At 45.7% G+C, this 72,089-nt stretch overlaps 2 protein-coding genes and 1 long non-coding RNA gene across 4 annotated transcripts; 1 reads left to right on the top strand and 2 right to left on the bottom strand.

Annotated features, from left to right (window-relative positions):
* The first annotated feature begins 39,073 nt into the window (after window positions 1-39,073).
* LOC147984042 (uncharacterized) lies at window positions 39,074-40,736 on the top strand. Its single transcript, XM_087543327.1, has 3 exons — window positions 39,074-40,131; window positions 40,234-40,342; window positions 40,506-40,736. Exons 1-2 carry the CDS (start codon window positions 39,189-39,191, stop codon window positions 40,320-40,322), a joined length of 1,032 nt encoding a protein of 343 aa, XP_087399453.1. The 5' UTR covers window positions 39,074-39,188; the 3' UTR covers window positions 40,323-40,342; window positions 40,506-40,736.
* A 135-nt stretch (window positions 40,737-40,871) lies between these two features.
* On the bottom strand, window positions 40,872-47,035 carry LOC147984041 (uncharacterized). 2 transcript variants are annotated; one of them, XR_015615823.1, is made up of 5 exons: window positions 45,627-47,035; window positions 45,157-45,274; window positions 44,748-45,083; window positions 44,231-44,398; window positions 40,872-43,169 (listed from the first exon to the last, which is right to left on the bottom strand). It is a non-coding gene; the product is annotated as an uncharacterized LOC147984041 (long non-coding RNA). The 2 variants fall into 2 exon arrangements; XR_015615822.1 differs by having other exon boundaries at window positions 40,872-44,398; window positions 45,627-47,029.
* A 7,804-nt stretch (window positions 47,036-54,839) lies between these two features.
* On the bottom strand, window positions 54,840-55,382 carry LOC147984040 (uncharacterized). The gene has a single exon (XM_087540960.1). It carries the CDS (start codon window positions 55,380-55,382, stop codon window positions 54,840-54,842), a length of 543 nt encoding a protein of 180 aa, XP_087397086.1.
* Window positions 55,383-72,089: the final 16,707 nt, after the last annotated feature.

Raw genomic sequence — 72,089 nt, 5'->3', positions numbered from 1 at the left:
GAGGAGTTCATGTATTCACTATGTGCTAATGCTTTGCTCCGGTTCTCTATTAAAAGGAGGCCTTAATATCCCTTGGTTTCCAATAGGACCCCGCTGCCACGGGAGGGTAGGACAAAAGATGACATGCAAGTTCTTTTCCATAAGCACGTATGACTATATACGGAATACATGCCTACATTATATTGATGAATTGGAGCTAGTTCTGTGTCACCCTATGTTATGACTGTTACATGATGAACCGCACCCGGCATAATTATCCATCACTGATCCGGTGCCTACGAGTTTTCCATATACTGGTTCTCGCTTATTTACTTTCTTGCTGCTACTGTTACAATCACTACAAAATACCAAAAACATTACTTTTGTTGTCTTTACTTTTGTTGCTGCTACCACCACTATCATATTACTTTGCTACTAAACACTTTGATGCAGATACTAAGTTTCTAGGTGTGGTTGAATTGACAACTCAGCTGCTAATACTTGAGAATATTCTTTGGCTCCCCTTGTGTCGAATTAATAAATTTGGGTTGAATACTCTACCCTTGAAAGCTGTTGCGATCCCCTATACTTGTGGGTTATCAAGACCTTTTTCTGGCGCCGTTGCCGGGGAGCATAGCTCTGTTCTTTGAGTCACTTGGGATTTATATCTGTTGGACACTATGAAGAACTTGAGAGATCCAAAAACCAAGATCTATCCCTCAACTATGAGGGAAGGTAAGGAACTGCCATCTAGCTCTGCACTTGATTCACCTTCTGTTATGAGTAAGTTTGCGACACCTACATCTGCCTCTGCTATTCGTTCTGATATGTCGCATGTTATTGATGATGCCACTTCTGCTATGCATGATACTTATGATGAAACTGCTTCTATGCCTAATACTATTGTGCCCCTTAGTGAATTTCTTGACGAACAAATTGCTAGGGCTAGAGAAAAAGAAATTATTGAATCTGAATACGATGATGATAGTGATGATGAAAATATGCATGTTATTCCTGAGGGTTTTATTTTTGATATGGAATCTTCTGCCGCTATTTTTGCTTGCAAAGATAGATATGAGCTTAAGAGGTTATTAATTAAATGGAACAAAGAATCACTTAGAGATAAAATGAGACCCGACCCTGCTTTTGCTACTTCACCTATATGTGTTCCTGATAAGGATTATGAATTCTCTGTTGATCCTGATATAATTAGTTTGGTTGAATCTGATCCGTTTTATGGCTATGAATCTGAAACTGTTGTGGCACATCTTACTAAGTTAAATGATATAGCTGCCCTGTTCACTAATGATGAGAGATCGCGTTACCTTTATATACTCAAAATATTTCCGTTCTCATTAAAGGGTGATGCTAAGATATGGTTTAATTCTCTTGAACCTGGTTGTGTGCGTAGTCCCCAGGATATGATTTATTACTTCTCTGCTAAATATTTCCCTGCTCATAAGAAACAAGCTGCTTTGAGGGAAATATATAACTTTGTGCAAATTAAAAAAGAGAGTCTCCCACAAGCTTGGGGTAGGCTTCTCAAGTTACTTAATGCTTTGCCTGATCATCCTCTTAAGAAACCTGGAATACTTGATATCTTTTATAATGGACTAACCGATGCTTCCAGAGATTACCTGGATAGTTGTGCTGGTTCTTTTTTTAGGGAAAGAACACCGGATGAAGCTGAAATTCTATTAAATAATATGTTGACAAATGAAAATAATTGGGCACCTCCTGAGCCAGCTCCTGAGCCATCTCCTGCTCCAATTACTGAGCCTATTCCTAAACCAACTACGAAGAAGAGAGGTGTTTTATTTCTCAGTCCCAAAGATATGCAAGAGGCAAAGAAATCTATGAAAGAAAAAGGTATTAAAGCTGAAGACGTTAAGAATTTACCTCCTATTGAAGAAATACATGGTCTTAATATACCGCCTGTTGAAGAAACATATGATCTCAATTATTTATTTACTGAAGAACCTCCTGATTCCGATATCCCAACACAGGTAGTAAAGGTAAATTCTCACTATAGATATGATAAAGCTGAAGTCCCTCCTACTAAAATTGCTAGTCAATGCTTGGATGAGTTTGATAACTTTATGTATAAGCAAGATGACTTCAATGCTTATTTTGGTAGACAATTAAAAGAAAATGCTTATATGATTAGACACTTGGGTGATTATATGGCTGATATTAAAGGTGAACTTAAACTTGTTAGCAAACATGCTTCTATGGTTACCACTCAAGTAGAACAAGTACTTAAGGCTCAAAAAGAAGTGCTTGATGAAATGAATAGAAAGAAAAATGATTATGCTGTTAGAGTGGTTACTAGAACTGGTAGAATGACTCAGGAACCTTTGTATCCTGAAGCCCAGCCTAAGAGAATCGAGCAAGATTCTCAAAGAAATAATATTGATGTTCCTAGTTCTTCTAAAAAGAAGAAGAAGAAAAATGATAGAACGGTGCAAACTTCTAGTGAACCTATTGCTAAACCACCTGATAATCCGAATGATATATCTATGTCTGATGCTGAAACACAATCTGGTAATGAACATGAACCTAATAAAAATATGAATGATGATGTTCATGATGATTCTCAACCTAGTAATGATAATGATGTAGAAATTGAACCTGTTGTTGATCTTGATAACCCACAATCAAAGAATCAACATTATGATAAAAGAGACTTTGTTGCTAGGAAACATGGTAAAGAAAGGGAACCTTGGGTTCAGAAACCCATGCCTTTTCCTCCGAAACCATCCAAGAAAAAGGATGATGAGGATTTTGAGCGCTTTGCTAAAATGATTAGGCCTATCTTTTTGCGTATGTGATTAACTGATGTGCTCAAAATGAATTCTTATGCTAAATATATGAAGGATATCATTACTAATAAAAGAAAGATACCGAAAGCTGAAATTTCCACCATGCTTGCTAATTACACTTTTAAGGGTGGAATACCAAAGAAACTTGGAGATCCCGGAGTACCTACTATACCTTGCTCCATTAAAAAGAATTATATTAAAACTGCTTTATGTGATCTTGGAGCCGGTGTTAGTGTTATGCCTCTCTCTTTATATCGTAGACTTGACTTGAATAAGCTGACACCTACAGAAATATCTTTGCAAATGGCTGATAAATCAGCTGCTATACATGTCGGTATTTGTGATGATGTGCCTGTTGTGGTTGAAAACATTACTATTTTAACAGACTTTGTTATACTTGATATTCCCGAGGATGATAGTATGTCTATTATTCTTGGAAGACCTTTTCTTAATACTGCAGGGGCTGTTATTGATTGCAACAAAGGCAATGTCACTTTTCATGTTAATGGTAATGAGCATACGGTACACTTTCCGAGGAAACAACCTCAAGTTCATAGTATCAATTCTATTGGAAAAATTCCATCGATTATATTTGGAGGTTTTGAATTTCCTATTCCTACTGTCATGAAGAAATATGATATACTTATTATAGGGGATGTGCATATCCCCGTTGAGGTAACTTAGTGTTATTCGAAATTTCTTCGGTTTCATGATTATCGGAATGAGTTTGTTAACAAGACTTGACCAACCTTGTTAGTGGATTCTTTTTGATGAGCATGAGATGGATGAAACTAGAAGCACAAACTTCTGTACCCTCTCTATATTTTCTGTTATTTATATTAAATAAAGTAAAAGTAGTATTTTTCTGTCTGTTTCCTGACTTATCCATGCAATATAAAAATATCCCGAAAATAAAAGTCCTCAGAATGCCATGCCAATTTAATATGATTTTTCGGGAATATTTGAGGATTTACTGTGCAAAAATTACCGCGGGAGGAGCTACCACCTGGCCACGAGGGTGGTGGGCACCCCCCCCTATAGGGCGCGCCCCCCTGCCTCGTGGGCCCACGGTGGCCCTCCTCCACTTATCCCAGCACCCATCTTCTTCCTCTATCTCACACAAACCCGAAAAACCAACTCAAGCACGAGTTCCAGCCACTTTTGCTGCGATTTTCGATCTCCTTGCTCAAAGCACCCCTCTCAAAACTGCTTGGGGAGATTGTTCCTTGGTATGTGACTCCTCCATTGGTCCAATTAGTTTTTGTTCTAGTGATTTATTCTTTGCAAATTTGTGTTGCATAGGTGACCATGTTCTTGAGCTTGCATGTCAAATTTATATGGTTCCAAGTAGTTCTAATGCTTGATATAGGCTCTAGGCACTTGTAGGAGTAGTTGCTATCAGTTTTATTGAGTTTGGTTCACTTTTATTTTGAAGTTACTAAAAATTTCAGAATTTTTCAGAAAATGATGAGGAGATTATTGAGGGGCTCATCGAGCCAAAGCTCGAAGGAAAAGGCACCGAAGCCTAAGTATAATTTGCCACGCACCGCGGAGATTCGGGCGTGTGAATGGCCTTCTGATGATTTCTTGAGAGCAGCCGGTATCTATGAAGCTTTTCATGAATTGGCTTGCAATGCAGGCCTCACCGATTTCCTCCATGACCAAAGCGATCAGTATCTCTTACTCACAAATACCTTTGTGCAAAACTTTCATTTTCATTCTAGCAACTCACCACCTACGGTGGAGTTTCATTTATATGATGAGCATAAGGAAATGTCACTTTATGATTTCTGTCGGATTTGTTTAGTCCCTTTTGAGGGCAAGACAGAAGAACCACATCATGATGATGTGGCCGGGTTTATTGATAATATCACTGTAGGAGAAACCAGGAAGGTTTCCGATGCACGAATCACTAGCATACATTTTCCTGTTTCGCGTTACTTTGCATTATTTGCTAGTCGTTGTTTAATTGGACGCGGAAATTCTGGAAACCTGAGTATCCCTGATTTAATTATTCTGCTCCATGGTTTATACAGTGATAACACTTTTAGTTTCAGCGGTATTATTGCTAGACGGTTAAATATGAACCGTACTAACGGCCCCATCTTTGGAGGTATCTATGCCACACGCCTAGCCGCACATTTTAACATACCTATTAGGCATGCTGAGAAGGAAGAAAAGGTGCTGCCCCGTGTTTATCTAGATCATAAAAGTATGGCGGCACATGATTTTATTGTTAAGAATAGGGCAGGAGAGCTTAAGTATCAATTTTTCTTTAATAAACATCATCCTGAGACTATTACCTTGCCTGCTCCTTCTTTGTTTGATTTGACTGCAGGCACGTACCTTGTTCCGTTGACGTCCATTCATGCCTACCGGAACCCTACACCAGTCGAGAAGCCAAAACATGAACCACAAAATGAGCCTCCACGACAATCTGTTTATTCTTGGGATCCAGAGATGACTGACAGCTAGTGGCAGTCAGAGTCTTCTTCCTCATCACAGTACGACCCCAACAACTATTATTATGGATATCCGCCAGGCCAGCCATGGCCATAGACCAACTTAGGCCAAAATCCTAAGCTTGGGGGAGTATGTATTTCTCACCAACATTACATTTATGTTCACACACACTCATTGCTAGATGTCGGTGCTCATACTTTTTCACTGTAATATCCATGCTAGTTTATTTTCCTTTTCCTGCTTTCTTCTTGTGTGTTTGTTAAACCTTAAGAAAAACCAAAAAAATTAGTAGTAGTTTATTTTTCTGATGTAGTAGTAATAATTAAAAAGAAAACCCAAAAATATTTCCCGTTCTTCTTTTGCTTGTTGGGAGCTTTCCCGTGTAAATAGTTTTATTTCTTTTCTTCTATTTGGGGGTCAGTAGGAGAAGACCATAATTAAATTGTTGAAGTGGCTCTTATATGCATTATTGTTGATTTAACCAAGAGCCCATATTGCCTTGTCTTCTCCTGTTTATTGAATGCTCGCAGATTCCAGCTTAGTCCAATGCACGTGCACTCTTATTATTATTCACACCATTCGGTCGTGCAAGTGAAAGGCAATTATGATGATATATGACGGACTGACTGAGATGAGAAAAGCTGGTATGAACTCGACATCTTTTGTTTTTGTAAATATGATGAGCCCGTCATTCTTGATTCAGCTTATTATGAATAAACATGTTTGCAGTAACAATTAGAGATCAGAGTTGCTTGTGACGTGCTTGATTAGCTATGAGTTATAATGATTTACCTTGTATGCCAACATGCTATTGAGATGATTATGATGTGGTATGATAGGGTGGTATCCTCTTTTGAATGATTTAAGTGACTTGACTTGGAACATGTTCATGCATGTAGTTGAAACAAAATCAACATAGCCTTCATGATATTTATGTTCATGGTGGATTATATCCTACTCATGCTTGCATCCGATGTTTATTAATTTTAATGCATGTACATGGTTGTTGTCGCTCTCTAGTTGGTCGCTTCGCAGTCTTTTGCTAGCCTTCACTTGTACTAAGCGGGAATACTGCTTGTGCATCCAATCCCTTAAACCCCAAAGTTATTCCAGATGAGTCCACCATACCTTCCTATATGCGGTATCTACCTGCCGTTCCAAGTAAATTTGTATCTGCCAAACTCTAAACCTTCAAATAAACATTCTGTTTTGTATGCCCGAATAGCTCATGTATCAACAAAGGTTGTCCTTATCTTCCGTGTTAGGCGGGTTATTCTCAAGAGGAGTGGACTCCGCTCCTCACTCACGAGAAAATGGCTGGTCACTGGGATGCCTAGTCCCATGCTTTATGCAAACTAAATCAAAATTAATTGCAAACAAAACTCCCCCTGGGACCTGATGTATGTTGGAGGCACTCGTTGTTTCGAGCAATCCATGGATTGATGCTTGTTGGTGGAGGGGGAGTATAAACTTTACCATTCTGTTTGGGAACCGCCTATAATGTGTTTAGCATGGAAGATATCGCCATCTCTTAGTTTTTACGTTGACAATGAAAGTATACCGCTCAAAATACAATTTATCTCTATTTCAAAACCGAGCTTTGGCACCTCTCCAAATCCCTGCTTCCCTCTGCGAAGGGCCTATCCATTTACTTTTATGTTGAGTCATCACCCTCTTATTAAAAAGCACTAGCTGGAGAGCACAGCCATCATTTGCATTCATCACTGTTAATTTATATTGGATATGACTATGATTGGATCTCTTTTACCATGAATTACAATGTCTAGTCAGTCCTTGATCTTTAAAGGTGCTCTGCATTTATGTTTTGCGGTCTCAGAAAGGGCTAGCGAGATACCATCTTGTTATATCATATTATGATTGTTTTGAGGAAGTGTTGTCATCCGAGATTTATTATTATGGCTTGCTAGTTGATTATGCTATTGATATGAGTAATGATGAGACCTGAGAATTATTGTAAGTGTGGTTAGTTATGATCTATGCTGAAAACTTGAATGCTGGCCTGACATAGTTACAACAACAAGAGCAAACAAAGTTTGTAAAAGTTTTTCTTTCTTTCAGTTTGTCAACTGAATTGCTTGAGGACAAGCAAGTGTTTAAGCTTGGGGGAGTTGATACGTCTCCGCCGTATCTACTTTTCCAAACACTTTTGCCCTTGTTTTGGACTCTAACTTGTATGATTTGAATGGAACTAACCCGAACTGACGCTATTTTCAGCAGAAGTACCATGGTGTTGTTTTATGTGTAGAAAACAAATATTCTCGGAATGACCTGAAACTCCATGGAACATCTTAGAAAAAACAATAAAAAATCCTTGCCAAAGATGAAGACCAGGGGGGCCCACACCCTTCTCACGAGGGTGGGGGCGCCCCCCCCTAGGGCGCGCCCCCTACCTCATGGGCCCCTGTTGCGTCTCCGACTCCAACTCCACCTCCATATATTGAGTTTCAATGAGAAAAAATCACAGAGAAGAAATCATCGCGCTTTACGATATGGAGCCGCCGCCAAGCCCTAAAACCTCTCGGGAGGGCTGATCTGGAGTCCGTTCGGGGCTCCGGAGAGGGGGATTCGTCGCCGTCGTCGTCATCAACCATCCTCCATCACCAATTTCATGATGCTCACCGCCGTGCGTGAGTAATTGCATCGTAGGCTTGTTGGACGATGATGGGTTGGATGAGATTTATCATGTAATCGAGTTAGTTTGGTTAGGGTTTGATCCCTAGTATCCATTATGTTCTGAGATTGATGTTGCTATGACTTTGCTATGCTTAATGCTTGTCACTAGGGCCCGAGCGCCATGATTTCAGATCTGAACCTATTATGTTTTCACGAATATATGTGAGTTCTTGATCCTATCTTGCAAGTCTATAGTCACCTACTATGTGTTATGATCCGGCAACCCCAAAGTGACAATAATCGGGACCACTCCCGGCGATGACCATAGTTTGAGGAGTTCATGTATTCACTATGTGCTAATGCTTTGTTCCGGTTCTCTATTAAAAGGAGGCTTTAATATCCCTTAGTTTCCAATAGGACCCCGCTGCCACGGGAGGGTAGGACAAAACATGTCATGCAAGTTCTTTTCCATAAGCACGTATGACTATATACGGAATACATTCCTACATTATATTGATGAATTGGAGCTAGTTCTGTGTCACCCTATGTTATGACTGTTACATGATGAACCGCATCCGGCATAATTATCCATCACTGATCCGGTGCCTACGAGTTTTCCATATACTGGTTCTCGCTTATTTACTTTCCCGCTGCTACTGTTACAATCACTACAAAATACCAAAAACATTACTTTTGCTATCTTTACTTTGGTTGCTGCTACCACCACTATCATATTACTTTGCTACTAAACACTTTGCTGCAGATACTAAGTTTCCAGGTGTGGTTGAATTGACAACTCAGCTACTAATACTTGAGAATATTCTTTGGCTCCCCTTGTGTCGAATCAATAAATTTGGGTTGAATACTCTACCCTCGAAAGCTGTTGCGATCCCCTATACTTGTGGGTTATCAGTGTCCGGGAGCCTGGCGTCGACTCGAGGTTCGGCTGCAAGGTGATGCTCGTTGTCTCTACTGCTAAGGCAGTGATGTATTTGTTGCTGCCGAAGGAAGGTTCGACCTTGTCATGAACCGTGATGACGCCGCGTGGACCGGGCATTTTGAGCTTACGGTAGGCATAATGTGGCACCGCGTTGAATCGAGCGAACGCGGTTCGCCCGAGCAGTGCTTGATAGTCACTGCGGAAAGGGGCGATTTCGAAGATTAACTCTTCGATACGGTAATTTTCTGGTGATCCGAAGATTACCTCGAGGGCAATGGAGCCTATACAGCTAACCTCCATACCTGGTATGATGCCTCTAAAAGTGGCTTTAGTGGGCTTGATCGCTGAATGATCGATGCCCATATTGCGCACTGTGTCCTGGTAAAGCAGATTTAAACTGCTACCTCCGTCCGTAAGGACTCGAGTGAGGTGGAACCCGTCTACTATTGGGTCGAGGATTAGTGCGGCTGGATTGCCCCGATTGGCGTTAACTGGATGATCCGTGCGGTTGAAGGTGACCGGCCCTAGCTTATATTGTGGGATGGCTAGTTCCGTTGAGCCGCCGTCCCTAAGGGTGCATATCTGGTCCAAGTTGGCAATTTGGGTGGTATTTACCACATTCACCGATTGAATATGGGGGGGGATTTCTTTTGCCCTCCTGTGTTCGGCGATCTGGGCTCTTCGTCGCTATCGTCGCTTTGAGACCCTTCTTCATTTTCGGCGCCTGCCTTGCCGGCTTGTTTGAAGACCCAGCATTCTCTGTTGGTATGGGTGGTTGGCGTTTCTGGGGTGCCATGAATTTGGCATTGGCGAGCGAGTATGCGGTCCAGACTGGATGGACCCGGATTTGTATTTTTGGGTGGCCCTTTCCGCTGACCGGACTTTGAGCCCTTGAACCCGGCATTAATTGCCGTATTTTTGGCGTTTTAACCATATTTGCGGCGCTTGTGTTTGTTGCATCGTGGTTTGCCGTTGCTATCCCTGGCTTCTGATATGCCAGGTTTGCTTGCTGTATTGGTACTACGAGCCAACCGGCTATCTTCGCCTGCACAAAAGCGGGTCATAAGTGTCGTGAGGGCTACCATGGATTTTGGCTTCTCTTGGCCGAGGTGCCGGGCGAGCCATTCATCACGGATATTATGCTTAAATGCCGCTAAGGCCTCTGCATCCAGACAGTCAACAATTTGGTTCTTCTTGGTTAGGAACCGGGTCCAGAATTTCCTGGCCGATTCCCCTGGCTGCTGAGTTATATGACTTAAATCGTCAGCTCCGGCGGTCGCACATAAGTGCCCTGGAAATTGTCTAGGAATGCCTCTGCCAGGTTCTCCCAACTTCCAATGGAGTTTGCCGGCAAGCTATTGGGCCAAAGCCGAGCTGGCGCTTTGAGTTTGAGCGGGAGATACTTGATGGCATGTAGGTCATCCCCGCGGGACATATCAATGTGGAGGAAGAAGTCTTCTATCCATACCGCGGGGTCTATAGTACCATCATATGAATCGATGTTTATGGGTTTAAACCCCTCTGGGAATTTGTGATCCATTACTTCATCAGTGAAGCATAAGGGGTGTGCAGCGCCTCTGTGCCGAGCTATATTGCAACGCGGTTCATACGAGTCTTGTCTGCCATGTCCGGCTCGGCCGGATTTGCTTTTAGTGTATCTGGCATGACGATCATCGTCGCATATTGGTGCACGCCCCCGTGATCCGTAGTCGATCTTGCATGTTTTGCCTTGTTTTCCAATACGTCTCGCAGGTCCCGTGTGTTGCCCCGGGCCTTGGTATTTTTGTTTGAGTGGCGGCGGGGTGCAGGCTGAACTTCAGGCTGAAACGCCTCTCTAGCTCGGCCACGAGGTGGCCGATCAGCCGCATTGTACACTGGTGATGTAGGTTTCAATGCTTCCTCCTCGAGGTGAGGTAGCAACCTGCGCTTTGGGTAACTCTTGGAGGGGCGCTCGAGTTTGTATTCCTCGGCCGCAAGGACTTCGGTCCATCTGTCTGCTAGCAAGTCTTGATCAGCTTGAAGTTGTTGTTGCTTTTTCTTCAAGCTATTTGCTGTGGCCATAATCTGGCGCTTGAAACGCTCCTGCTCGACGGGATCCTCAGGCACGATAAATTCTTTGTTGCCGAGGCTCACCTCATCTTCGGAGAGAGGCATGTAATTGTCCTCCTCCGATTCTCCGTCTGCTGCCCGCTCTGGAGGGGTAGCTTGTTCACCCTCCCGCTCTAAATTGCACTGGGGGGGGGGGGTATTGTCGTCGTCTTCGGCACTATCCAGAGTGTTATTGTCTCTTGTGCCGGTATCACTACTTTTGCTATGGCGGGACTTAGAGCAGCGCCGCTGACGTCGGCGCTTGGGTTGCTTCTTGGAAGGGTCATCCTCCGCTGTTTCATCGTCATTGCCTTCTTTGGGGGTGTCCACCATGTATATATCATATGATGAGGTGGCAGTCCAGCGCCCTGTGGGCGGTGGTTCCTGTTTGTCTCCTGCATCGTCGTCCATACCGTCGATGTCTTCGGAGTCGAAGTCGAGCATGTCGGTTAAATCGTCGACAGTGGCTACTAAGTGGGTGGTGGATGGGCAATGAATTTCTTCGTCGTCTGCATCCCATTCTAGCCGGACATAGTTCGGCCAAGGTTCTCCTGACAAGGAGAGAGACCTTAATGAATTTAGCACATCGCCGAAAGGCGAGTGCTGAAAGATATCTGTGGAGGTGAACTCCATGATCGGCGCCCAATCGGATTCGATAGGCATGGATGCAGGCGGCTCGGAGTCCGTGGCCGGAGACGAATCCAGTGGTTCGGCAACACGGCTCTCGTAAGGGGTGAAGTCAGTGTCCGGCTCCATCGCCACTGAGAGTGCGGCCTCCATGGAGGGGTCTATCCCTCCGCCCTCGGATGGCGCAATTTGCTCCGGATTGAAGGCCGAAGTAGTTGTAGGTGTGATCTCCTAAACACTGTCCGACGGCAGAGCTAAATCATGCTCGTCATGATCGTGCGGCGCACCCGACATGGGCTCGAATCCGTCGAAGATCAAGTCTCCGCGGATGTCGGCAGTGTAGTTTAGGTTTCCGAACCTGACCTAATGGCCAGGGGCGTAGCTCTCGATCTGCTCTGGATGGCCAAGCGAATTGGCCCGCAGTGCGAAGCCGCCGAATACGAGGATCTGTCCGGGGAGGAAAACCTCGCCCTGGACCGCATCGTTACCGATGATCGAAGGAGCCACCAAGCCTTACGGTGACGGCACAGTGGAACTCTCAATGAAAGCACTAATGTCGGTGCCAAAACCGGTGGATCTCGGGTAGGGGGTCCCAAACTGTGCGTCTAAGGCGGATGGTAACAAGAGGCAGGGGACACGATGTTTACCCAGGTTCGAGCCCTCTTGATGGAGGTAATACCCTACATCTTTCTTGACTGATCTTGATGATATGAGTATTATAAGAGTTGATATACCACGAGATTGTAAAGGCTAAACCCTAGAAGCTAGCCTATGGTATGATTGTATGTTGTCCTACGGACTAAACCCTTCGGTTCATATAAACACCGGAGGGGGCTAGGGTTACACAGAGTCGGTTACAAGGGAGGAGATCTACATATCTGTATTGCCAAGCTTTCCTTCCACGCCAAGGAAAGTCCCATCTGGACATGGGACGAAGTCTTCAATCTTGTATCTTCATAGTCCAACAGTCCGACCAAAGGATATAGTCCGGCTGTCCGAAGACACCCTAATCCAGGATTCCCTCATGTGCCAACCCCTATGCATAGGTTCATGGGCGGAACCCGCAAGTTGATCACCAAAACAAACATCAAGTGAATCAATAGAATACCCCATTGTCACCACGGGTATCCCACGCAAGACATACATCGAGTGTTCTCAAATCCTTAAAGACTCAATCCGATAAGATAACTTCAAAGGGAAAACTCAATCCATTACAAGAGAGTAGAGGGGGAGAAACACCATAAGATCCAACTATAATAGCAAAGCTCGCGATACATCAAGATCGTACCACCTCAAGAACACGAGAGAGAGAGAGAGAGAGAGATCAAACACATAGCTACTAGTACATACCCTCAGCCTCGAGGGTGGACTACTCCCTCCTCATCATGGAGAGCACCGGGATGATGAAGATGGCCACCGGTGAGGGTTCCCCCCTCCGGCAGGGTGCCGGAATGGGTCTAGATTGGTTTTCGGTGGCTACGGAGGCTTCTGGCAGTGGAACTCCCGATCTATTGTGCTCCCCGAAGTTTTTAGGGTATATGGTGTAATGAACTCATCCTTTATTTATATTGGTGTTAAACCTACTGTATTCCAACTTATCTATGGTTCATACCCCCCGATAGTAGCCATAGATTCATCAAAATAAGCAAACAACACACGAAAAATAGAATCTGTCAAAAACAGAACAGTCTGTAGTAATCTGTAGGTTTCGAATACTTCTGTAACTCCCAAAATCCTGAGAACTTAGGACGTCCTAAATAATTTGTATATTGATCTACTGCAGTTGAAATTGGTATTTTATCGCTCTCTGGTAAAAAATGAAAATTATACTCGTGAGCACATACTTTCTGTTTTTTTCAGCAAGATCAAACAACAATCATCCAAGAAGATCTTAAAGGCTTTACTTGGCACAAACACTAAATAAAACACAAAAAACACAATCATAGAAGTAGCATGATGAATTTATGTATTTCTAAACAGTAACAAAAAAAAGAAACAAAAATAAAATTGGGTTGCCTCCTGAGGGAGTCCTGGATTAGGGGGTGTCCGGATGGCCGGACTATACCTTCGGCCGGACTCCTGGACTATGAAGATACAAGATTGAAGACTTCGTCCTGTGTACGGAAGGGACTTTCCTTAGCGTGGAAGGCAAGCTTGGCGATACGGATATGTAGATCTCCTACCATTGTAACTGACTTTATGTAATCCTAACCCTCTCCGGTGTCTATATAAACCGGAGGGTTTTAGTCCGTAGGACAACATACAGAACAACAATCATACCATAGGCTAGCTTCTAGGGTTTAGCCTCTCTGATCTCGTGGTAGATCTACTCTTGTACTACCCATATCATCAATATTAATCAAGTAGGACGTAGGGTTTTACCTCCATCAAGACGGCCCGAACCTGGGTAAAACTTCGTGTCCCTTGCCTCCTGTTACCATCCGGCCTAGACGCACAGTTCGGGACCCCCTACCCGAGATCCGCCGGTTTTGACACCGACATTGGTGCTTTCATTGAGAGTTCCTCTATGTCGTCGCCATCAGGAAGGATGCCTCGCCCCGTCTTTAAAGACGACACCGTTGCTAAGGGAGCTTTGGCTGTCGGCCAAACCCTCCGGCTAGGTGGTTTTCTTATGACCGCTTGTTCGGCTTCTGCGCCGACGATGACCTCTCGAGCCATCGAAAACAATCTTCATGTCAGCTCGGAACTCGCCGAGCAGTTAGATCCAATGGAGCTCTCCTCCATAAACGAGCTCTTGGATCGCATCGCCGCCCTGGGAGTCGCTACGGATTACGACCAGATTGGGCCTAAACCTGATCTGAGAGAGATTAACTCTCCCCAAGTCACCCATCATGTTGCCGTGGTAGAGGGACAGTGCGGCGACCCTTCATCTATCTTAAGGACTAGCTACATCCGGATTCCCGATCCCTCCAAGCCGGATACCCGCGGAGGGGAGGATATCACTCAAGACCTGAACTTAGAGTCAGGCGATGGGCTGGATTCATTGGATAACATCCAGGAATCCAAATTTTCGAGTTCAGAAATTCCTCGGCCTCTGAGCCTCAGATTGGGTGAGGCTTCGGATTTAATTCCACCCACCCACCCGAACATAAGTGATCTATCCCAAATCAGGCAAGAGCCCGATGAAACAGTACATCATTACTGGGCCAGATTCCTCCTGGTTAGGAACATGATAAGGGACTGCCGCGAGGAAGACGCAATCTCAATCTTCTGCAATAATTGCACAGACAAGGGAATCCTCAACGCAATAAGTCGCCGTGATATTACACGCTTCGCGGACTTAGCGTCCATTGTACGAAAGTACTGTGCGATGGAAAGCGCCTGGAAAACCGAAATAAAATTTTGGGACGATCCGGCCCTGAATACAAACCCAGTCCGAAATAAAAGGGTGCATCATCGCCAGACACCCGGGTCAAACACCAAAAAGCAAAAACCCTCTACAAGGCATGGAACCGTACTGGAAGGATGGCTTAATGTACCCTGTAAAATTCACAGTACAGAGGACGCCACACCAACTCACAGCCTTAGAGCATGTTGGATACTCCGGCAGGTGGCCAAAATTGGCGAAGATCTCCTAATTCTGGAGGCCACAGAAAGCCACCCCAGAGACACCAATACGGTATTAACAGTCTTCGAGACTTTCGCATCAAATAATATGCAAAAAAGGACACTCCGCAGCCTTGCCGAAGTCTACCAAGTAGCAACAATAAACCCATGGAGTGACACGGCTATTACCTTTAACGCCAGTGATGAACCTAAATTCCGAACAGCCCGAGCACCAGCCGCATTGGTCCTCAGTCCAATAGTGGGCGGCTTTCGTCTTACCAAGGTACTCATGGACGGCGACAGCAGATTGAACCTCATTTATAAGGAAACCCTTCAAAAAATGGAAATAGACTGGAACCACATTGAGCGAAGCAACACAACCTTTAGAGGAATAATCCCCAGTCGGGAAGCGCGCTGTACAGGAAAAATCACACTAGATGTGGTGTTCGGCACGCCGGATAATTACAGGTCCGAAGAGGTCACATTCCATGTGGCTCCATTCAGCAGCGGTTATCACGCTCTGCTAGGGAGGGAAGCGTTTACAATCTTCCAAGCAATACCCCATTACGGGTACATGAAGCTCAAGATGCCCGGGCCTAACGGGATCATCACTCTCGCTAGTGATCCGGACATAGCACTCCGCGCCGAAAACAAGACAGCCGCACTGGCCCTCGAGGCACTATCCGAAGCCCTAGCGGCTGAGGAACTGACTGCGCTGCGCTCCACGGTGAATAGGGACAGTGTGGTACTCGACAAAAGATCCAAGTCCACCTCCTTTAAACCGGCGGACGAAATAGTCAAATTCCAGGTCCATCCAACGGACCCCAATAAAACAGCTTCCATCGGGGCACAGTTAAACCCTGATGTAGGCGCCACACTGCGAGAGTTCCTACGAGAGAACTGGGACATTTTCGCCTGGCACCCTTCAGACATGCCAGGAATCCCACGCAGGCTGGTCGAGCACAGCTTAAATATCCTAAAAGGATTCAAACCTGTCAAACAAGCTCTTCGGCGTTTTTCCGAACCTAAGAGACAGGCCATGGGAGAGGAGCTAGCAAAGCTATTGGAGGCCGGATTCATCAGAGATATAAAACATCCGGACTGGCTAGCAAACCTGGTGATAGTACCAAAGAAGGACAAATCCTGGCACCTGTGCGTTGATTTTAAAGACCTTAACAAGGCTTGCCCAAAGGATCCCTTCCCCCTCCCCCGCATCGATCAAATTATTGAAGCTACCGCAGGACACGATTCGTTGTGTTTCCTCGACGCATATTCCGGCTACCATCAGATCAAGATGGCAGAATCAGACCAAGCCGCAACGGCATTTATCACACCATACGGCCCATTCTGCTTCAACACAATGCCCTTCGGGCTCAAAAATGCCCGCGCAACATATCAGCGCATGATTCAGACATGTCTGGCAAACCAGATCGGCAAAACAGTGGAGGCATATGTAGATGATGTGGTCGTCAAAACAAGACATGTCGAATCTCTAGTAGATGACTTGAGGCTCACATTTGATAACCTCCGAACATACGACATCAAGCTCAACCCGGAAAATGCGTTTTCGGCGTCCCAGCCGGAAATCTCTTGGGCTTCATTGTATCCGGTAGAGGAATTGAAGCAAATCCAGCCAAGATCCGAGCTCTATCACAATTGGATATCCCAAAGGACCTCAAACAAATACAAAAGTTAACCGGATGCGTGGCGGCTCTAAGCCGCTTTATCTCCCGCTTGGGAGAAAAGGCCCTACCCCTTTACCGCCTCCTTCGGCGCACCGAACACTTCGAATGGAAGGATGCAGCCACGGCCGGACTCGACGAAACAAAAGCCATATTGGCAACAAACCCAGTCCTGGCCACGCCAAACATTGGTGAACCAATGCTATTGTACATTGCAGCAACACATCAGGTTGTAAGCGCAGTGCTCGTCGTCGAACGAGAAACGGACGGACACAAATTCCCCCTTCAAAAGCCGGTCTATTATGTGTCCACTGTCCTCACTTTGTGCAAATCACGGTACCCGCATTATCAAAAGATTGCTTACGCGGTATTCATGGCATCCCGGAAGCTACGACACTACTTTCAAGAGTGTTCAATAACAGTAGCCTCAGAACTACCACTTAACGATATTATAAACAACCGTGACGCAACGGGCCGGATTGCAAAATGGGCCATTGAGCTCCTCCCGTTCGACATAACTTATAAGCCACGGCGAGCCATCAAGTCGCAAGTTTTGGCCGACTTCGTCGCAGAATGGACGGAGGCCGAACTCCTTAAAGAGTATGGCACATATTCAAATTGGATCATGCATTTCGACGGCTCCAAGATGTTGGCCGGACTAGGGGTTGGTGTCGTTTTGACGTCCCCCACAGGAGACACAGTTCAATACGTACTCCAGATTATGTACACAGACTCCAACAATGCAGCCGAATATGAGGCCCTTTTACATCGTCTCCGGATGGCAGTATCCATGGGCATTCAATTCCTAGAGGTGCGCGGGGACTCGAACCTCGCAATATCCCAAATAAATGGAGACTTCGATGCCAAGGATCCAAAAATGGCAGCTTACCGCAACGCCATCCTAAAAATGTCAGCTCGGTTCGAAGGGCTTGAATTTCACCATATAGCCCGGGAAAATAATCAGGCGGCAGATGTCCTGGCACGCATCGGCGCAAAACGCGATGTAGTCCCCCCCAACATCTTCTTGGAAAGGCTGTTCAAGCCATCCATAGTATGGGAAGGGGAGCCGAACAATAACAGCTCGGACCCAACCGCACTGCCCGACACCGAACATTCTGACACAATCAGAGGCTCTGCCAATGAAATAACACCTTCAGCCCACATAATAATGGCCGTCATCGCCCCGTGGACAGAACCATTCCTCGCCTACCTTGCTAGGCAGGAACTCCCCGAGGACCAAAATGAGGCACGCTGCATAGTGCGGCGATCCAAAGCCTACAAAGTCCATGAGGGAGAGCTTTATAAGAAAAGCACTACCAGAGTCCTTCAAAGGTGCATCTCCGAAGAGGAAGGGCGGAACCTCCTGGCTGAAATTCATGCCGGACTCGGCGGTCATCACGCTGCAGCTCGGTCCCTTGTAATCAAGGCCTTCCGTACAGGCTTTTATTGGCCGACGGCCCGGGCAGACGCCCAAGACTTAGTCCAACGATGCGTCGGTTGCCAGCTCTTTGCAAACCAAAGCCATATGCCATCCACCGCCCTCCAAACTATCCCCATCACTTGGCCCTTCGCGGTCTGGGGGCTTGACATGGTTGGACCCCTTAAAGGCGGAACCCACAAGCAAAAATACTTACTGGTCATGGTGGATAAGTTCACCAAATGGATAGAAGCCAAGCCTGTTAAGATGGCCGAATCCGGACCGATGATAGACTTTATATCCGGGGTTGTACACCGTTACGGCGTCCCCCACAGCATCATCACTGATAACGGCACGAACTTTACGGCCGACGAGGTAAAACTCTGGTGCAAAAACATGGGCATCAAGCTCGATTATGCTTCCGTCTATCACCCACAAACTAACGGCCAGGTCGAACGTGCAAATGGTCTTATCATGAGCGGCATCAAACTCAGATTACTGCAGTCCCTCAAGGAATCTAACACGCACTGGGTAGAGGAGCTCGACTCCGTACTCTAGGGGCTGCGGACCACGCCGAATCGCACCACCGGATACACACCATTCTTTATGGTGTACGGCGCAGAGGCAGTTTTGCCTTGCGACATAATTCATGACTCACCTCGAGTGCGCATGTATGAACAAAGAGAAGCCGAGCTCGATCGGCAGGATAGTTTGGACGCATTGGAGGAGGAGCGTGACGTGGCAAAAGCCCGTTCCGCATTCTATCAATAGCAGGCTCAAAGATACCAAAGCAGAGAAGTACGGGCCAAAAATTACAACGTTGGCGAATTAGTTCTACGCCTACCGGACAAGAAAAAGGACAAACTCAAGCCCAAGTGGGAAGGTCCCTTCATAATTGACCAAATCCTGACTGGTGGAGCGTACCGCCTGCGAGATGCATCGGATAACCGACTCGAGCCGAACCCATGGAACGCAACCCGTCTCCGAAGATTCTATGCCTAGCGCCGGACTCTGTGTTCGTCTCCTTCCTTTGTCCATTTTTTATATACTATCTGTCTTACATTTCTCTCCTTCTTCCCTTCCTTTCTCTTATAGCCTTTAGAGGCTCATCAAATGACGTGCTATTCGCACTCATTAAACCTGGGGGCTTCTTTTAACAGAAGCTTATTTATACGGGCTTCATGCCCAACACATGTGTTACACTTCCGCATGTACCTTTTATTTCACCATTATATGCATCGATATGACTTAAGTTTTGGCCAAGCTGGGTTGCCTGGCTCCTGTGCTTACCCCTACGTTCCTGATTATTTGGCTAGGCAGTAAAGGGAGCACCTCTGCGATTGTTACTGCCGGATCAGCCGGATGTGTACCTCACACTGGGTGAAGCCGAAAGCTAGCGTTCTTATGGGAATATTCGGTCGGTGACCTAAAAGATGATCTTTTCACTTATTTATTTATGCGCCCCCAGATTCTTTTTCCCGCATCTTTTTCGCAGAATGGGCATGCACTTTAGGGCATGCCTCCCAGGGAAAGGAACCCCTAATGGAACTATTCTCCCTGGAAGATGTTTCTTACTAACCATGTAATATAACATAACTAGTCGGGCACTTGTCTGTTCACGCACTAATGACCCCTACGCCTGGTCTCCATGCATTCCCCGGTTCTTATATAACCGCTTGGGAATTCGGACACACTCCGGACCGTCAGGTCCCGAGGCTGAAGCGAAAAGGTCAGCCATGACAAACGATCTACAATCCGGCTAGAAGGCATTATAAATGTCAATTAAATTACATAGTCATTCTGACTGATTGTATTCCTCCTCAATACCATCTAACAGGCTGTCTAATTTACAGTCCTGCTGGGAATACTTTGCGGCCAATTCTACTTGGCCGTATACTAAGCTTACAGGGATCTTCTTCCCATCGGGCCCCACAGGACCGACCTCGGCCATGTGGTTGGGGTCAGCCTTTGTGTACTGCATCTTCACCATGGCCCAGGCCTCCCTAGCGCCTTGACGGCAGGCCGATATCTTCCACAACCGGAAGCGCCGCCGTGCTCCCTTTAGCTTCTCCGCAAGCTCTCCAAGACCTTCGGGCATGGAGATGGATGGCCACAAGGCCTGGGCGACGCCTTGCATCGCCTGCCGAACTCGCTCGAGCAGTTGCGAGAGATCAGAAGAAGGTCACCCGTAGAACCGGGCATCTCCTCTGCAGGACGACCTATTAGCACACCTACAGACATTACTCTGTTAGTCGACTTCCCCGCCGAACTTTTTTTCAAAGGTTCGTTCAAGCACTTACTAAATATGCCGCGCTGAAGCCGCTGATTCTCCTTAACGGAGTCTGACAGCTGGGCACGAACATCTTTCAGGTCGACGCCCAGCTTGGTGTTGGCATCTTGGAGATCGTTCTTCTCCCACCTCACCTTTGTCAGCACCTTCTCACCAGCCTTCAGCTAGCGTAGGAGTTGTTGCCTTTCCGGACTCAATCCGGCGCCATCTGCAATTTCATTTGTCAGATTCGCACCCATGCCGTGCTTCGCAAAATACTTATCTTTCGAAGTGTATATTACCAGAGGGGGTCTCCTTGGGCTCCCCTGCCGCGGCTAGTGCGGCCTCAAGTTGGGCTTTGCACTCTTCCAGCTCCTGGGACAGTAGGGAATTCTTTTCTGTAAGAACCTGCATAACAAATGATCCTTAAATCAGTTATTCTAACTGTTTCAAGTCTCGAGGGCTACTGGTATATATATAATTACCAACATTTTCTTACCCGTATGTCTTTTACATATTGCTCCGTGGCTCTAGCTAGACCATTTTGAGCGGCACGGAGGTACGCATCTCCCGAATTGAAGGCATCTAATGCCTCTCGGGAGAAACAAGCATCGCGAAGAATTGTCTGGCGACGCTTGTGGTTCATGGCACTCTCCACCTCAGAGTTGGTGGCAAACAACCTGTCCACATCCTCCGTCAAAGGAGCGTCCGGTGCGCGCCTTGTGTTCGCCTCCGCCTCCAGACCAGGCTTTGGAGCCTGGCTGGTGGAGGCGCGATTGGCAGCCTCTCCGGATATAGTCCGGCGAGGTCTCCTTGTCCTGAAGAGAGCACGAGTGTTAATATGCCTTGAAGGTATAACACCTAGGATAAGGGGGCGCGCCATACCTTTGCGCTGACGCCTCGGTCCGGACTGCACCTCTTTTCTGCCCACGGGGCCCTGCGGCCCCTCGTTGGCTTGTCGCCGCAGGTTCGGCCTCCCGTCTCAAAAACCTCCCCTGCAAAGCTCGGTTGTAATCAGGAAACTGAAAACACGAGAGGGCGGACCCCTATTCGGGGTACTGGGACTTCGATCTCAGTTACCTGGGAGGCCGGGATTAGCCCTGGGTAATCGGCCGTAATGGCCACCAAGGCGTTGTCCTTGCTCAATTGATGGAACACTCCATCAATCAGCTCCACAGATAAGTCCGGATCCTCTTGAGAGGCCGGGTCGAGGGACCGTCCTGGGTCCTCGGGTTGTGGAGGAGGGCTGTTTATTTCTTTAACAGCCTGGCGCAGTTCCTGCGTTGAAGTCGTTAGACTGAATATTTAACAATGGGAATATAAAACGGATGGGCAAGTAAATGTGACCACTTACCCAACTTGGGGGATTGTACATAGAAAGTCGACCCTGTGGGTTGACGCGGAGAAATTCCTCATCTTCTCCCTTGTACAAAGCGGACAAGGTCTTTGTTAGGGCCGCAGCCGAATCTGGTCCCTTACGGCCGTAGCGGGTGGCGTCGTCCTCCCCGTTGAAATCCCACATGGGGTGGCCTCTATACTGTAGCGGCTGCACCCCTCGCATGATGCATGCAGCCATGACCCCGATCATGGTCAGTCCGGAATGAGCTAACAATCTTATCCGGCCCATCAGGTAAAGGACGTCCTTGTCACTTTCCCTCTGAGGGCTCCGTGGACGCCAACTTAGGCGCTTCTTTAGTGGAGCACTGTCGAACTCAGGGAGGCCGATCCGGACAGGATCCGGCAGCGGGACGTCCTCTATGTAAAACCATTCCGAAGGCCAGTCCTCGGACGCCTTCTTTGGGGTTCCGGATAGATATCCGGTCCCGGCGATGCGCCACACTTCGGCTCCGCCCACTTGATATATTGACCCCTTCTGAGAACGGGGCACAAGGCAGAATAGCTCTTTCCACAGCCCGAAATGAGCCTCAACACCCAAAAACAGCTCACAGAGGGCTACGAAGCCCGCGATATGCAATACAGAGGCAGGCGTAATATTGTGTAGCTGGAGTCCATAGAACTCCAGGAGCCCCCGGAGAAACGGATGGATTGGAAATCCGAGCCCCCGGAGAATAGCTCTTTAACATAAGGAACTAGAGCAAATTCATCTTCATAAATATTGGCATCATGACCACAAGAATAGCAAGCATCATGTTCATCAAGGGATATTTCAATCAAATCATTGGAATCATAATTATCTATAGATTCATGCATATCATTATTTTCTTCCAAAGCAACGGTCATTCTTTCAATAAATTCTTTGACATAGACATTATGAGCATAGCTTTCATAGCAATATTTAAGTATGTCAAAAAAATTAGATTCGTAGAGAGTAATATCATACTTTTCAATCAAAGGAGCAACTTCATAAGCGCCCTTAAAAGCAACAAATTCTTCAATTTTTTCGATATCGTACTAACTATAAACACCGTTTGCATAAGCAGATAAGATTTCATTATCATTAAACTCACATAGGTAGGGGAGGTGTTTTTTTGGGTTCTTAGAGCAACAAGTAAAATCATAAATTTCACAAAGATTCCAAGCATAACATAGCAATCTATTTATTTGATCCCATAAGAGTCTCCCTTTTTTAGACAAACAATGACGCACAAAATGAGCATGCTCATCTAAAGATTTCCCATCAACTAGGCTAGTTGGGGTTTCAGCACGAGCGCATAAGGATCGAAGATGATCCAAGCAGAACACTTTAAGTGGATCCATATCAATAGATTTTTAGCAATCAAAGATGCAAGCAAATAGAAGGCACATGGAAACACAAACAAAGATACATACGAGAAGAAGGCGAAGAAAAGGCAAAGTTTTCGAAAATTGTTTTAGAAGTGGGGGAGAGGTAAACAAGAGGCGAATGGAAAATAATGTAATGAGAGGAATAAGAGTTTATGATGGGTACTTGGTATGTCTTGACTTGGCGTAGATCTCCCCGGCAACAGTGCCAGAAATCCTTCTTGCTACCTCTTGAGCATATGTTGGTTTTCCCTTGAAGAGGAAAGGGTGATGCAGCAATGTATCGTAAGTATTTCCATCAGTTTTTGAGAACCAAGGTATCAATCCAGTAGGAGACTACATGTAAGTCGCCTAGTACCTGCACAAACAAATAAGAACCTTGCAACCAACGCAATAAAGGGGTTGTCAATCCCTTCACGGCCACCTGCAAAAGTGAGATCTGATAAAGATAGTAAGATAAATATTTTTGGTAATTTTGTGGTATAGATTGGAAAATAAAGATTGCAAAATAAATAGTAAACTAGAATTGTAGATTGGAAACTTATATGATGTAAAGTAGACCCAGGGGCCATAGGTTTCACTAGTGGCTTCTCTCAAGATAGCATGTGTTACGGTGGGTGAACAAATTACTGCAGAGCAATTGATAGAAAAGCGCATAGTTATGATGATATCTAAGGCAACAATCATGTATATAGGCATCACGTCCGTGACAAGTAGACCGAAATGATTCTGCATCTACTACTGTTGGGGAACGCACTAATTTCAAAAAAATCCTATGCACACGCAAGATCATGGTGATGCATAGCAACGAGAGGGGAAGAGTGTTGTCCACGTACCCTCGTAGACCGTAAGCGGAAGCGTTATGACAACGCGGTTAATGTAGTCGTACGTCTTCACGATCGACCGATCCTAGTACCGAAAGTACGGCACCTCCACGATCTGCACACGTGCAGCTCGGTGACGTCCCACGAACTCTCGATCCAGCTGAGTGTCGAGGGAGAGATTCGTCAACACGACGGCGTGATGACGGTGATGATGATACTACCGTCGCAGGGCTTCGCCTGAGCACTACGATGATATGACCGAGGTGGATTATGGTGGATGGGGCACTACAGACGGCTAAGGGATCAATGATCAACTTGTGTGTCTATGGGGTGCCCCTGGCCACGTATATAAAGGATGGAGGGAGGAGGAGGCCGGCCCTCATAGGGCGCGCCCAAAGTGTGGAGTCCTACTAGGACTCCCAAGTCCTAGTAGGATTCCACCTCCCACATGGAATAGGAAAAAGGGAAGGTAGAAGGAGAAGGAAGGAAGGGGACGCCCCCTTTCCCTAGTACAATTCGGACCAGTCCATGGGGAACGGGCGCGGCCACCCTTGAGACATTTCTCTCCTTTCCCGTATGTCCCATTAAGGCCCAATACGAATTCCCGTAATTCTTTGGTACTGCAAAAATACCCAAATCACTCGGAACCTTTTCGATGTCCGAATATAGCCTTCCAATATATCGATCTTTATGTCTCGCCCATTTCGACACTCCTCTTCATGTCCCCGATCTCATCCGGGACTCCGAACAAACTTCGGTCATCAAATCACATAACTCATAACACAAATCGTCACAGAACGTTAAGCGTGTGGACCCTACGGGTTCGAGAACTATGCAGACATGACCGAGACTCATCTTCGGTCAATAACCAATAGCGGAACCTGGATGCTCATATTGGTTCCTACATATTCTACGAAGATCTTTATCAGTCAAACTACATAACAACATACGTTGTTCCCTTTGTCATCGGTATGTTACTTGCCCGAGATTCAATCGTCGATATCTCAATACCTAGTTCAATCTTGTTACCGGCAAGTCTCTTTACTCGTTCCATAATGCATCATCCCATAATTAACTCATTAGTCACATTTCTTGCAAGGTTTATAGTGATGTGCATTACCGAGAGGGCCCAGAGATACCTCTCCGGTAGACGGAGTGACAAATCCTAATATTGATTTATGCCAACTCAACAAACACCATTGGAGACACCTGTAGAGCATCTTTATAATAACCCAGTTACGTTGTGACGTTTGATAGCACACAAGGTGTTCCTCCGGTATTAGGGAGTTGCATAATCTCATAGTCAGATGAACATGTATAAGTCATGAAGAAAGCAGTAGCAATAAAAATGAAGGATCATTATGCTAAGCTAACGGATGGGTCTTGTCCATCACATCATTCTCTAATGATGTGATCTCGTTCATCAAATGACAACACATCTCTATGGTTAGGAAACTTAACCATCTTTGATTAACGAGCTAGTCTAGTAGAGGCATACTAGGGACACTCTGTTTTGTCTATGTATTCACACATGTACTAAGTTTCCAGTTAATACAATTCTAGCATGAATAACAAACATTTATCATGATATAAGGAAATATAAATAACAACTTTATTATTGCCTCTAGGGTATATTTCCTTCAATCTCCCACTTGCACTAGAGTCAATAATCTAGTTCACATCGCCATGTGATTTAATACTAATAGTTCACATCACTGATACGTCTCCAACGTATCTATAATTTTTGATTGCTCCATGCTATATTATCTTCTGTTTTGGACATTATTGGGCTTTATTATTCACTTTTATATTATTTTTGGGACTAACCTATTAACCGGAGGCCCAACCCAGAATTGTTGTTTTTTCCTATTTCAGAGTTTCGCAGAAAAAAGAATATCAAACGGAGTCCAAACGGAATGAAACCATCGGGAACGTGATTTTCGGAATGAACATGATCCAGGAGACTTGGACCCTACGTCAAGCAACCAAAAGGGAAGCCACGAGGTAGGGGGCGCGCCTACCCCCCCCCCCCCCCAGGCACGCCCTCCACCCTCGTGGGCCCCCTGTTGCTCCACCGACGTACTCCTTCCTCATATATATACCTACGTACCCCCAAACGATCAGATAAGGAGCCAAAACCCTAATCCCACCACCGTAACTTTCTGTATCCACGAGATCCCATCTTGGGGCCTATTCCAGAGCTCCACCGGAGGGTGCATCGATCACGGAGGGCTTCTACATCAACACCATAGCCTCTCTGATGATGTGTGAGTAGTTTACCTCAGACCTTCGGGTCCATAGTTATTAGCTAGATGGCTTGTTCTCTCTTTTTGGATCTCAATACAATGTTCTCCCCCTCTCTCGTGGATATCTATTCGATGTAACCTTCTTTTGCGGTGTGTTTGTTGAGACCGATGAATTGTGGGTTTATGATCAAGTTTATCTATGAACAATATTTGAATCTTCTCTGAATTCTTTTATGTATGATTGGTTATGTTTGCAAGTCTCTTCGAATTATCAGTTTGGTTTGGCCTACTAGATTGATCTTTCTTGCAATGGGAGAAGTGCTTAGCTTTGGGTTCAATCCTGCGGTGTCCTTTCCCAGTGACAGTACGGGCAGCAAGGCACATATTGTATTGTTGCCATCGAGGATAACAAGATGGGTTTTTTTTATCATATTGCATGAATTTATCCCTCTACATCATGTCATCTTGCTTAAAGCATTACTCTGTTCTTATGAACTTAATACTCTAGATGCATGATGGATAGTGGTCGACGTGTGGAGTAATAGTAGTAGATGCAGGCAGGAGTCGGTCTACTTGTCTCAGACGTGATGCCTATATACATGATCATACCTAGATATTCTCATAACTATGCTCAATCCTGTCAATTGCTCAACAGTAATTTGTTCACCCACCGTAAAATACTTATGCTCTTGAGAGAAGCCACTAGTGAAACCTATGGCCCCCGGGTCTATCTTCCATCATATTAATCTTCGAACACTTAGCTATTTTTATTGCCTTTTATTTTACTTTGCATCTTTATCATAAAAATACCAAAAATATTATCTTATCATATCTATCAGATCTCACTCTCGTAAGTGACTGTGTAGGGATTGACAACCCCTTATCACGTTGGTTGCGAGGATTTATTTGTTTTGTGTAGGTGCGAGGGACTCACGCGTAGCCTCCTACTGGATTGATACCTTGGTTCTCAAAAACTGAGGGAAATACTTACGCTACTTTGCTGCATCACCCTTTCCTCTTCAAGGGAAAACCAACGCAGTGCTCAAGAGGTAGCAATCACCATGTGATTAGTTCACATCTCCATGTGACTAATACCCAATGGGTTTTACTAGAGTCAATAATCTAGTTCACATCGCTATGTGATTAACACCCAAAGAGTAGTAAGGTGTGATCATGTTTTGCTTGTGAGAGAAGCTTAGCCAATGGATCTGTCACATTCAGAGCCGTATGTATTTTGCAAATTTTCCATGTCTACAGTGCTTTGCATAGAGCTAATCTAGCAAATTGCTCCCAATTTCAATATGTATCTAGATCGAGACTTAGAGTTATCCAGATCGGTGTCAAAGCTTGCATCGACGTAACTCTTTACGACGAACTCTTTGTCACCTCCATAACTGAGAAACATTTCCTTATTCCACTAAGGATATTTTTGACCGTTGTCCAGTGATCCACTCCTGGATCACTATTGTACCCTCTTGCCAAACTTATGGTGAGGTACACAATATGTCTGGTACATAGCATAGCATATTTTGTAGAACCTATGACTGAGGTATAGGAAATGACTTTTCATTCTCTTTCTATTTTCTGCCATGGTTGGGTTTTGAGTCTTTACTCAACTTCACACTTTGCAACACAGGCAAGAACTCCTTCTTTGACTATTCCATTTTGAACTACTTCAAAATCTTGTCAAGGTATGTACTCATTGAAAATATATCAAGCGTCTTGATCTATCTCTATAGATCTTGATCCTCAATATCTAAGTAGCTTCACCGAGGCCTTTCTTTGAAGAACTCATTTCAAACATTCCTTTATGCTTTCCAGAAAATTCTACATTATTTCTGATCAACAATATGTCATTCACATATACTTATCAGAAATGTTGTAGTGATCCCACTCACTTTCTTGTAAATACAGGCTTCACCGCAAGTCTGTATAAAACCATATGCTTTGATCACTTTATCAAAGCGTATATTCCAACTCCGAGAGGCTTGCACCAGTCCATAGATGGATCGCTGGAGCTTGCTCACTTTGTTAGCACCTTTAGGATTGACAAAACCTTCTGGTTGCATCATTACAACTCTTCTTTAAGAAATCCATTAAGGAATGCAGTTTTGACATCCATTTGCCAAATTTCATAAAATGCGGCAACTGCTAACATGATTCGGACAGACTTTTAAGCATCGATACGAGTGAGAAGGTCTCATCGTAGTCAACACCTTGAACTTGTCAAAAACATTTTTGCGACAATTCGAGCTTTGTAGATAGAAACACTATCGTTAGCGTCCATCTTCCTCTTGAAGATCCATTTATTCTCAATGACTCATCGATCATCGGGTAAGTCAATCAAAGTCCATACTTTGTTCTCATACATGGATCCCATCTTAGATTTCATGGCCTCAAGCCATTTTGCGGAATCTAGGCTCATCATCGCTTCCTCATAGTTCGTAGGTTGGTCATGGTCTAGTAACATGACTTCCAGAATAGGATTACCATACCACTCTAGTGCGGACCGTACTCTGGTTGACCTACAAGGTTCGGTAGTAACTTGATCTGAAGTTTCATGATCATCATCATTAGCTTCCTCACTAATTGGTGTAGGAATCACTAGAACTGATTTCTGTGATGAACTACTTTCCAATTCGGGAGAAGGTACAATTACCTCATCAAGTTCTACTTTCCTCCCACTCACTTCTTTCGAGAGAAACTCCTTCTCTAGAAAGGATCCATTCTTAGCAACAAAATATCTTGCCTTCGGATCTGTGATGGAAGGTGTACCCAACAGTTTCTTTTGGGTATCCTATGAAGATGCACTACTCCGATTTGGGTTCGAGCATATCAGTTTGAAACTTTTTCACATAAGCATCGCAACCCCAAACTTTAAGAAATGAGAGCTTAGGTTTCTTGCCAAACCACGGTTCATACGGTGTCATCTCAACGGATTTAGATGGTGCCCTATATAACGTGAATCCAACTGTCTCTAATGCATAACCCCAAAATGATAGTGGTAAATCGGTAAGAGACATCATAGATTGCACTATATACAATAAAGTACGGTTATGACGTTCGAACACACCATTATGTTGTGGTGTTCCAGGTGACATGAATTTGTAAAACTATTCCACATTGTTTGAATGAAGACCAAACTCGTAACTCAAATATTCGCCTCTGCGATCAGATTGTAGAAACTTTATTTTCTTGTTACGATGATTTTCCACTTCACTCTGAATTATTTGAACTTTTCAAATGTTACAGACTTATGTCTCATTAAGTAGATATACCCATATCTGCTCAAATCATCTGTGAAGGTCAGAAAATAATGATACCTGCCGCGAGCCTCAACACTTATCGGATCGCATACATCAGTATGTATTATTTCGAATAAGTCAGTTGCTCGCTCCATTGTTCCGGAGAATGGAGTCTTAGTCATCTTGCCCATGAGGCACGGTTCGCAAGCATCAAGTGATTCCAAAAGTCCATCAGCATGGAGTTTCTTCATGCGCTTTACACCAATATGACCTAAACGGCAGTGCCGCATATAAGTTGCACTATCATTATTAACTTTGCATCTTTTGGCTTCAATATTATGAATCCGTGTATCACTACGATCGAGATTCAATAAACCATTTATATTGAGTGTATGACCATAGAAGGTTTTATTCATGTAAATAGAACAACAATTATTCTTTGACACAAATGAATAACTGTATTGCAATAAACATGATCCAATCATATTCATGCTCAATGCAAGCACCAAATAACATTTATTTTAGGTTCAACACTAATCCCGAAGGTAAATGGAGTGTGCAATGGTGATCTTATCAACCTTGGAATCACTTCCAACACACATCATCACCTTGCCCTTAACTAGTCTCTGTTTATTTTGCAACTCCCGTTTCGAGTTACTACTCTTAGCAACTGAACCAGTATCAAATACCGAGGGGTTGCTAAAAACACTAGTAAAGTACACATCAATAACATGTATATCCAATTTACCTTTGTTCACTATGCCATCCTTCTTATCCGCCAAGTATCTAGGGCAGTTCCACTTCCAGTGACCATTTCCTTTGTAGTAGAAGCACTCAGTTTCAGGCTTGGGTCTAGCTTTGGGCTTCTTCATGGGAGTGGCAACTTGCTTGCCATTCTTCTTGAAGTTCCCATTCTTTACCTTGCCCTTTTACTTAAAACTAGTGGTTTTGTCAACCATCAACATTTGATGCTTTTCTCAATTTCTACCTTCGTCGATTTCAGCATCACGAAGAGCTCGGGAATCATTTTTGTCATCCTTGCATATTATAGTTCATCACGACATTCCAGTAACTTGGTGATAGTGACTAGAGAACTCGGTCAATCACCTTTTTGTCTAGAAGATTACCTCCCACTTTATTCAAGAGATTGTAGTACTCAGACAATCTGAGCACATGCTCACTGGTTGAGCTATTCTCCTCCATCTTGCAGGCAAAGTACTTGTCAGAGGTCTCATACCTCTCGACTCGGGCATGAGTTAGAAATACAAATTTCAGCTCTTGGAACATCATATATGCTCCATGGCATTCAAAATGTTTTTTAAGTCCCGGTTCTAAGCCGTAAAGCATGGTGCACTAAACTATCAAGTAGTCATCATACCAAGCTTGTCAAACGTTCATAACATTTGCATCTGCTCCTGCAATAGGTCTGTCACCTAGCGGTGCATCAAGGACATAATTCTTCCGTGCAGCAATGAGGATAATCCTCAGGTCACGGACCTAGTCCGCATCATTGCTACTATCATCTTTCAGCATAGTTTTCTTTAGGAACATATCATAAATAAAACGGGGAAGCTATATGCGAGCAATTGATCTACAACATAGATATGCAAATACTATCAGGACCAAGTTCATGATAAATTTTAAGTTCAATTAATCATATTACTTAAGAACTCCCACTTGGATAGACATCCCTCTAATCATCTAAGTGATCACGTGATCCATATCAACTAAACCATGTCCGATCATCACGTGAGATGGAGTAGTTTTCAATGGCGAACATCTCTATGTTGATCATATCTTCTATATGATTCACGCTCGACCTTTCGGTCTTCAGTGTTCTGAGGCCATATCTGCATATGCTAGGCTCGTTAAGTTTAACCCGAGTATTCTGCGTGTGCAAAACTGGCTTGCACCCGTTGTGTGTGAACGTAGAGCTTATCACACCCGATCATCACGTGGTGTCTCGGCACGACGAACTGTAGCAACTGTGCATACTCAGGGAGAACACTTATACCTTGAAATTTAGTGAGAGATCATCTTATAATGCTAACGCCGAACTAAGCAAAATAAGATGCATAAAGGATAAACATCACATGCAATCAATATAAGTGATATGATATGGCCATCATCATCTTGTGACTTTGAGCTCCATCTCCAAAGCACTGTCATGATCACCATCGTCACCAGGTTGACACCTTGATCTCCCTCGAAGCATCGTTGTCGTCTCGCCAACTATTGCTTCTACGACTATCGCTACCGCTTAGTGATAAAGTATAGCAATTACATGGCGATTGCATTTCATACAATAAAGCGACAACCATATGGCTCCTGCCAGTTGCCGATAACTCTGTTAAAATACATGATCATCTCATACAATAAAATTTAGCATCATGTCTTGACCATATCACATCACAACATGCCCTGCAAAAACAAGTTAGACGTCCTCTACTTTGTTGTTGCAAGTTTTACGTGGCTGCTATGGGATGAGCAAGAACTGTTCTTGCCTCCGCATCAAAAACCACAACGCGGTATAGTGCTTGCTTTTTGATCTTCAGAAAGAACCATGTTCATTGAATCCGATTCAACTAAAGTTGGAGAAACTGACACCCACCGGGCACCTGTGTGTGAAGCACGTCGGTAGAACCAGTCTCGCGTAAGCGTACGCGTAATGTTGGTCTGGGCCGCTTCATCCAACAATACCGCGGAATCAAGAATCAACTAGTGACGGCAAACAATATATATGCATATACCCACGCCCACAACTCCTTTGTGTTCTACTCGTGCATATAACATCTACACATAAACCTGGATCGGATGCCACTTTTGGGGAACGCAGTAATTTCAAAAAAATTCCTACGCACACGCAAGATCATGGTGATGCATAGCAACAAGAGGGGAAGAGTGTTGTCCACGTACCCTCGTAGACCGTAAGCAGAAGCGTTATGACAACGCGGTTGGTGTAGTCGTATGTCTTCACGATCGGCCGATCCTAGTACCGAAAGTACGACACCTCCGCGATCTGCACACGTTCAGCTCGGTGGCGTCCCACGAACTCTCGATCCAGCTGAGTGTCGAGGAGAGCTTCGTCAGCACGACGGCGTGATGATGGTGATGATGATACTACCGTCGCAGGGCTTCGCCTAAGCACTGCAATGATATGACCAAGGTGGATTATGGTGGAGGGGCGCACCGCACACGGCTATGGGATCAATGATCAACTTGTGTGTCTATGGGGTCCCCCCTGGCCACGTATATAAAGGATGGAGGGAGGAGGAGGCCGGCCCTCATAGGGCGCGCCCAAAGTGTGGAGTCCTAGTCCTAGTCCTAGTAGGATTCCACCTCCCACATGGAATAGGAAAAAAGGAAGGGAGAAGGAGAAGGAAGGAAGGGGGTGACCCCTTTCCCTAGTCCAATTCAGACCAGTCCATGGGGAAGGGGCGCGGCCACCCTTGAGGCCTTTCTCTCCTTTCCTGTATGGCCCATTAAGGCCCAATACGAATTCTCGTAATTCTCCGGTACTCCAAAAAATACCCTAATCACTCGGAACCTTTTCGATGTCCGAATATAGCCTTCCAATATATCGATCTTTACGTCTCGACCATTTTGAGACTACTCGTCATGTCCCCGATCTCATCCGGGACTCTGAACAAACTTCAGTCATCAAATCACATAACTTATAATACAAATCGTCACAGAACGTTAAGTGTGCGGACCCTACAGGTTCGAGAACTATGTAGACATGACCGAGACTCATCTCCGGTCAATAACCAATAGCGGAACCTGGATGCTCATATTGGTTCCTACATATTCTACGAAGATCTTTATCGGTCAAACCGCATAACAACATACGTTGTTCCCTTTGTCATCGGTATGTTACTTGCCCGAGATTCAATCGTCGATATCTCAATACCTAGTTCAATCTTGTTACCGGCAAGTCTCTTTACTCGTTCCATAATGCATCATCCCGTAATTAACTCATTAGTCACATTGCTTGCAAGGTTTATAGTGATGTGCATTACCGAGAGGGCCCAGAGATACCTCTCCGATAGACGAAGTGACAAATCCTAATATTGATTTATGCCAACTCAACAAACACCATTGGAGACACCTGTAGAGCATCTTTATAATAACCCAGTTACGTTGTGACGTTTGATAGCACACAAGGTGTTCCTCCGGTATTAGGGAGTTGCATAATCTCATAGTCAGATGAACATGTATAAGTCATGAAGAAAGCAGTAGCAATAAAAATGAAGGATCATTATGCTAAGCTAACGGATGGGTCTTGTCCATCACATCATTCTCTAATGATGTGACCCCATTCATCAAATGACAACACACGTCTATGGTAAGGAAACTTTACCATCTTTGATTAACGAGCTAGTCTAGTAGAGGCATACTAGGGACACTCTGTTTTGTTTATGTATTCACACATGTACTAAGTTTCCTGTTAATACAATTCTAGCATGAATAATAAACATTTATCATGATATAAGGAAATATAAATAACAACTTTATTATTGCCTCTAGGGCATATTTCCTTCAACTACTATTACTCCACACATCGACCGCTATCCAGCATGCATCTAGAGTATTAAGTTCATAAGAACGGAGTAACGCATTAGGCAAGATGACATGATGTAGAGGGATAAACTCAAGCAATATGATATAAACCCCATCTTTTTATCCTCGATGGCAACAATACAATACGTGTCATTTCCCTTTCTGTCACTGGGATCGAGCACCGCAAGATTGAACCCAAAGCTAAGCACTTCTCCCATTGCAAGAAAGATTAATCTAGTAGGCCAAATCAAACCGATAATTCAAAGAGACTTGCAAAGATCAAATCATGCATATAAGAATTCAGAGAAGAATCGAATAATATCCATAGATAATCAAGTTCAGAAACTCACAATTCATCGGATCTAGGCAAACACACCGCAAAAAGAGTTACATTGAATAGATCTCCAAGAAGATCGAGGAGAACTTTGTATTGAGATCCAAAGAGAGAGAAGAAGTCATCTAGCTAATAACTATGGACCCGAAGGTCTGTGGTAAACTACTCACACATCATCGGAGAGGCTATGGTGTTGATGTAGAAGCCCTCCGTGATCGAGTCCCCCTCCGACGGAGCGCCAGGAAAGGCCCCAAGATGGGATCTCACGGGTACAGAAGGTTGCGCCGGTGGAAAAGGTGTTTTGTGGCTCTCCTGGAAAGTTTCAGGGTATGAGAGTATATATAGGTGAAAGAAGTAGGTCGGTGGAGCTGCGAGCGGCCCACGAGGGTGGGGGCGCGCCCTCCTGCCTCGTGGCTTCCTCGCTACTTCCTTGACGTCCACTCCAAGTATCCTGGATTGCGTTTGTTCCAAAAACGATCCTCGCGAAGGTTTTATTCCATTTGGATTTCGTTTGATATTACTTTTCTGCGAAACACTGAAATAGGCAAAAAAAATAGCAATTTGCACTGGGCCTTCGGTTAATAGGTTAGTCCCAAAAATAATATAAAGTGCATAGTAAAGCCCATTAAACATCCAAAACAGATAATATAATAGCATGGAACAATCAGAAATTATAGATACGTTGGAGACGTATCATTCCACGCCAACGTGGCCTCGCTCCTCGCCGTGCTCCCCTCCGCCGCCGCACCGACGCTCCTTGCCGCGCTCCCCTCGGGTCCTCATGCATCTGTGAAAATGTTGTGGCATGCGTAGACGCCCTTCTTGGGGCTGCGGGGTGTGCCCCCATCCACGGACGGTAGCGCCGCCGTCACCTTGGATGAGGGCAAACGTGCGGGTCGGGTCTAGCCAGAGGGAATCTAGTGGTGGGTTAGGTCCAGACCGTGTTCGGGGATGTTTCTATGGGATGACCTATCACAACCAGGTGGAAGAGTCCACTAGTCAAAGCCCATCCGGCGATAGTCAAAGGGCTAGATCTCCTGGTCAACGGGGCTAGGGTTTAGTCCAGTCGGGTGGCCTTCTAGTAGTAGCTGTGCCACCGAAACATCTCACGGGTCCAAATGCATGTCTAAAAGTGATGTGTCATGCGTAGACGCCCGTCTTGGGGCTCCGGGGTGCGGCCCCCCTCCATGGACGGCATTGCCGCCGTCACTTCGAGGGGGAATCATGCGCGTCGGGTAGAACCGAAGGGAATCTAGTGGTGGTTGGGTCCAGACCGTGTTTGGGGATGTTCCTATGGGCCGACCTATCGCAACCAGGTGGAAGAGTCCACTGGTCAAAGCCCATCCGGCGATAGCCAAAGGACTAGATCTCCTGGTCAATGGGACTAGGGTTTAGTCCGGTCGGGTGGCCTTCGGGTAGTAGCTATGCCACCGAAACATGCCATGGGTCCAGATGCATGTCTAAAAGTGATGTGGCATGCGTAGAAGCCCATCTTGGGGCTCCGGGGTGTGGCCCCCCTCCACGGACGGCACTGCCGCCGTCACTTCGAGGGGGAATCGTGCGTGTCGGGTAGAACCGGAGGGAATCTAGTGGTGGGTTGGGTCTAGACCATGTTCGGGGATGTTCCTATGGGCTGACCTATCGCAACCAGGTGGAAGAGTCCACTGGTCAAAGCCCATCCGACGATAGTCAAAGGGCTAGATCTCCTGGTCAACGAGGCTAGGGTTTAGTCCGGCTGAGTGGCCTTCGGGTAGTAGCTATGCCACCAAAACATCACATGGGTCCAAATGCATGTCTGAAAGTGATGTGGCATGCGTAGACGTCTGTCTTGGTGCTCCGGGGTGTGCCCCCCTCCACGGACCACACTGTCGCCGTCACTTGGCGGGGGGAATCGTGTGCGTCGGGTAGAGCCGGAGGGAATCTAGTTGTTGGTGGGTCCAGACTGTGTTCGGGGATGTTCCTATGGGCTGACCTATCGCAACCAGGTGGAAGAGTCCACTGGTCAAAGCCCCTCCGGCGAAAGTCAAAGGGTTAGATCGCCTGATCAACGGGGCTTCGTTGTGGCCTTCCGGGTACACGGGAAATAGGATCGGTCCTGTACCACCACACTAGTGTGCGAGCGTGATTCGCGGCACGATAGCTTTCTTTCCCTTCCCCCGACGGACGCTATAGCTCCATTCATGGCTGCTGCTGTGTGGTGCGCAACGTACTGTACCACCGCCCTCACCTTGAACCCTAAGATAGATACTCGGTAGCCTGTCCGGCGAGCCCCCTCCGCATCGGCTGGTTCTTCCTTCCCTCCGACGAAAAATTGACTGACTCAAAGTCGGATCAGGACTGAAGTGTAGCTAAACTGCTAGCTGCTTCTGTTTCAAACGAACATGCACTACATCTCAATCTTCGATTAGTTACCTACATACTCTTCGCGCTTTTTTTTTCAACCTAACTAAGCATCGTTACATTTCTTGACTTAGTCAATGATGGTGTGGACGAACTTTGTGTGATGGATGTGAGTGGTGAAAGCTGTATTGGACGTATTTGTTCCGCACAACACTTACACATGCACCGATGATTTCCGTGTGCACGAGCACGGCGGCGCCGTCATACTCGTCCCCGCAAGTCGTTCCTCTGCAACCACATACACTAGATGCGGAGCTCATGGAGCTGGCAGTACAAGGCGGCGAACGTCGATTGGGCTCAGTCCACTAGCCATGTATCCCAATGAAATGATACTACTAGCCATGTATCTTTTTATTTTGATTGATTTTTGAGGTAGCTACCTGCTTATTTCAAGCAGTAACTAGCCATGTATCGAAATGCATAAAACAACATCTGAAATTTTTGTGCACCAATTTTTGGTCGGAACAAAATTATATATGATGTTTTTTTATAACACACACGCAAAATTATATATTGGTCTCATGTTTTTGGTACCGGTCCCATCTCTGTTTGATACTTTTCAGTACTTCTGTTTGGGTAACTCCTATTTTTGCACTACTCGATTAATTTCGTTTCGGTAACTCCTATTGTTACGTGAGGATGAAGATCACCACAGATTACATCTGAGCTGAAGTATTCATTTTTTTTCACGGGACAGAACTGAAGCAATCATTGTAACAGTCGGACTTCATCGCATGTTCGTCACGAAATAATAGTCGAACCGTGCACATCATCCAAGCGTACAACGACACGTAGTATGAGTGGCAAAGTTGAAAAAGTTTGCTTGCTGCCAGACCGATAGTAGCATCGATCGAAGAAGCGAGCGACCCCATCGGTCGTTTAGTGCTGATTGCTGAATCGTTCATGGCAAAGGCTGGCTGTGATGGGCCGAATTGGTGCAAAGAGTTTGGTGGCCTTGTGCAATATCCGGAGGTAGCAAAGGAGCGGGCTTCCCTTTTCTTTCTTGGTAAAAGAGGCTCACAGTCGCCTGACGGTGGTACTACAGCTAGCTAGCATCCATGCATATGCAGATTTCAATTGCATTGTATCCATGCTTGGGCCACCATTTGCCTTTGCGCCGCAAGTACGTACTCCTAGCTAAGCTAGCTCACGCCTCAAAAAAAAGAGAAAAAAAAGCTAAGCTAGCTCTCCATCATTCCATGCACATGAGTCACATAACCACACTCGGAGTACATGCGCGATTGCGCGCTGGAGATGGACGGTGAGGTGATATATCGACCATATACAGAAGAGACTGACAATCCAGCAGCAGCAGCAGCAAACATGGCACAAAGCGCAACTGTAAAACAGGTCTTGCTTGCCATTTAGTTATCGCCAAATTAAGAAGATCGACGGAGAAACAAACACACGGGCCGTACATGCATGGCTAGAGAAACTCTAGACCGAGTACGTAGTAGCAGTAGAGACCATGCAATGCCTGCTGCTCAAGCATGCATACCGTACCAATACATACCATGCCTGCTGCTAATTAATCAGCTCCATTACAACTAATATAGAAGCTCAGATCGAATGACCAGACACACGCGGACGCAACACTGCACACTTATTTTGCACACCTCCAGCCAGGGAAGGCTCGACCTGGACCCGGCGGATCCTGACCTCAGACCGCGGCGTCGCCTGCGCCTTCCGCTCCCTGCTGCTCCAGGTCGCCGGCCATGCAAGCCCGGATCTTGTCGGCGATGATATGGGCGATGTGGCCGAGGATCCCCATGGTGCTCAGGAGAGCGGGGATGGCCACCACGCCGCAAACAAAGCCCTCGAGAAAACCCACGTCGTATGGACTCATGGCCACCACGCCGATGAGGCTTAATTACGTGGTAGAGTTGGAAGAGGACGGCCGGGGTGGGTCACTTATAAAGAGAGACGTTGCAAGCTAGCCTCCTTCGATCCCTGTCCCTTTCTGCTGCTGCTGAATTTTTCTCCATTCACCGTACGTAAGCGCGTAGGGGTGAAAAAAACGAACGGTGCATGCACGCGACGCGCCAATTTCTTTTCTTCTCTTATGAGGCCAGCAGCACATGCGCGAGACGCAACCGTACGTCCCAAAATGGGAAAAACGCGTCGCTCGGCACGCAGCGATTTAGTTAAAGTCCGGTCGGGCCGTCGCCATCGCTCGTCTGTGTATCGTCAATGGCGAGCTGTCCTCGACCCAGAGTAGGAGTATTTCACGACTCGACGTGCTTGGAAAACGGGGTTGCAAGCGCGCACCAGTCTTATTTCGTGAAAGAATTCATTTCACCTTATCTAGTAGGAGTACGTAGTACATCGTTGGTGTTGGTGCACTACTGCATGCATGCATGCAGTGCGTACGCTTTTCTTTTTCTTATTTCCAATGTGAGTCGCGACGTGTGTAGACATCACATGCATCAGCTTGCAGCGATCGCCCTCTCCCTCCTCCTCCTCGTCGCCGCGGCGCCGGCCGCCGTCACCTGTAGCGAGGAGCTTGCTGCAGTGCTCCAGTGCCACCCGGCGCCGGCGCTCACGGACGCCGCGGACGGCGCGGCGTTCCGCGCCACCGTCCTGCCCCTCCTCGCCGCCCTCCCCTCCGCCGCCGCGCCGACGCGCTTCGCCTCCCTGCATTCCGACGGCGCGTTCGCCCGGGGGTTCTGCTTCGGCGACTCCGCCACGCCGCCTTCAGACTCCGACTGCGTCCGCTGCCTGTCCGACGCCGCCAGGAACCTCACCGCCGGCTGCGGCGCCACCAGCCGTCGCGCCGGCATCTTGAGCCAGGGCTGCTCGCTCTCGTACGCCGACACCAACTTTTCCTCGCCCGGCCAGGACGCCTTCCGAGCGCGCTTCCACCTGGCGCTCCCGAGCGACGCCGCCGCCCCTGCTTCTGACTCTGAGACCAGCGCCGGGGTCCTCTACTCCGCCGGCCTGCACGCCGAGCTCGTCGCCATGGCGCAGCTCATGGCGCAGCGCGCGGCCGGAAGGCTCTCCAAGCCGGTGATGCCAGCCAGCACGAGGGTGGTTCACAAAACCATCGTGGAGAAAGGCTGCGGCTGCGGCTGCGACTTCGCCATCGTGAGCAGCACGGTCCGCGTGCGTGTGCAGTGCGCCGGCGACCTCACGGCGGCGGACTGCGCCGGGTGCCTGCAGGACTCGGCGCAGGCCGTGGGCTGGGACCTCGACGCGGCCCGCGGCGGCCGCGGTGGTGGGTTTCAACTGCCACGTTCGGTTCGATGTCTCCACCGCAGCGACCAGAGTGATGACCCCAGCGACCACAGCGGCCGTGAGTTCTCGATCCTACTAATGGCCTAGGATCTTTCTTTCCTTTTCCTTTCATTCAAAAACGAATGGCACTGACACACAACAAATTTTGGTTTCCACACAGTTCTCCGTGTAGGCCTTCTAGCTTTGATCATAGCCAACTTCATTCTGATAGTAGCCAACTACTGCACTCCTTCTCGCCGTCGCCGGTGAAGAGAACACAACACCGGCAGGTACTCTTTTTCTTTTTTTCTTTTCTTCGTTTTTGCTTTTGCTATATTTCTTTACTCATGCACAAGGGGAAAAATGCAACAAAATCGTAGCATATTCCAGTTTTCTTACATACATACTCATGCATGTTGGCCACTCTCGATTGTGCATGGAGTATCTTCTTAGTAATCTCCAGAGGGTCGGTGACAAAGATGATGAGAAGCGAGAACAGGCTACAGCAATCCGCAAAATAAGAAGTTCAAGAGTGTGGCGCTTCATGTTACTAGTAAGCGTGCACGTGCAATGTACGTATAACCGTGAGAAGAAGAAAAATCTCCCGTGTAAGCATATTTTTTACATGTACGTAATACATAATATATGGATTCTGCAAAGAGGAAGTTAAGTACTTCCAGGGAATGGACTCTAGCATGTAGTATTGCTAATTAACATCTCCTTGTAAACGATATGAGAATTATTTGAGGAATAAAGTCTAATTTAGATTAAAAAAATTAACATGGTGAAAAATTATATTTGTTATCCGACTGATATTGTAAAAGACTTGTCGACTTACATGGAGCAGGGCGGCATAGAAACAAACATAGTTATTGCTAGTTTTGTTGCTATTCATAAATATTTTCCGCGGCTTCTGGTGAAGAATGAAGTCCGTAAACAGGTGAAAATAAAAATAATAGGAGAGTGGTCATTTTGCCATGGAGCGTTTCTTTCCTAGTAAGCTCTGGCACAAACTGCGGCCCAGAAATTCATCTCATTCATATTTGGTTAGTTTTGCAGACATGTAATTCATCTCATTCTTATTTGGTTAGCTTTGCACACATGTAGCCAATTCATGCACAAATGCCGGTGGTGAGGAATATAGGAAATACATAAATAAAAGCATATCACCATATCACGTATCATTTGAAAACTGCATTATCTAATTGAACTACAAGATATAACCGTAGTGGGACTTTTGCCAAAATGACATATATGAGCCATCATCTCATCTCACAAAACCTCGAAACTTCAAAAATTATATCTAACCATAACAAATTTATCGTTTGAAAATGGGCTGTGATATTTGGCACACGTGTGCCATATAAGCAAAACTGCCACACTTCTACTTTTTTCATTTTAAAGTACCACATGATCCCTCGTCCTTTGACCTCGCCTCCTCCCAAACGACCCCGCAGGCTCGCCCGAGAAACTTGCTTCTCCCGCACATCTCGAGTGCTCACCCCCGAGAAAACTGTCACTTCTTCACGTCTACCACATGATTTCTCCTCAGGACAAAGTTACCATGGTATTTGTATGCAAGTTATCAGGCCTGTGTTGCATAACTTACCGTGCTATTTACATAGAACGTATCATGTACTATGCTTCAACAACTACACCCCTTCAAAGTTACCACTGTGTTTTGTACACAAGTTATAAGGTCTTCGATGTGTAAAATACCGTGGTACTTACACATAAGTTATCAAGGTATATGTACATCAACGTCCCCCCAGTCAAAATTACCGTGGGGGATTGTACATGAGTTACCGGGTCTACAGTTCGTATATTTCATGGTACTTGCACCTAAAAACCTGGGTGTGTTTCGGTAGCTTTTTCCATAGGTCAAAAATTACCATTGTGTTTTTTGCATAACGTATCACGCATATAGCACGTGTGCCCCTCATGACACTAAACATTATGTGACTTTCCCGTGGCACGCCATGTGTTGTGTTCATCCAAGAGGCCCACACGCTATGCGAGTGTATGTTTTTAACAACTTATTTTCCTTTGGTAAAAGAGTTACCATCATGTTTATATTGCAAATTATCGGTTATGCGGTGCTTATATTATCATGTTATTTACACAAAAATTATTGTGGATGTTTTGGACAACTTTTTCCCGGAACAAAAAGTTATTATGGTGATTTTAGGTAACCTATCAAGCCCGTAGTGGTTAAAATATCATGCTATTTACACAAAATTTATCAGGGATATGTTTCAGCAACAAATCCCCCCCCCCCCCCCATGGGTCAAAAACTTATCATGGTGTTTAGTTATCGTAGTGCATATGTTTTCATGCTATATACACATAAAAATGCCAGGGGAGGGAGGTATACTGCCGTGCTATTTACACAGAAGATATCGGAGTATCTTTTTAAAAAAAATCCCTACGATCAAAGTTACTACCATGGTGTTTCTACCTCATTTATCAGATGTGCGTTGCGTATATTACCATCTATTTACACATAAATTATCAGGTATCTTTTCACATTTGTCTTTCCAATGGTTAAAGTTACCACGATTTTTGTATCTAAATTATCAGGTCTATGGCGTGAATGTTATCGTGCTATTTACAGAAATTACCGAGGGACGGGTTCAACAAATTTATTCTCAATGATCAAAGTTACCACGATGCTTGAAACAAAAAGTTTTTCAGTGCTAACATATTAAAGGCAAAACATGTCAAAAACAGTATTTCCCTTAGCTTGTTCAACAATGAGTGTCATAGGTGAAGTAGTTAGCTCCCTTTGTTGATTACCTGCAGACCAAAGATCAAATCCTAGTCCAAGCATTATTTTTGCCGAAAATCATGCAGGAAAGGAAGAAGATCGGGAGGGAACTGATGGCGCTCGATGCGTGTGGCAGTTTCGCAATCTGCCACACGGTTGTCATATACATATTTCGTTTGAAAATTGTACTATTGATTTGATTGAACCACAGAAACTGCGAGTAGTAGGATGCTACTGGATTTATAAAATCGGCACGACACTCCTCCAACATTATGATGCTCCATAGCCCGTAGGCATAAACACCTTTTACTTTTGTTTCATCTTTCATATCCCTCGCATGAATGATGAACCTGCATATATTATACTTTTGAGAGATGCTTGAAAATAAAGGAAACGGAAAATCTTCAATATTGTTGTCGACGTCATGACTCGTCGGTGAAGACGTGCCATGGCCAATCCAGTTCTGGTATGAATTCATAGTTCACACTTTTCCCTACAATCCTAAGTCTGAAACAGACAAAATAAGGAACTAACTGGAGCTTGTGCCTGATTCTATTTACCCAAAGTAGCAGAGCAAATAAAATGAATACAACATGAGAGAGAGAAAAATATATACCCAAGCTTGCACTTATTTAATGTATATTGAGGTGCTAGATATTACACAAAAAGTTGTCCAACAAAATACCATAGAAAGGTTGTCACTGTAATACTGAAAGCAATAGCCAAAGATCACTGTATAGTTCTTTCAGAGAAATAAAATGGCGAGCTCGCTTCACCACCCAATCTAAATGCATGCGTCTCAATCCGAATTGCTACATGATCAGGTAATTTTGCATGTAACCTTAGTTGTCCAGAACACAGGGGCTCATGCCTACATGATCACCATAACTGGAGTTTTCTCAGTTTTTTTTTGGTAATAAATGTTAGATGCTGAAAGGAGTAAGTCATCCTAGTGTTACGGCCTCTAGGGCATTTAAATTTGGTCTCAGTTAAGAAGATTAGTCCAAAATGACGCATCATCAGTATTCCCCATCATATTTCAAGTAGTACTCTTGAATTAGTTTACACCAAAAAGTACTATAGCACAGTATGGATTGGATTCTCTTTTCATTTTGAAATTAAACTGTGATCAGCATATATGAAAAGTAAGTTCAAACAGCTGAACAAAAAGTCGATTTTTCTTTGCAAAATTGCTAAAGTAAGTTTCTAGCAGTGCACCTAGACTCTGAATCAAACTGAGAGCCAATAGTTAATTAGCACCACCACCATTTATTATGAAAAAAGTACCACCATATGGATATGCCTGCTCTTCTAATTCTATTTGAGCACATCATCTTACCATCCACACTCCAAACACACCAAAACAGACTCTGAATTAAACTAATATCGATGAGCATGAAGAACACCTCACCGTGGAGGAGGGCCGCCTGCATCGTGAGTTGCGCAGCGCGGTGGGCGGGTGATCTGCACCGCAGAGGAGTTGGACTCGGCGGCCTGCAAATGTAGCGGAGGAGGCTAGCATACACAGCCTGGGACACTTAGTAGAATCAAATGGATCTGCGTCTAGTTGGTTAGTCTTCTGCAACGAAAAGATGAACTGGATTGTTAGAAATCATGTGAAAATGCTTACGCACCAAATCCTAACGAAAATTGCAAGACTATTGAAAGTACACAAAACCCAGTATCGCACGTCTGTTCAACATGAGAAGTAAATTAGCACAGTTGATCCGACGGACATTAGAATAAATACATACACAAAATCCAGTTTCAGAATTGCAACATATGAACTTAACAGGAATTTCAGTCGCAGCACTTAGAATTAAGTTTTCGGCAGTTCGGCACAGGGCGTATCAAATAAAAACACACAAGATTTGAAATTTCCTTTGTCAGAACAGCAAGAAAGGAATAGGGATCCCAAAGGAATATACCAGCGAGGTCTGCGATGAAGGGATGGCTGGGCCATCCAGTGGTGTTGCTCACGAGATCAAGCAGCTACAGTCGTGCGCCACACGGGAGGCTGACTGAATGGCAGAAGCGTGCGCTCACCAGATGGTTGGCCAGGACAACCTTGGCGCCCTTCCCCATGAGGAACTTGATGGACGGCATGGAGGCGCGGATGCGGTTGTCACCAGTGATGTTCAGGCCGTCGTCCAACAGAACGTTCAGATCGGCACTAAGGAACACCTTCTCCCCCCTGAGGCCCTTGTCACCCAGGGTGCCTGCGCACCTCTTGGTCGCCATTTCCTCCTTGGTCTCCCCTTCCCCTGCACCAAATCCGACTCCGTAAACATCATAATAGTCCGCAGAGGAACCAGATTCAGACCATTGGAGATTTACCACGCAAGAGATCGATCGGGTTAATGGCAATTGAACATCACATTCTTCCATTCGAAAGTAGGTTCATGAATCCTTGTGATGATTTTGTGGGTGTTCTCTACCACACTGAATTCAAAATCTGCAAAAATAGAAAGGAACAAATTTTAAGCTGCGGGTGTGTAAGTGTAACTGAAGAACCTCGTCTTATGACGGAGGGATCACTCCTCGGCAGGAGGCTTCTCCGCCTGCGCCATGGATTCCTGACGCAAGTGGCGGAACACGGTGAGGACGGTAGGAAGGGAGCAATATCGCCATGGCCTCGACGCACTCCCTTGAGCTTGTGACTCCCATCATGGTGGAGATCGTGAAGCCGGCAACGTCGCAGGGGAAGCGAAGATGCGTTGAGAGGAGGATCTGGGAGGCTGCGGCTTGCAAGGCTTCTGGTAGGGACCGCGAGGCGGGGAGAGGATTGTGGAGGAGGAGTGATGCACCTGGTGCCGCGCGGAGGAACGCCAATAACTGCTCCATCGCCGGTCGATTGGATCTACGGCGGCACGACTGATGTCCATCGCCTGGAACTTCTTCCCGAGTTGTGTTGCCCAATAATGCTAGAGTCACGGACAATCACGGGCGTTTTACGAGGCTTACTTCTAAACAAATCTCTCTGCCCCTCCTGATTTTCAGGGGGTGTGGGGCCTTCCCCTCCTAATATGCAATTCTACTGGTCCACCTCATCTAGCCCGTGAACCCCGTATTAAAATCCCCCGTTGATGTAGCATTACTCATGTGTTGCCTCTGCGCGGTAGCGCTCGAAGAGGGGAGGCCCTGTGGCAGTGCGGCTTGGTGCATGTCGGGGGCGGCTGACTCTGGCCTCCTCCTCCTCCTCCTCGGCCGCCGCGGCCGCCGTAGTTGCTACGCTCACCGCAGGCCGCCATAGTTGTTGCCGCCGCCGTAATTGTTGTCGCCCTGGTGATCTCGCCCGTCCTCGGCCACGACCACCGTCTTCGTAGCCCCATTGGCACGCACGCTCTCTTCCGTCGCCGCTATCACCGCCTCCATGGTGGGCAAGGTTGCTGCGGATCCGTTCTTTTCGATGTGGGGCCAAAGAAAAATGGGTCGAGGAGCCACGATTCCGGTGGAATCAATCCGGAAATCCGGAGCTGCGGGCGTGGATCGGGGATGGAAATTGACAGACCATAGAGCGTCTGCTCGGCAGAACATCCAATCCGGGACGTTGATTTGCGTGGCAGATCATTAGCGTAATTTCAACGGTAGGATCTACTTAAGTTGATTTCATCGGAGGGCTTTGGTTATCCCGTATACAGTTTGTTATGTGGAGTTAAGAGAATTTACGTTTGCTTTTTTAATAATAGTGTAGATTTTCGCCACCGTTTCCTTTTCTGTTCACCGGTTAATCAGTAGTGTTCGAGAACAGTGTATGTGGATGGTCCATCGGTAGGTGCATGCATGACTGCCTACTCCTGTGTTGTTTTCGTCCAGCTATATATGCATGTCGTACTAAGTTGTGGTAGAATTGATTAATAATCAGGCACCCCAATTTGGACAAGTGTTAACTTCTCATTTTATAGTTGATGAGGTGTTAACTTGCCTGCACGTACGAGCTGTTTACTAGTAATAAACTGTTGATGTGAGCAGCAGCATGCATCTCCGGACGAGCAGCAGCAGCATGCAGTGCGTGTCCACATGAACCGCCGCAAATGTACCGAGCAATCGTCAGCTTGGTAGACTTCGTGCGCAATATCAACCATCACTGTAATTCAACTAAAGGAAAACATCACTGATCATTTTTTTTGTATTTAGAACCATGTACTTCACATAAATTAACCTGCTCTCAACCTCTGGCCCTCCCGTCATTTATATTTCATGTATGTCGTAGTTGTGTAGTCGTGCGTGGTTGTCTTTGTTTGTGTCGGTGTGGAGTTGTGCTACACTCGTTGTTCGCAGCGAGAGGTAGAGGTGGTTGTATGGCTGTATTTCTCTCCTTCTATAAAGCTAAGGTACGCAATTTGCGTACTCTCAAAAAAAAAATTTGTTCACACTTCGCCAAACAGTCTTTTTATATAAAGCACAAATGGTCAAATAGATACAAGGGCTATTTTGTTCAAAGTCAGAAAGGGTATAATTTTGAACTGTTTCTACCATCGATATGTAACATCAGATACCGTATCGATAGGTTTTAGTAAACAGTTTTCATTTTATTTTTTTATTGAACTTTTCTGCATCTTATGTGCCATGTGTTGGAGCAACTCGCAGCGGACGCTATGCTCATATTGCAATCGATGAATGTGCACTCCGACTTATCTTACCTATGAAAGAACGAAAGGTTCGACCAGGGGAGTGAATCTGCGACTACACATTTTTAATTTAGGGATTGCAAATCCAACAGAGAGCATATCAGACAAAGTGGCTTATCCTTTTTACTTGGCATGAATCCCCACTCTTCGGCATTCGCCAAAGCCCCTATCAATAATATGCTTTTATTGGGACACAAAGATAGAAATGTAGGATGACATTTAAATACACTGTCTTTTTTAATTTATCTTTTTTTCTTTGGGGTCTCCAACATATTTATACTTCAATTCCTTGGGACTAATACTTGTTAATATACTCATGAATATTTTTTGTCCCCTAATCATGTGTCATTATCACCAAAACGTAGTTAGAGGCAAAGACATCGTTTCACCCACTTCCATTCTCAACAACGCAGACGCGGCAATGATGCCAAGGAAATCGTAAAATCACTAGAAGGCGGAAGGAAAATATTCTTTATAATGTTAAATAATAATAGATTTCACCCACTTCAGGAAATTTGATGCCATTGAAGTGAAATTTTAGATGCATGTACACTGTCGGAATCGGGGCTCCGGGGACCCAACAAGGTTCGAACTCTGGGGATCGCTGGTTCCTTCGGCCTACTCAACCTCTTTGCTTCGCGGCCTCATGGCGACACTCCGGCGTGTTCGAGCTACGGAAGAAGAACGATGAACACGGCAATTTACCCAGGTTCGGGCCACCTTACGATGTAAGACCCTACTCCTGCTTGGTTGGGATTGCTTGAGGATGAGAGATAGTATAAAGGTGGGTTCTGGCTAGCTAGGGTTTGATTCTCTCCTATGGCGCCAGCTTTCCCTACTTATACTGGCCTTGGTCCTCTTCCCCCGAAAACACAAGGCGAAAAGGGTTGCCACAACGGCTAGTTTGAAGGGGGACAGGACTACAGTTTATCCTGACAAAAGTAGTCTTCGCCTGTTAAAGCCTCCTGCCGTGACGAGCTGGTGGGCTCGGGGATGACCTCTGTCCTGGTGAGCCCCCAGCCTTGGTCTTCTTGCACCAAACAGGAAACATTTGGAAATTGCTTTGGGAACGGCAAGCTGGCCTACTCCCTTAGCACAAAAGAGGAAAGCCTCCTTGTCTGTGTCTGCTGGCACGGCTCCTGGCGCCGCTCGATGTGGCTCGCGTCACCCACGTGCGGCGCGAGGCGGGGCTTAGCAACCCTCGACATGTCCGCCCCGCGAGGGACCTCGGGAGGCCACCTTGCGAGAAGGCCTCGGGGAGCTCCTGACGACGCTTGCTGACGTGCGCCTTGCGAGGCGGGGGCCCTCGCGAGGGTCTTGCTCATGAAGTCCAATGGTGGGCCGTGCTAGGCCCATGGCATGCGCCACGTCCTGGGCCGCAGGCAGACGGGCCTGGGTACCCCCAATCTCAGGGCCCAACATACACTTTGATAAGCACACGTACAAGCCAGCTATAACTCAAAAATAAAAATTTGCATGTCGTCCTCACTCAAGGAAAAATTACCCCCATAGACTACCTAAAACCACCCATGAAAATCGTCTTGTCCCTTAGAGCATCTCCAGCCGTTGGCCCCTCAGGGGACGTCTAAAAGCGCCGCCTGGGGGTGAGACGGCGCAAAAAATGGCCCTGGGGACGAGTCGGTCCCCAGCCGTCGGCCCCCAGGGCCGCCCCCAGGCGCGTATTAAAATAAAAAAAGAAAGACCGTTCGGCGAAGTTATGATAAAAACTAGTTAAATTTCGGCCAAACATGGCAATTTTCGGTGAAATTCGCGCATTTTCATTACATTAACCTAATCTAAAAAAGAAAGGGGCTGAAGTCGTCGCCGCCGTCGCTGCCATCGTCGTCGTCGGCCTTCTCCTCCTTGACGCGGGCGCCCCTGCTGGACCCCTGCCCGGCGTCGCCATGACGGACTGGCGGCGGCGCGTCGTCATCGTCGTCGCTGTTGCATAAAGACGACGACCCCGTCTTCATCGCGGCCGCGTCAGCGCTCCTCGAAGCGGCGCAGGGCGGGGCGCTGGCGCTCCTTCTCCTTCTCCCGGCGCGCCTTCTCCATCGCAATGGAGTCCTGACGCGCCCATTCTAGGGCCGCGTCGTCGTCGTCGAACTCCGCCTTCACCGGAGCCAGCCCCGGCTCCGTCTTCACCGGCGCCAGCCCCGGCTCCATCTTTGGCTTGACGAACCGCGGAGGAGCCGACGAGGAGGAGGCGCGCTGGCCGCCCTCGTTGATGACGATGCCGACGCTGCGAGTGCGCCGACCGATTGGCGTCTCCGCCGCGGGCTCGGCCTTGACGCCGAGAAGCGCCGAAGAACCGGAGGAGTGGAAAGATGAGCGAGAGGAGGAGGCGAACCTCCTTGGTGCCCATGCACGTCGGTATTGCGACGGGGCGGCCCCCGTCGCAGGATAGGTCAACGGTGGGTTATTGCCGCCGTCGAGGTACGCCAGCACGCCATCCAGCATGCGGCCGGGGATGCCCCACCACAGGTGGCGCCCCTCGTTGTTCTTCACGCCGCCGACCATCGAAGCGCCGTTGGTGGAGGCCAGGCGCTGCTGCTGGCGGCGCCGGAAGTACGCCGCCCAAGCCGTGTGATTGCCGGCGGCGTACTGGGGGAGGGAGCGCTCGTCGTCGGTCAGGGAGGCGCGCGCGACCTCGACCTCCTCGGCGAAGTACCTGGGCTTCGCCACGGCGTCGGGTAACGGGGGAACGGGCACTCCCCCGTCGCTGAGCCGCCACCCCGTCGGCCCGGCGCGCATGTCCGGCGGCGCCGGGATGTTCGCCTGGAACAGGAGCCAGGACTCCTGTTCGCGGAGCGAACGGCGGCCGAAGCCGTTCGCCGCCGCCTCGTCTCCGGGGAAGCGCTCTGCCATGACGACGGGCTCGGCGATGGTAGAGAGGGAGAGAGGGGGGCTGCCGGTGGCGCTCGGGAAAGGAAGACGGAGACGGAGAGAGAGGGGCTGGGCGGCGGCGAGGGGCGAGTCTGGTGTGGGCACAGGCGACCGCCGGCTTTTATAGCCGTTCCGCGCCCGTGTGTACGCGTGCGAGGGAGGGAAGGCGTCGGCGCGCCGCCCGTGAGGAATCAATGGCAAGGCTGACCGGCGGCAGCCTTGCCATTGATTCCCCGCGGGAACCGAGGCAGTTGGGGGAAGACGAGCCGCTGTGTCCCTGACGCGGCTGGCCCGCGGCTTTTTCGCGCCAAAACAGTTCGCCCCGGCGCCCCCGGGCGCCCACCAGCGCGCCGGGTTCGGCCTGGGTCCGCCGGCGCTATTTTCGGCCCAGGCCAGCGAAAATCGGGCTCCTGGGGGCGTGATTGGGCCGTTTTTTCGGCGTCGGCGCAAAAAAAACGTCTGGGGAGGCCTTCCTGGAGGCGCGGCTGAAGATGCCCTTATGTCGATCCCTCTAGTGCATATGCAATCCATTTAAACTCCTATTTGACATATCAATAATCAAAAACTTCATGTTTCCACTGCATAAAATTAAACAATTTTTCAAAATTAAATCCGAACATAATATAGAGTTGAGATTAATGAACTACTGTAAATAAATAAAACATGAAGTGACATGAGAGATTGTGGCCCATGGAGCCACCACAAATGCTCAACTAGGCCATCTCGAAGTTGTTCATGTGCCATGCGGATCCGGTCTTTGATCTGTTGATGCATTTCAAGAAAATTATGCGGCACTACTTTTGTTTCCTAGGAAAGGACTGAAGTATTCATTCAATTGTAATAGTGGAACTAGGACGTCACATCACATCTTGGTCCGGAAACAAATAGTCGAACCATGCACGCCCAACCATAGAAAGATGACATGTATGGTCGGGGCCTTCTAGCGAGCGACCCCGTGCCCCGTGGTGTAGTGTTGAATCATGCATGCATGCATGACAAACGCGGGCAGGCTCGATCGAATCGGTGCAAGATCAATGGAATATAACATCGACTCAGTCGACTGAGATGTAGTAGCACCGTTTGCCGATCGGTGCAGCGTCTCCTTTTCTTGTTAGATAGAGCAAGGACGGTGACGGGCTGTAAATAATTGAAACCAACACGAGTCGCTCTCGCTGGACGGTGGTAGCTAGGACGTTTAAAGGTTTCACCGGAAGGGAAAAAGATGGCGCAGAGACCGCACATGCCTGCATGCATGCTTGAGGCAGCCCGGTCGATGGATGCACACAGCCACCGCGTCGTGCTCGATCATGCTCGCTGCCAGCCGGAGGTACCTAGCTACCGTTCCTATGTTTCGCGGTTGCGGTGGCGGAAAAGCTTGCTTGATCACATCTCATCTGCAATCTATGTCATTCTTGTATCTAGCTAAGCTAGTCCATGCCTTGCTCGTCATGCACAAGCAGCACAAACACACAGTACAAATTAGAGAGAAAGGTGCAGCGCGCAGCAGTAGCAAGCCCGCAACACAACACGTATGCAACACTTATGCAGATGGGTGCAGCAATACAGCAAAGCCGCCTTTCGCAGTCACATGTCACGGGTTGTAAATGACTGATCCGAACATCGGTCGCTCTCGTCCGCTGGACGGTGGTAGCTTAAAGGTTTCATCGGAATGGAAAAAGATAGCGCAGAGAGCGCACATGCATGCATGCTTGGGCTAGCAGCTCCCTCCCCCGGCCGATCGATGCACACAGACGGCACAGCCACCGCGTCGTGCTCATGCCCGATGGTCCCTAAATTGCTACCGTTCATAGCTATGCCTCGTCTGCAATCCGTGTCCTTGTTGTCTCTTCCGTTTTGTGTCTCTTGAGACGCGTTTCGGCGGTGGCCTCTCGCTCTTCAGCTCGTGCAACCCGCAGCGACGCTGTATGTGGAGCGCACATGTAAGAAAATCATGTGTGAGACCAGTGGCGGAGACAGGCCTGGAGCAGTTAGGGCTATAGCCCCAGGCCTAGAAACAACTTCCTTTATAATTTCTTCATGCAAAGCATAGAAAATCATAGAAGTTTATCACTCAACATAGCACAGCCCCAAGTGTAGTCCGCATCTAGCTCCGCCACTGTGTGAGACGCTACAGCGGGCATGCACGTGTATGTTGCTACGTCTACGTGTGTGCTGTGTAGACCGCACATACACATGCATGCAGTTTGGCCGCGAGGAAGGATGTGCTCTCTTCTCGCAGGCAAAGTGCATACGCGTTTTGAGTTTTGACTAGCTAGTCCTTGACTCCTCGTCGGGATCAGCGAGTACGTAATAGCCACCCCCAGCAAGTTTCAGCGGGGACTAGTAATAGGCTTAATTACTCCGGCCATTAGCAAGGATATGGGCTAAGTTTTAAGTGTCAAAGCCCAACAACGCAACAACGGCCAGATTGCACGTACGGACGTACCTACCCAATACACACCATCCATCCGCTGCACTAATGCATTGTGGGCTTGTGGCAACTTCCTAGACTACATATATTCCGCGCCGACGCTGCGCACGACGCGCTAGGCGGCTAGGGTTAGCACTGCATCGAACACTTGAACATCATGGCCGCTGGGCGTCCGCGCCATCCACGTTCCATGTTTAGCAAAGCTTTTTTGCTGTCGCTCATCAATCCAGTACAATTCTATGGGACAATGATCAGCCGGGCAGCACCGCCACACTCAATTCCTCTAACTTGATCTGAGATAGAGGTATTATGGTTTATAGATTCATAATATTTCAGCGTCATTTTTTATCACACAAACCAATCAATCAATTGTTAGTAGTTAGTTCATTTTCTTGGTTATCAGACCAGTTAACAGATTATGTATCTGTTTGTACTAGAATTGCATAGATCATAAAGAGGAAGACACCACCGAGCAACCTACTTTTGAAGATGCAAATCCAATCATAGAGATACATGCCACAAAGCAAACCTATTGGACATAACAGGTAAAACTTCCGCACATTCAATGGTTGATAGATTATTGCAATTGGTCATCTCTCTCCCAGTCTCAAGTGCAAATATCGAGCCTTTTTTTAGTAATCAAACTTATCAAGACGTGCCTTTGAAATAAAATGGGTGACGGTTTTGTTTGATATTACATGGTGGTATACATTGGGAAGGAAATAGTTGTGAGGTCAAAGTTTATGAGATTATTGATTTGTTCGATCGGCTGGGTTGGGGTCGTAGATCATTCAAACCAGTGAGTAGAAATGTAGCTTTTTTTAATGTAAAAAACATTCTGGTATATGTTTGATATTGCTACAATATTTAAGATTTGAAATATGTTTGTGTTTCAATGCCTTCTTCGCCCCCCCCCCCTCCCCCTATGCTCAAATCCTGGCTCTGCCCCTGTAAGGGCAGGCGCTCGATCGAGACAAATGTCTAATTTAGCACCTGTTTTCACCATTGTCTACATCAAATGATGATGTTGCTGGAATTTTATCTATTTATGGGCTAGCCCAATAACAATTTCAGAAATTCCTAATAAATCATAGAGTCCCACTTAGCCCATTCGTGGCAGGCAAGGGGAACTACTAAAGTTTAGTCTCACATTGCTAGTTTAGAGGGAGTTGGACCTCTTTATAAGGAAGGTTTTTTCCCCACATGTAAGAGCATGAGAATAAGAGGGATATTCACGCGTGCGCCTCCTCCGCCGCCCGCCTCGTCACGACGCGCCGCGGGTTGCTAGAATGAGCCGAGCCGATGTCTAAATTTTGCCACACACTACGGATATATGAAAGGTCGCTCGGGAGCTGGAAAGTTTTGCTGTAGTGGATACTGAATACGAACGCTGCACCCTTCGGCTGCTGCCTGTTCGTTTCGTCTCCCTTGTTCCCTTCAGCTCCCGGCGCAGCCTCTCGCCTTCTTCTCCTGTGTCTATAAAAGGAAGGTCGTTCCTCTCCAGAGAAAAGCATCAGAAAGACCATCTCCCTCTCGCCCGCAAGTTTCTGAGCACTGCGCTGCTGCTACGTTCTTCCCCATCCCGACTTGCGGCGTGCAGCGCAAGTCGGGACAGTAGGCCTCCGAAACCACACCTCTTTGAGACCTGTATGGGAGAAGGGTGATAAGGTTTTTAGGGAGCGCTTCGCGCGACTACTGACTTCTTTGTCACGGACGCCCCGGACTCCGACGACTACTTCCCCGACGACGACTTCTTCCCCGACGTCGACAACCTCCTCAACGACATGGCTGGCGAGGACACCGACCCCAAGTCCAGTGCTACTGCTGCTGCTGCTGTCTCATACGTGTTCTTGTTTTTTCTGTTAGAGGTCCTGCCACAGTTCCTTGTTCTAGTGTTTGCCCTAGATATGTTAAGTTCTACTTCATATATGCAACTTGCTCTACTGTCTGTTCTAGATATTTTCGGTTCTAGTTCACATTTGCATATGTTATTTACCTTCTCTCTGTCAGATTGCATGACTTGCTTTATCTTTACTATTTTTTTGAAAAAAAAAACTCCACCCATATATTGATCAAATAACAATAGTCTTACAATCGTTCATTACATAATTAGCCACACAGGGCGGAATAGAATTACACAATATACCATCGGACATGGTATCAAAACTAAATTTTGCTATCTCATGTGCCACCTTGTTAGCCTGCCTATCAGTGTTAACAATCTTGAGATCAACAATAAACTTGGAGGCACTGATCGCTTCCATTTTTAGATCCACATAAGGAGACCTGTCAACAGTTTCTTTCGCTAGGAAAGATGCAGCAAAGGAGCAGTCAGTTTCCAAGATAATTGGTTTGTGAAGAGAAATACCAATGTACAGCCCGGCGAGGCACGCACGAAGTTCCGCCTCCTCCGCTCTGGAGCACATTCGAGTAAAATCCCAAGAAGACACCAGGAATTCTCCCGGATGATTCTTAGCGACAACCCAAATGCTAGCAGATTTCAAGCTCTCCACAAAACTAGCATCAATATTTATCTTAATATACTCCTGCTCCGGAGGCTTCCAACCAGCACGATCATTCTCTTTTTGCGGACTAAGATTCTCCCCATTCCCCATCACCCCCTTCCCTTTGGTGCTTTGGTCCACTTGCACACGGGCATTGGAAGTGGAGAAAGTCTTCCAATAATTTTCCACGAAGATAACAGATGCATTCACCGATTCTTTTCCTCTTCCAAAAATCAAATCGTTCCTCAGATGCCAAGCTCTCCAGAACATAAATAACACTTGCTCGCGTACCGGAGACCTCAGTTGGTCAAGCAGATAAGCATGGAGAGTTTTGCGCTTACAAGTTAGACTTGGCAAAAGCGTATGATCGTGTGGACTGGCAATTTCTTAAAAGTATGCTTGGGGCTCTTGGTTTTGCGCCAACATGGATTAATTGGATCATGACTTGTGTTACTTCTGTGAAGTTTTCGGTGTGGTTTAATGGACAACTATTGGAACCTTTTTACCCATCATGTGGACTCAGGCAAGGGGATCCTTTATCTCCTTATTTGTTTCTATTTGTGGCTGAGGCTCTCTCTTTGTTGTTAAAGGACGCTTGTGAGAAAGGTGTTCTTAAAGAGTTTAATCTTACAAGACAAGGGCCTGATATATCTCACTTATTGTTTGCGGATGATAACCTCCTTTTTTCAAAGGGTCCATTGACCAAGCCTTAACTGTTAAAACTATTCTGTCGGATTATGAGAAAGGAGCTGGTCAGCTTCTTAGTCCGGATAAGTGCTCCATTAAATTTGGCAAAAAGTGCAGTGTGGAGGATCAGGTGTCCACGATGGTTATTCCAAATATTACTGCTGAAGGTTTTGAGGATAAGTATCTTGGTCTTCCGGTGCCAGAGGGTAGAATGAAGGTTGGGAAATTCTAGTCGAGCAAAGATAAGGCTTTAAAAAGAGCGTCAGATTGGATTGAAAAGTATGCTTCTACTGGTATTAAGGAATCTCAAATCAAGGTTGTTTTGCAAGCGCTGCTAGTTTATGCCATGGGACTTTTTAAATTTCCAGTCTCGTCGATGGTAAAAATGTTAACATTTGGAGAAATAACTGGCTCCCAAGAATTTCGGGACTAAAAATTACAGCTAAAAAGCATCGAACTAGACTGAAGTGGGTGTCGGAATTATTCATAAGCGGGACGAGAAGATGGGATGAAAATTTAATTAGGCATTCATTCTTTCATCATGATGCCGAAGAGATCCTAAACTTACGCATTCAGTTTGTGGGAGACGGTGATCTACTTGCTTGGCACTATGAGAAAAGTGGTATGTTCTCTGTGAAAAGTGTGTACAGACTGGCTTTAAATCTCAAGGACAACAAGGGCGAGACAGGAATATCCAGTGCTGCTGTTAATGAGGAAAGAAGACAGTGGGATGTTATTTGGAAGGCTAAGGTTCCGCAAAAAAAATAGAATTTTTTCTTGGAGAGCTGCGACCAACAGTTTGGCGGTTCAGGTGAATAGTGAAGGAAATATGCCCTAGAGGCAATAATAAAGTTATTATTTATTTCCTTATAATCATGATAAATGTTTATTATTCATGCTAGAATTGTATTAACCGGAAACATAATACATGTGTGAATACATAGACAAACAAAGTGTCACTAGTATGCCTCTACTTGACTAGCTCGTTAATCAAAGATGGTTATGTTTCCTAACCATGAATAATGAGTTGTTATTTGATTAACGAGGTCACATCATTAGTTGAATGATCTGATTGACATGACCCATTCCATTAGCTTAGCACCCGATCGTTTAGTATATTGCTATTGCTTTTCTTCATGACTTATACATGTTCCTATGACTATGAGATTATGCAACTCCCGTTTTCCGGAGGAACACTTTGGGTGCTACCAAACGTCACAACGTAACTGGGTGATTATAAAGGAGCATTACAGGTGTCTCCAAAGGTAGATGTTGGGTTGGCGTATTTCGAGATTAGGATTTGTCACTCCGATTGTCGGAGAGGTATCTCTGGGCCCTCTCGGTAATACACATCACTTAAGCCTTGCAAGCATTGCAACTAAATGAGTTAGTTGCGGGATGATGTATTACAGAACGAGTAAAGAGACTTGCCAGTAACGAGATTGAACTAGGTATTGGATACCGACGATCGAATCTCGGGCAAGTAACATATCAATGACAAAGGGAACAACGTATGTTGTTATGCGGTCTGACCGATAAAGATCTTCGTAGAATATGTAGGAGCCAATATGGGCATCCAGGTCCCGCTATTGGTTATTGACCGGAAACATGTCTCGGTCATGTCTACATTGTTCTCGAACCCGTAGGGTCCGCACGCTTAAGGTTACGATGACAGTTATATTATGAGTTTATACATTTTGATGTACCGAAGGTTGTTCGGAGTCCCGGATGTGATCATGGACATGACGAGGAATCTCGAAATGGTCGAGACGTAAAGATTGATATATTGGAAGCCTATGTTTGGATATCGGAAGTGTTCCGGGTGAAATCGGGATTTTACCGGAATACTCGGAGGGTTACCGGAACCCCCCGGGAGCTATATGGGCCATAGTGGGCCTTAGTGGAAAAGAGAAGGGGCTGCCCTAGATGGGCTGCGTGCCTCCCCCTTCCCCTAGTCCTATTAGGACTAGGAGAGGTGGCCGGCCCCCTCCTCCTCTTTTCCCCCTCCGAGGAATCCTAGTTGGACTAGGATTGGGGGGGGGGAATCCTACTCCCAGAGGGAGTAGGACTCTCCTGCGCCCTCCTCCTTGGCCGGCCAGCCCTCCCCCTTGGCTCCTTTATATACGGAGGCAGGGGACACCTCTAGACACACAAATTGATCCACGTGATCTATTCCTTAGCCATGTGCGGTGCCCCCTGCCACCATATTCCTCGATAATACTGTAGCAGAGTTTAGGCGAAGCCCTGCTGCTGTAGTTCATCAAGATCATCACCACGCCGTCGTGCTGATGGAACTCTTCCCCGACACTTTGCTGGATCGGAGTCCGGGGATCGTCATCGAGCTGAACGTGTGCTCGAACTCGGAGGTACCGTAGTTTCGGTGCTTGATCGGTTGGATTGTGAAGACGTACGACTACTTCTTCTACGTCGTGTCAGCGCTTCCGCAGTCGGTCTGCGTTGGGTACGTAGACAACACTCTCCCGTCTCGTTGCTATGCATCACATGATCTTGCGTGTGTGTAGGAATTTTTTTGAAATTACTACGAAACCCAACAGTGGCATCCGAGCCTAGGTTATTTATGTTGATGTTATATGCACGAGTAGAACACAAGTGAGTTGTGGACGATACAAGTCATACTGCCTACCAGCATGTCATACTTTGGTTTGGCGGTATTGTTGGACGAGACGACCCGGACCAACCTTACGCGTACGCTTACGCGAGACCGGTTCCCTCGACGTGCTTTGCACATAGATGGCTTGCGGGCGACTGTCTCTCCAACTTTAGTTGAACCAAGTATGGCTACGCCCGGTCCTTGCGAAGGTTAAAACGGAGTCTATTTGACAAACTATCGTTGTGGTTTTGATGCGTAGGTGAGATTGGTTCTTGCTTAAAGCCCGTAGCAGCCACGTAAAACTTGCAACAACAAAGTAGAGGACGTATAACTTGTTTTTGCAGGGCATGTTGTGATGTGATATGGTCAAGGCATGATGCTAAATTTTATTGTATGAGATGATCATGTTTTGTAACCAAGTTATCGGCAACTGGCAGGAGCCATATGGTTGTCGCTTTATTGTATGCAATGCAATCGCGATGTAATGCTTTACTTTATTACTAAGCGGTAGTGATAGTCGTAGAAGCATAAGATTGGCGAGACGACAACGATGCTACGATGGAGATCAAGGTGTCGCGCCGGTGACGATGGTGATCATGACGGTGCTTCAGAGATGGAGATCACAGGCACAAGATGATGATGGCCATATCATATCACTTATATTGATTGCATGTGATGTTTATCTTTTATGAATCTTATCTTGCTTTGATTGACGGTAGCATTATAAGATGATCTCTCACTAAATTATCAAGAAGTGTTCTCCCTGAGTATGCACCGTTGCGAAAGTTCTTCGTGCTGAGACACCACGTGATGATCGGGTGTGATAGGCTCTACGTTCAAATACAACGGGTGCAAAACAGTTGCGCACGCGGAATACTCAGGTTATACTTGACGAGCCAAGCATATACAGATATGGCCTCGGAACACGGAGACCGAAAGGTCGAGCGTGAATCATATAGTAGATATGATCAACATAATGATGTTCACCGATGAAACTACTCCATCTCACGTGATGATCGGACATGGTTTAGTTGATTTGGATCACGTGATCACTTAGAGGATTAGAGGGATGTCTATCTAAGTGGGAGTTCTTAAGTAATATGATTAATTGAACTTAAATTTATCATGAACTTAGTACCTGATAGTATCTTGCTTGTTTATGTTGATTGTAGATAGATGGCTCGTGCTGTTGTTCCGTTGAATTTTAATGCGTTCCTTGAGAAAGCAAAGTTGAAAGATGATGGTAGCAATTACACGGACTGGGTCCGTAACTTGAGGATTATCCTCATTGCTGCACAGAAGAATTACGTCCTGGAAGCACCGCTGGGTGCCAGGCCTGCTGCTGGAGCAACACCAGATGTTATGAACGTCTGGCAGAGCAAAGCTGATGACTACTCGATAGTTCAGTGTGCCATGCTTTACGGCTTAGAATCGGGACTTCAACGACGTTTTGAACGTCATGGAGCATATGAGATGTTCCAGGAGTTGAAGTTGATATTTCAAGCAAATGCCCGGATTGAGAGATATGAAGTCTCCAATAAGTTCTATAGCTGCAAGATGGAGGAGAACAGTTCTGTCAGTGAGCATATACTCAAAATGTCTGGGTATAATAATCACTTGATTCAATTGGGAGTTAATCTTCCAGATGATTGCGTCATTGACAGAATTCTCCAATCACTGCCACCAAGCTACAAGAGCTTCGTGATGAACTATAATATGCAAGGGATGAACAAGACTATTCCCGAGCTCTTCGCGATGCTGAAAGCTGCGGAGGTAGAAATCAAGAAAGAGCATCAAGTGTTGATGGTCAACAAGACCACTAGTTTCAAGAAAAAGGGCAAAGGAAAGAAGAAGGGGAACTTCAAGAAGAACGGCAAGCCAGTTGCTGCTCAAGAGAAGAAACCCAAGTCTGGAACTAAGCCTGAAACTGAGTGCTTCTACTGCAAGCAGACTGGTCACTGGAAGCGGAACTGCCCCAAGTATTTAGCGGATAAGAAGGATGGCAAGGTGAACAAAGGTATATGTGATATACATGTTATTGATGTGTACCTTACTAATGCTCGCAGTAGCACCTGGGTATTTGATACTGGTTCTGTTGCTAATATTTGCAACTCAAAACAGGGGCTACGGATTAAGCGAAGATTGGCTAAGGACGAGGTGACGATGCGCGTGGGAAACGGTTCCAAAGTCGATGTGATCGCGGTCGGCACGCTACCTCTACATCTACCTTCGGGATTAATATTAGACCTAAATAATTGTTATTTGGTGCCAACGTTAAGCATGAACATTATATCTGGATCTTGTTTGATGCGAGACGGTTATTCATTTAAATCAGAGAATAATGGTTGTTCTATTTATATGAGTAATATCTTTTATGGTCACGCACCCTTGAAGAGTGGTCTATTCTTATTGAATCTCGAGAGTAGTGATACACATATTCATAATGTTGAAGCCAAAAGATGCAGAGTTGATAATGATGGTGCAACTTATTTGTGGCACTGCCGTTTAGGTCATATCGGTGTAAAGCGCATGAAGAAACTCCATACTGATGGACTTTTGGAACCACTTGATTATGAATCGCTTGGTACTTGCGAACCGTGCCTCATGGGCAAGATGACTAAAACACCGTTCTCCGGTACTATGGAGAGAGCAACAAATTTGTTGGAAATCATACATACAGATGTATGTGGTCCGATGAATATTGAGGCTCGTGGCGGATATCGTTATTTTCTCACCTTCACAGATGATTTAAGCAGATATGGTTATATCTACTTAATGAAACATAAGTCTGAAACATTTAAAAAGTTTAAAGAATTTCAGAGTGAAGTGGAAAATCATCGTAACAAGAAAATAAAGTTTCTACTATCTGATCGTGGAGGAGAATATTTGAGTTACGAGTTTGGTGTACATTTGAAAAATTGTGGAATAGTTTCGCAACTCACGCCACCCGGAACACCACAGCGTAATGGTGTGTCCGAACGTCGTAATCGTACTTTACTAGATATGGTGCGATCTATGATGTCTCTTACTGATTTACCGCTATCATTTTGGGGATACGCTCTAGAGACGGCCGCATTCACATTAAACAGGGCACCATCAAAATCCGTTGAGACGACGCCTTATGAACTATGGTTTGGCAAGAAACCAAAGTTGTCGTTTCTGAAAGTTTGGGGCTGTGATGCTTATGTGAAAAAGTTTCAACCTGATAAGCTCGAACCCAAATCGGAGAAATGTGTCTTCATAGGATATCCAAAGGAAACTATTGGATACACCTTCTATCACAGATCCGAAGGCAAGACTTTTGTTGCTAAATTCGGAAACTTTCTTGAGAAGGAGTTTCTCTCGAAAGAAGTGAGTGGGAGGAAAGTAGAACTTGACGAGGTAACTGTACCTGCTCCCTTGTTGGAAAGTAGTACATCACAGAAAACTGTTTCTGCGACACCTACACCAATAAGTGAGGAAGTTAATGATAATGATCATGAAACTTCAGAACAAGATACTACTGAACCTCGTAGATCAACCAGAGTAAGATCCGCACCAGAGTGGTACGGTAATCCAGTTCTGGAAGTCATGCTGCTAGATCATGATGAACCTACGAACTATGAAGAAGCGATGGTAAGCCCAGATTCCGCAAAGTGGCTTGAAGCCATGAAATCTGAGATGGGATCCATGTATGAGAACAAAGTATGGACTTTGGTTGACTTGCCCGATGGCCGGCAAGCAATTGAGAATAAATGGATCTTCAAGAAGAAGACTGACGCTGATGGTAATGTTACTGTCTACAAAGCTCGACTTGTCGCGAAAGGTTTTCGACAAGTTCAAGGGGTTGACTACGATGAGACTTTCTCACCCATAGCGATGCTTAAGTCTGTCCGAATCATGTTAGCGATTGCCGCATTTTATGATTATGAAATTTGGCAGATGGATGTCAAAATTGCATTCCTGAATGGATTTCTGGAAGAAGAGTTGTATATGATGCAACCGGAAGGTTTTGTCGATCCAAAGGGAGCTAACAAAGTGTGCAAGCTCCAGTGATCCATTTATGGACTGCTGCAACCCTCTCGGAGTTGGAATAAACGCTTTGATAGTGTGATCAAAGCATTTAGTTTTATACAGACCTTCGGAGAAGCCTGTATTTACAAGAAAGTGAGTGGGAGCTCTGTAGCATTTCTAATATTATATGTGGATGACATATTGCTGATTGGAAATGATATAGAATTTCTGGATAGCATAAAGGGATACTTGAATAAAAGTTTTTCAATGAAAGACCTCGGTGAAGCTGCTTACATATTAGGCATTAAGATCTATAGAGATAGATCAAGACGCTTAATTGGACTTTCACAAAGCACATACCTTGACAAGATTTTGAAGAAATTCAAAATGGATCAAGCAAAGAAAGGATTCTTGCCTGTGTTACAAGGTGTGAAGTTGAGTAAGACTCAATGCCCGACCACTGCAGAAGATAGAGAGAATATGAAAGATGTTCCCTATGCATCAGCCATAGGCTCTATCATGTATGCAATGTTGTGTACCAAACCTGATGTGTGCCTTGCTATAAGTTTAGCAGGGAGGTACCAAAGTAATCTAGGAGTGGATCACTGGACAGCGGTCAAGAACATCCTGAAATACCTGAAAAGGACTAAGGATATGTTTCTCGTATATGGAGGTGACAAAGAGCTCACCGTAAAAGGTTACGTTGATGCAAGCTTTGACACTGATCCGGACGATTCTAAATCGCAAACCAGATACGTGTTCACATTAAACGGTGGAGCTGTCAGTTGGTGCAGTTCTAAACAAAGCGTCGTAGCGGGATCTACATGTGAAGCGGAGTATATAGCTGCTTCAGAAGCAGCGAACGAAGGAGTCTGGATGAAGGAGTTCATATCCGATCTAGGTGTCATACCTAGTGCATCGGGTCCAATGAAAATCTTTTGTGACAATACTGGTGCAATTGCCTTGGCAAAGGAATCCAGATTTCACAAAAGGACCAAACACATCAAGAGACGCTTCAATTCCATCCGGGATCTAGTCCAGGTGGGAGACATAGAGATTTGCAAGATACATACGGATCTGAATGTTGCAGACCCGTTGACTAAGCCTCTTCCACGAGCAAAACATGATCAGCACCAAGGCTCCATGGGTGTTAGAATCATTACAGTGTAATCTAGATTATTGACTCTAGTGCAAGTGGGAGACTGAAGGAAATATGCCCTAGAGGCAATAATAAAGTTATTATTTATTTCCTTATAATCATGATAAATGTTTATTATTCATGCTAGAATTGTATTAACCGGAAACATAATACATGTGTGAATACATAGACAAACAAAGTGTCACTAGTATGCCTCTACTTGACTAGCTCGTTAATCAAAGATGGTTATGTTTCCTAACCATGAACAATGAGTTGTTATTTGATTAACGAGGTCACATCATTAGTTGAATGATCTGATTGACATGACCCATTCCATTAGCTTAGCACCCGATCGTTTAGTATGTTGCTATTGCTTTTCTTCATGACTTATACATGTTCCTATGACTATGAGATTATGCAACTCTCGTTTTCCGGAGGAACACTTTGGGTGCTACCAAACGTCACAACGTAACTGGGTGATTATAAAGGAGCATTACAGGTGTCTCCAAAGGTAGATGTTGGGTTGGCGTATTTCGAGATTAGGATTTGTCACTCCGATTATCGGAGAGGTATCTCTGGGCCCTCTCGGTAATACACATCACTTGGCAAGTAACATATCAATGACAAAGGGAACAACGTATGTTGTTATGCGGTCTGACTGATAAAGATCTTCGTAGAATATGTAGGAGCCAATATGGGCATCCAGGTCCCGCTATTGGTTATTGACCGGAAACATGTCTTGGTCATGTCTACATTGTTCTCGAACCCGTAGGGTCCGCACGCTTAAGGTTACGATGACAGTTATATTATGAGTTTATACATTTTGATGTACCGAAGGTTGTTCGGAGTCCCGGATGTGATCATGGACATGACGAGGAGTCTCGAAATGGTCGAGACGTAAAGATTGATATATTGGAAGCCTATGTTTGGATATCGGAAGTGTTCCGGGTGAAATCGGGATTTTACCGGAATACCGGGAGGGTTACCGGAACCCCCCGGGAGCTATATGGGCCATAGTGGGCCTTAGTGGAAAAGAGAAGGGGCTGCCCTAGATGGGCTGCGCGCCTCCCCCTTCCCCTAGTCCTATTAGGACTAGGAGAGGTGGCCGGCCCCCTCCTCCTCTTTTCCCCCTCCGAGGAATCCTAGTTGGACTAGGATTGGGGGGGGGGGAATCCTACTCCCAGAGGGAGTAGGACTCTCCTGCGCCCTCCTCCTTGGCCGGCCAGCCCTCCCCCTTGGCTCCTTTATATACGGAGGCAGGGGACACCTCTAGACACACAAGTTGATCCACGTGATCTATTCCTTAGCCGTGTGCGGTGCCCCCTGCCACCATATTCCTCGATAATACTGTAGCGGAGTTTAGGCGAAGCCCTGCTGCTGTAGTTCATCAAGATCGTCACCACGCCGTCGTGCTGACGGAACTCTTCCCCGACACTTTGCTGGATCGGAGTCCGGGGATCGTCATCGAGCTGAACGTGTGCTCGAACTCGGAGGTACCGTAGTTTCGGTGCTTGATCGGTTGGATTGTGAAGACGTACGACTACTTCCTCTACGTCGTGTCAGCGCTTCCGCAGTCGGTCTGCGTTGGGTACGTAGACAACACTCTCCCGTCTCGTTGCTATGCATCACATGATCTTGCGTGTGCGTAGGAAATTTTTTGAAATTACTACGAAACCCAACAAATAGAGTGACTCACCATCAAACGGTCTCCAATATGTGTACTATATGTGGAGTTCAGGATGAAAATATCTTCCATGCTCTGGTGACCTGCCCTAAGGCGCGTGCTTTGCGTATCGCCTTGGGGGATGTGTGGAATATTCCGAGGGAGGAGTTGTTTAGATTTACGGGGCCAGACTGGCTTCTTATCTCTGCTATTTTAGTCATGCTTTATCTAGTATTTCCGTTAATAAAATCATATGGTAAATTGCTCATATTTCCAACAATCCAAAAACCTTATTATAGACAATTTACCTTGAGTGGTTTTGTTGCTTCCATGAGACCTCCTATATTTGAGGGTATCCACTATAAGAGGTGGTGCGTGAGAGCAGTTTTATGGTTTCAAACCATGAGTTGCTATGATGCCACTCTCGGCAAACCCGAAGGAGAGTATGATGCTCAACAGGAATAAGCTTTTCTGAAAATGGATACGTTGTTTAAGGCCGCTCTCTTGAGTGTTCTTGATGAGAACATAGTTGATGATTATGCGTCAATTGATAATGGAAAATATATGTGGGACGCGCTCGAGGCCAAGTTTGGGGTCCCGGATGCTGTCACTGAGTTGTACAGCGTGGAGCAATTCTATGATTACAGGATGACTGAAGAACGCTCCATGGTTGAGCAAGCTCATAAGATACAATCATTTGCTAAAGAACTTGAGCACTTCAATTGTATGCTACCGGACAAGTTTGTTGCCGGAGATATCATCACTAAGCTTCCTCCTTCGTGAAGGAATTTTCCTACCTTACTAAAGCATAAGAGAAAGGAGTTTTACGTTCCGGATCTCATTGGTACTCTTGATGTGGAGGAAAAGGCGAGAGCAAAGGACACACGTGCTCGAGGTATTGAGGGAGGATCTAGTGCTAATCTGGTACAAAAGAAAACTTTCAGCCCCACAAGTTCAAGAACAAGAAAAATTTGATGGTAAAGCAAAGTTTGATGGGAAGAACAAGGCTATACAGCACACCAACTTCAAGAAGAAGAATGAAAAAAAGAAAGGTGTTTGTCATGTGTGCGGAGATCCTGATCACCGGGCTCCTAGTTGCCGTAATCGCTATGACAAGCGCCATCTTGGGAAAGGCGGCAAGACCGCTAATGTTGTCATTGGATACACTGACATGAAGGATGCTTGGTATGGTATATTTCCCACTATTCTTTCATATGTCATTCTCCTAATTGGTTGATTGACACGGGTGCTTGGTATGATACTTCCATGTTTTTGTCTTATCAGACCGCAGGGACTTCAACCGTGCTGATGGGCAATGGTTCAAGTGCTTCTGTTCGTGGTGTTGGCACGGTCGATCTGAAGTTTACTTCGGGGAAGATCGTGCGGCTGAAGAATGTGCATTATGTCCCCTCCGTCAATAAAAATCTTGTTAGCGGATCTCTTCTGTGTAGAGATGGCTACAAGCTTATCTTTGAGTCAAATAAATTTGTAATATACAAGTATGGAACCTTTGTTGGTAAAGGCTATGAGCCAAGAGGCTTGTTTCGTTTATCCTTGTCAGATGTTTGCAATAAAGTTGTTAATCATGTTTGCAACAATAGTGAATCAAATATGTGGCACTTACGTCTTTGTCATGTTAACTTGGGCTGCATGTCGCGATTCGGGAAGTTGAACTTAATCCCTAGTTTCACCACTGTCAAGGGATCTAAGTGTCTAGTGTGTGTGCAAGCTAAGCAACCTCGTAAGTCTCATATGACTGCGGAAACAAGAAATCTTGCACCACTAGAGCTCATACATTCAGATCTTTATGAAATGAATGGTGTATTGACAAAAGGTGGAAAGAAGTATTTTATGACGTTAATTGATGACTCCACTAGATACTGCCATGTGTATCTTCTGAAATCTAAGGATGAGGCTTTGAACTATTTCAAGATCTATAAAGCTGAAGCGGAAAATCAACTTGATCGAAAGATCAAGAGGCTTAGGTCCGATCGTGGTGGAGAGTATTTCTCAAATGAATTTGATTTCTTTTGTGCGGAACATGGTATAATCCATGAGAGGACGCCTCCCTATTCACCTCAGTCAAATGGGGTGGCCGAAAGAAAGAATCGTACTCTAACTGATTTGGTTAACGCCATGTTAGACACATCGGGTCTCTCCAAGGCATGGTGGGGGGAGGCAATATTGACTGCATGTCATGTCCTAAACCGAGTTCCCACAAAGAACGAAGAGATAACTCCATTCGAGGAATAGGAGAAGAAAATGTTAAAGCTCTGGTACCTACGAACCTGGGGTTGTTTGGCGAAAGTCGATGTGCCAATTCCAAAGAAGCGCAATATTGGACCAAAAATCGTGGATTGCGTTTTCCTGGGATATGCTTTTCATAGCATTGGTTATAGATTCTTGGTTGTAAAATCTGAGGTACCTAACATGCATGTCGGTACGATCATGGAGTCGAATGATGCGACTTTCTTTGAAGATTTCTTTCCCATGAAGGATATGGCTACCTCATCTAATCAGGAGATGCCTAGTTCATCGAATCAGGAACCAATTAAATTGCTAAACTTGCCATTTCGATGGAACACTTTGAAAATCCCGTGGAGGAGAACAATGAACTTCCTACTAGGAGCAAGAGACAGAGGACTGCAAAGTCTTTTGGTGATGATTTTCTTGTGTACCTCATAGATGACACTCCCAATTCTATCTCAGAGGCCTATGCATCTGAAGATGCTGACTACTAGAAGGAAGCGGTCCGTAGTGAGATGGATTCCATCTTAGCAAATGAAACTTGGGAGATAACTGATCATCCTTATGGGTGCAAACCTATATGGTACAAATGGGTATTCAAGAAGAAGCTTAGGCCCGATGGTACTATCGAGAAGTACAAGGCACGGCTCATGGCTAAGGGTTATACCCAAAAGGAAGGTGAAGACTTCTTTGATACTTACTCACCTGTGGCTCGATTGACCACTATTCGAGTACTACTTTCTCTAGCGCCTCACATGGTCTTCTCGTTCATCAAATGGATGTTAAGACTGCTTTCCTAAATGGAGAGTTGGATGAGGAAATTTACATAGAACAACCAGATGGGTTTGTAGTAGATGGTCAGGAAAAAAAAGTGTGCAAGTTGCTGAAGTCTTTGTATGGACTTAAGCAAGCACCCAAGTAGTGGCATGAGAAGTTTGAAAGAACTTTAACAGCTGCAGGCTTTGTTGTAAACGAAGATGATAAATGTATGTACAATCGCCATGGTGGGGGCGAGGGAGTTATCCTTTGCTTGTATGTTGATGACATACTGATTTTCGGAACAAATCTGAAAGTTATTAAGGAGGTCAAGGATTTCCTATCTCGTTGTTTTGAGATGAAGGATTTAGGAGTGGTTGATGTCATTCTGAACATCAAGTTGTTGCGAGACGATGATGGTGGGATTACATTGCTTCAATCTCACTATGTGGAAAAGATCTTGAGTCATTTTGGCTATAGTGACTGCAAGCCCTCCAACACCATATGATGTCAGTGTGTTGCTTCGAAAGAATCGAAGAACTGCTACAGATCAATTGAAATATTCTCAGATCATTGGCTCGCTTATGTACTCAGCCAGTGCTACAAGACCTGACATCTCTTTTGCTGTTAGCAAACTGAGTCGGTTTGTCTCAAAACCAGAAGATGTGCATTGGAAAGCTCTAGAGAGAGTTTTGCGTTATTTGAAAGGCACTGCGAATTATGGAATTCACTACACCGGGCACCCAAAGGTGCTTGAAGGGTATAGTGACTCAAACTGGATCTCATATGCTGATGAGATAAAGGCCACGAGCGGATATGTATTCACTCATGGGGGTGGCGTTGTTTCTTGGAAGTCTTGCCAGCAGACCATCTTAACAAGGTCAACAATGGAAGCAAAACTCACATCACTAGATACAGCTACGGTCGGAGCAGATTGGCTTCGTCGGCTCTTGAGTGACTTGCCGGTTGTTGAGAAACCTGTATCGGGTATCCTTATGAACTGTGACAATGAAACTGTGATCACGAAAGTGAGCAGTTCAAAGGATAACATGAAGTCATCAAGACATGTTCAGAGAAGGTTAAAGTCTGTCAGAAAAATGAGAAACTCCGGAGTTATTGCATTGGATTATATCCAAACATCTAAAAATCTGGCAGATCCTTTTACTAAGGATCTGTCACGTAATGTGATAGATAATGCATCAAGGGAGATGGGTATGAGATCCACAATATGAGTTGTTCATAGTGGTAACCTAGTCTATGTGATCGGAGATCCCGTGAATTAGATGTGGAAGACAAGCTGTTGGTCAACTGAGAGGAGAGTATTCTTACTATTAACAGTACCACTCCATGAAGATGAAACACTCTCCTAAATTTGCATGGCAGGTTGTATATCTTAATGTGTTCTAAGTGGCTCATTTAAGCAGAGATGTTGTCTTGTAGAACATCTTTTGAAGAACACACCTATATGAGTTTGATTGTCAAACGTCGCAATCTATGAGCGTAGGGTTCTCTCTAGTAAACTCATGAAAGGTCACGGAGTATGACGCATAAGCTCCACCCACGGGGAAGACCCACGGTAGCCTAGTATCGGTCAAGGCTTTGTGTGAAGCTAGATTCACAGAAAACTTGCAGTTCAAGGCCCAGTCCACTGTTCAAGTTGGTTACTAGTGTAGCATAGAGTTCTATGTGGAAGTTCAACTTAACAGTCTCCACTGCAGTACCGGTATATAAAACAGTGTTTCGGAACCAAAGGAAAATTGTGTGTGCCTCTCGGATCTGGTGAGGGATTACTGGAATTTTATCTATTTATGGGCCAGCCCAATAACAATTTCAGAAATTCCTAATAAATCCTAGAGGCCCACTTAGCCAATTTGTGCAAGGCAAGGGGTACTACCAAAGTTTAGTCCCACATTGCTAGTTTAGAGGGAGTTGGACCTCTTTATAAGGAAGGTTATTTCCCCACATGTATGAGCATGAGAACAAGAGAGACATTCACGTGCGCTCCTCCTCCGCCGCCCGCCTCGCCACGCCTCGTCATGGTGCGCCGCGGGTTGCAGGAATGAGCCGATGTCTAAATTTTTGCCATGCAGTATGGGTATATGAAAGGTCGCTCGGGAGCCCTTCAGCTCCCGGTGCAATCTCTTGCCTTCTTCTCCTGTGTCTATAAAAGGGAGATCGCTCCTCTCCAGAGAAAAGCATAAGAAATACCATCTCCCTCTTGCCACCAAGTTCCTGAGCACTGCACTACTGCTATGTTCTTCCCCATCCCGGCTTGCGGCGTGCACCGCATGCGGGACAGTAGGCCTCTGAAACCGCACCTCTTTGAGTTCTGTACGGGAGAAGGGTGATAAGGTTTTTGGGGAGCACTCCACGCGACTACTGACTACTTCGTCACGAATGCCCCGGACTCCGACGACTACTTCCCCGACGTCGAAAACCTCCTCGACGACATGGCTGGCGAGGACACCGACCCCAAGTCCAGTGCTACTGCTGCTGCTGCCCCGTACGTGTTCTTGTTCTTTCTGTTAGAGGTCCTACCACAGTTCCTTGTTCTAGTGTTTGCCCTAGATATGTTAAGTTCTACTTCATATATGCAACTTGCTCTACTGTCTGTTCTAGATATTTTTGGTTCTAGTTCATATTTGCAGATGTTATTTACCTTCTCTCTGAGATTGCATGAGTTGCTTTATCTCTGCTATTTTAGTCATGCTTTATCTAGTATTTCCATTAATAAAATCATATGGTAAATTGCTCATATTTCCAACAGATGTTCCAAAGAAAATCAATGTTAAAGACGTTTTCAAAATTTCAAAACTTCATGTTTTGAATCTCGAATGAAACATCGATGAAACTTTTTAAACCCAAGTTTTTATCGATGCACGTTTGCTAGGGGTTCCAATGAATTTTAAAATTTCATATTTTGAATCTCGAATGTAACATTGGTGAAACTTTGTGAAACTCTTTTGTCGACGCAAGTTTCATTTGGCTTTTAGTGATTTCCGGTGTGCCTTTATGGGTTCATATAGCTTTAGTACTTTTCAATGAAATTTTTTGGACGAATCTTAAAGATAATGAAGAGTCTTGATAGATTGGATACACCATTATATGGGGGGGGGTTGTATTTCACAATTGCTAGTTGATCCCCATTACATGCAAAAAGAAAGCTAGTTATAGGTAAACACAAGAAGCGCAAATTCAATTGCTAAGCATACAAAAAATACAAACAAAAAAATGCCATCATCACATTAAAAAACTTGGTTCTGGTAGAAAAAATGTGTCCTATCTCAAACTATAGCCCGATTCCCAATCCATTGCATTCTTAGTTTCTAATTAAGATTCAAATTTATAAAATTTCAAATTCAAAAATAAAATAAAATAAAGTCAAGATAATAAACCAACTAATGTAAATAAAACATGAACTCACATGAGAAATTGTTGCCCATGGAGATGTACCGTACCGTACCACATATGATGAACTAGGTCATGTCGAACTTGCTCAGGTGCCACACGATCTTGATCTATATATACACTTCATGAAATGCTCGGGTTCGACCTGATGTAGCTCAAGCCTCAGAGTTGTTCCTGCATTATCATACTCAAATTCTTCCTCTTGATCTCACCCACTCTTAATTATCATGTTGACTTTCATAATTTGCCACAACATTCTTTGATCCCAGAGTTCAGGAGGCCCCGTAGCAATTGCAAAGCGAGCTTCCAACATCC

Source organism: Triticum urartu, chromosome 2A (assembly GCF_056163025.1).
Source record: "Triticum urartu cultivar PI428250 chromosome 2A, HENAU_Tu73, whole genome shotgun sequence".
NCBI classification, from domain to species: domain Eukaryota; kingdom Viridiplantae; phylum Streptophyta; class Magnoliopsida; order Poales; family Poaceae; genus Triticum; species Triticum urartu.
This window is presented reverse-complemented; position numbering and strand designations above follow the sequence as displayed.

Excerpts from the sequence above, each read along its gene's own strand:
- LOC147984042 (XM_087543327.1), top strand. The coding sequence starts at position 39,189 with ATGCATGCATGCAGTGCGTACGCTTTTCTTTTTCTTATTTCCAATGTG. Across the intron at positions 40,132-40,233 it reads CCCCAGCGACCACAGCGGCC|TTCTCCGTGTAGGCCTTCTA; the intron begins GTGAGTTCTCGA and ends GTTTCCACACAG.
- LOC147984040 (XM_087540960.1), bottom strand. The coding sequence starts at position 55,382 with ATGGGGAATGGGGAGAATCTTAGTCCGCAAAAAGAGAATGATCGTGCT.